The 70254-nt window shown below is 54.8% G+C and overlaps 1 long non-coding RNA gene across 1 annotated transcript; it reads left to right on the plus strand.

The window, feature by feature from the left end:
• Window positions 1-18837: 18837 nt before the first annotated feature.
• On the plus strand, window positions 18838-50993 carry LOC307061793. The gene is made up of 3 exons (XR_013811202.1): window positions 18838-18970; window positions 50367-50413; window positions 50712-50993. It is a non-coding gene; the product is annotated as an uncharacterized lncRNA (long non-coding RNA).
• Window positions 50994-70254: the final 19261 nt, after the last annotated feature.

The following is a 70254-nucleotide window of genomic DNA, read 5'->3' on the forward strand; positions in this document are numbered from 1 at the left end:
AACAGGAGAGGCCACAACAGTGAGAGGCCCGCGTACTGCAAAAAAAAAAAAAAAAAAGTAGCCCCCACTCGCCGCAACTAAAGAAAGCCCGCGTGCAGCAACGAAGACCCAACGCAGCCATAAACAAACAAACAAACAAATAAATAAACATTCACACCTATTTAAAAAAAAAAGAAAATGCAGACACCCAAGGAGACAGAATGCAGGGTACTTCTCCACTTTCCTTGACTCAGTAACCTTGGCAGTGAGGCCGGGAATTTGCTTTCTCTTGGCGATGGACAGGCCTCTGGCTTGCCTCACTGCGGGTCATGGTCCCAGTGCCTCGCTGGGGCTGAGTGGGAGGGGAAATTTGGGGGTAGAGGCTGCACCGGCCAGCGTGTGTGTGGGGGAAATGAGGAGTCAAGGTTTGGGGTTCAAGTCCTACCAAAGCCCCTGAGTCCCAAACCAACAGAGGAAGGATGAAAGGCATAAATGACTCATGGCAATGTGTCCCCAACACAAGCTGGATGACTTTCCAGACCACAGTGGTTTCTCTGGGGCTTTCTGGGTTTTAACACTAAAGCTCCCATGTTCTGGGAAACCCCTCTGTCCCAGGCAAACTGGGAAGGTTGGTCACCTTTTTCCAGATGTCCCAAGCAAGAGAGCTGCCCGGAGGTGATGGGCATGGCCCGGGAGTCAGACAGACCAGGGGTTGGACCCTGTTGCCTCCAGTGATCCTGTGAAACGTAGGACAAGGATCCTACGTTCAGTGGGGGATCCTACACCCAGTCTCCCTCCCTGAAAAATGGGTGTTAAAAAAGTCATCTCAAAGAATCAGTGGGGAAATAAGTGGAGTGACGCATGGAACCTGAAGTGCCTGGAATAAAATGAGATCTCAGAAAGAACACTCATCTTTGTTGGTTTTCTTGTTGCCGAATCTGGGAGACCAAGATGAAGGACTCTTGGAGATAGAAATTAGCAGGGAGGGGGCTGCCCTTGACTTCAGGGAAGAAAAGTTAGAAAACCAGAGGAATGCCCACAGAGATGTACACTGGGGGATGTTTGTTACAGCATTATGTGGAATGCGTAGACTGATACATTCTTACACTCTTCAGTAGGGGACTGGCTGGTGAGGCAGGACAGTGGATTACTATGCAGCTCTGGGAAGAACATGGATTCAATATTAAACTGATATAGAATAAGCTCCAATTATAGATCATTCAGCGAATATTCAAGAAGCAAAATGGTGTGTATAGAAGTCTATGTTTGTGTTAAAAAAGGAGAGTATCATTAGTCATCAAGGAAATGTAAATCAAAACCACAAGGAGGGCTTTCCTGGTGGCACAGTGGTTGAGAGTCTGCCTGCCGACGCAGGGGACGCAGGTTCGTGGCCCGGGCCGGGAAGATCCCACATGCCGTGGAGCGGCTGGGCCCGTGAGCCATGGCCGCTGAGCCTGCACGTCGGAGCCTGTGCTTCGCAACAGGAGAGGCCACAGCAGTGAGAGGCCCGCGTACCGCAAACAACAACAACAACAACAAAAAAAAAACACAAGGAGATACCACTTCACATCAATTAAGATGACTATTGAAAAAAAAAAAGAAACAGAAAATAAGTGTTGGTGAGGCTGTGGAAGAATTGGAACCCACATGCATTGTGGATGAGAATGTAAAATGGTGCAGCCACTGTGGAAAATATGGCAGTTTGAAATGTTAAACATAGAATTACTCTATGACTCAGCAATTCCACTTCTAGGTGTATATCCAGAAAGAACTGAAAACAGGGATTCAAACAAATACATGTACACGAATGTTCACAGCAGCACTAATCACAAGGGCTGAAAGGTATGAACATCCCAGATGTTCATCTACAGATGAGGGGATACACCAAATGTTGGCTATGAATACAATGGAATAGTTTTCAGCCATAGAAAGGAATGAAGAACTGACACAGTCTACAACATGGATGAATCTCAAAAGTATGATGCTAATTGAAAGAAGCCAGTCATAAAAGGCCACATACTGTAAGATTCTATTTATCGGAAATATCCAGAATAGGTAAATCTATAGAGATAGAAAGCAGATTGGTGGTTACCAGGGACTGGGGGAGGGGAGGAATGGAGAGTGACTGCTTCAGGGGTACCAGTTTCCTTTTGGAGTGATGAAAATGGTCTGGAACTAGATAGTGGTGATAATGGTGAATATGCTAAATGTCATGAATGGTAAATTTATGTTATGTATCTCTTACCGCACGTGCACGCAAAAAAGTGTCAGGGAGACACATATATGTATGGCATACAAACACATATATGTACACGCACGTATATCCTGGTATATGCAACAAAATATCTCTGGAAGGAAAAACTGATAACTCTGGCCATTCTTGGGGATGGGAGTCAGGGGGCTGGAAGCCCAGGTGGAGGAGACCTTTGGGTCTGTTGGAACTTATTTTATCATATGTGTGTGTTACTTTTAACAAGTAATAAGGTATTCAGGTGAATTTTACAAGAAGAGGGATGTCAGAAATTCAGGGGAAATAATGAGATGTCAAAGATGGATCCCTTGTGTGTGTGTGTTGGGGGGTCACGTGCTCAGGAAACAGTAAGAACACTGAATTGTGCATCTTTGATGCAGCTCTGCCTTCACCACTGAGGACAAATGTTCTTTCAAATACCACAGGAGGAAGATATGTTCTATAGAGAGAGTTGAATTCATGGCTGGCAGGGAGACAGTAAAAAAAGACGCGAGAGAAGAGCCTGAAGATGGGCAAAGACCCCAATTTTCTAAAAGGGAAAAATAATATGGATTCTGGAAACCCCAGATGGGGTATGTCTGACAGCCAGAGTTCTTAGCAGAATTCTGGAACAGAGCTTTACACAGATGGCTCGTGACTATTTAGAAGAAAATATGATAATCACAAGAAGCTAACATGGGTTCACTAAGCTACCTTGCGTTGACTGATGTCAATTTCCTATTTTCAAGGGGAGACCCCTTGGTAGAGCAGATGGCCCCTTAGGACCCCATCCTCCTAAAGGATCTGTTGAATAGTGGTTTCATTATCTTTATAGGAGGAATTGTTATCAATTCCTTGATTGTCTGCCTTGTGTCTTCTGCATCTGCTTTATCTGACAATATTATTCCTATCCCACATGTTTTTAGGACATTTCCCTTAATAATTTCTTGTCTATTTATAAAGCTACTCAGACTTATTTTAATATTTATTTATTTACTTACTTAAACCAGTATTAATCAAGAGTCTTTTTGTTTTGTTTTGTTTTTTTGCGGTACGTGGGCCTCTCACTGTTGTGGCCTCTCCCGTTGCGGAGCACAGGCTCCGGACGCGCAGGCTCAGCGGCCATGGTTCACGGGCCCAGCCGCTCCGCGACATGTGGGATCTTCCCGGACCGGGGCACGAACCCGTGTCCCCTGCATCGGCAGGCGGACTCTCAACCACTGCGCCACCAGGGAAGCCCAATCAAGAGTCTTTTGATTGCAAGGGAAATAAATCCAATTTAAATAGTCTTAAGCAGAAATGTCTAGAGGTATGGTATGGATTTTGGGTACAGCTGGATCCAGGTGCTTAAATGATATCATTGGGAATCTGTATCCTGCCATATGTTGGGTCTGCTTTCCTTTGTATTGGTTTTATTCTAAGGTTGGATTTCTTCAAGTGGAGGAAAGATGGTGCCAACAGCTGTTAGGTTACCTCTTATCATCTTGGCAACCTGAGCAGAAGGGGGGCACTTCTTGACTGAATGCTCCAGTTACTGGGCCAGTTATGATTGGCCCAGTTGTGTCTTATACCCATTCCTGAAACAATCACCATGACCTGCCCAAGTTGGGCCATATCTTCTATCCAAACCACATTAGAGATTATTTCATTTAGTAGTGAGAGAGGAAAGGTTCCCTAAAGGAAAACTGAGATGCCATTATTGGGAAGAGAAGGAATGGATGCTTGTCAAGCAAAAACACAGCCTAATCAAATTACGATTAATTATGCAAAGATTTTGCACGAAAGAGAGTCCTAAATGGCATCCCAAGGTCAAAATGAATCTGCTATTTTCTCCCTGTGTTCCATGCCTCCATTAATACAGAAAACAAGAGTTCACTGACTGGTAGTACTCTGGCTATGAAAACTAGATGGTGATTTTGTGGGATCTGTTTGTATGTGGGTCGTACAGCTGGACACATGCGAGGCCCTTCTGCCTACAAGTGAAGGCTGTGTAGAAGAGGCAGAGGTGAGGTTGCAAAAAGGCAGCTGCAGGCTGGGCAGGGAGGACCACGAGCAGAGAGATGGTGTCCGCGAAACACACAGCGTGAGCTACAGTCTCAGGCAGAAGCTGTCAACCTCTCCTCTTCCACACACCCTGGTCATGGTGGGTCTCCTGGGTGTGCCCCAGGCAGAGGTGGGACCCATGGCTTAATATCTTCCTGATTAAGACGGGGCAGAGGTTTAGATCTGGAATGTCAAGTAAATGTCAGCCAAGTGCCAGCTGCAGTTGTTTGCCGCAACTCCCTTTGACATTGTATTCCGAAGAATTAAAGGCTTTGCCTGGAATCAATGGACAAGAGAGAGGATCGATTAGCAATGCCTGCCCTGGGAGTGGAATATGGAGGGATAGTAGGCATGCCTCATATTTGCTGAGACTGGGCTGGGCCTTCCCAAGGCTGTTCTAAAGAAAGAGGATGTCAAGAGGCCATCCCAGCAACTGAAGACAGATTTACTTCCATTGAATGCTAAATGAAATAATCTTTAAGCAAACAGCCCTCTCTACGCACCGTCTGTTCTCCTCAGCCTCTTTCCTTAGTGTGCATCATCAACAACAGGTGTTTGCTGTTCATGTGACTCCAACCACCAAAAATAGGCATGATAATAACGATGGTATAAGCTTCTCAGACTTCAGTCATTCCTGAAAACCTCCACATATTCATAAGCCAGTGTACCATTGGCTTTATTGTCTAGCTAATATTTTTTTTTATTAATAGTTTTTCTTTAATTAAAAAAATTTTTTTTAAATTTATTTTTGGCTGCGTTGGGTCTTTGTTGCTGTGCGTGGGCTTTGTCTAGATGCGGCGAGCGGGGGCTGCTCTTCGTTGTGGTGCACGGGCTTCTCATTGTGGTGGCTTCTCTGGTTGTGGAGCACAGGCTTGAGGCACGTGGGCTTCAGTAGTTGTGGCTTGTGGGCTCTAGAGTGCAGGCTCAGTAGTTGTGGCGCACGGACTTAGTTGCTCCGCAGCATGTGGGATCTTCCCGGACCAGGGCTCGAACCTGTGTCCCCTGCATTGGCAGGCGGATTCTTAACCACTGTGCCACCAGGGAAGCCCCTAATATTTTTCTTTAAAGTGCTTTACCTTCTAGAACTTTTTACTGAAGTATGTTAGACAGACAAAAAAAGTCACAGGTCTCAAATGTACAGCTTAAAGAATTTTCATCAAATGAGCACACTGGTGTAACCAGCACTCACTTCAAGAAAAACCACCTTCCCTAACCGTCACAGGACTCCCCTACCCAGACCTCTTCAGTCACTAACCCCCAAGGGTGACCACTATCCTGACTTTTAACCACAGATTAGTTTTGCCTCACTTGGAACTTCAAGTCAATAGAATCTTACAGTTTGGACTCCTTTGTGTCTGGTTTCATCCACGTTGTCATGTGTAACTATGGTGTAGCCTTCCATGGTGTAAATATATCACAATGTATTTATCCATTCTAGGTTGATGGGTATTGGGGGGGAGTTTTTATCCTGGGATGTAATGAATATACCCTGTGTAGACATCCTCCTGTGTGTGTTTTTATGAACACACGGACACATTTCTAAAGGGTATATACCTGGGATAGAAAGTGCTGGGGTCATAAGGTGTGTGTATGTTCAGACATAGTAGATAGAGTTTCCAAAGTACTTGAACCATTTGACACTCCCACCCGAGTGTATGAAAATTTGGCTAAACTTGTATTTATTTATTTATTTTTAATTAATGGTGGGACCTAAACTTATTTTTAAAGGCAATTCTATAGCTATCATAAAAGAAAACTCAGTATCACTTGCCACAAATAAAAGGTAATAATAACTACTATAAAAACTAATAACTGGGGGCTTCCCTGGTGGCGCAGTGGTTGAGAGTCCGCCTGCCGATGCAGGGGACACGGGTTCGTGCCCCGGTCCGGGAAGATCCCACATGCCGCAGAGCGGCTAGGCCGGTGAGCCACGGCCGCTGAGCCTGCGCGTCCGGAGCCTGTGCTCCGCAACGGGAGAGGCCACAGCAGTGAGAGGCCCGCGTACCGCAAAAAAACAAAAACAAAACAAAACAAAAACCTAATAACTATTAAAATTGTTTATCTAAAATCTGTTAAAAATTTCATCACCTAAAATCACCACACGTGCCATCAAGCAGTACAGATGTCACACTTCTGGAAAGACTGGCGTAGGCAGTATTGCTGGTTTTTACCCAGCAGGAGGGACCTTGATTTTATGGGGCTTCTCCACCAGCTGTAAGACCTCAGGGGCAGCTGAGCCCCGCCCCCAGCTCCAGGCAAGACTCTGATTAGTGTGAGAGTGAGCCAATCCGCTTTGCCTGGGATGGTTCAGGAATGGGCATGTGACCCAATTCTGGCCAATAAGATGTTTAAAACATTGCACAGGGCACAGTGATGCGTCTGCAGGCTGGACCTCAGGGCCCATCAAACCTGCGTTCAGATCCTACTTCTCTGCTTCTGCTCTTGGTAACCTGAGCCAAGTTGCTCTGTGTCTCTGGGCCTCACCTGTTACTGGCAGCTGATAAAGGTGAAGTTGAGAGAGGTCCTGTGTGCCAGACACTTAGCCAGCACCCAGCTCTTAGTGAGTACCTCTCAAATTATTGTTGGTTCTGGGAAGAGGGCTCACGTGAGTCCTTTCCCCACTGGCTTCTAGGATGGGGTCTTGAAGTACAGTCATTTGGGGCAGCTTTCCATTTTAATTTGGGGAGAAACGAGAAAAACATCTTCTAGAGTCAAGGCAATGGAATAAGAATTGATATTCTGAGCCCCACCCTGAGGAGTAGGTTGAAGGAAAAGTAATAGTAGCTGAGGTATGTTGAGAGCTAGGCTTTGCAGGCATTGACTCCTTTTATTCTCATAACAATCCTATGAATTAGGTCCCATTATTATACCCATTTTACAGATAAGAAAACTGAGGCCTAGAGAGTTATTCAGAGGGAGCATGGCAGAGCCAGGATATGAACTCAGGCGATTGGATGAGTGAGTAATTATCCCCTTCTTTCTTGCTGTGGGAGCCTGGTTTTATTTAAAGGCCCATGCCTCTTCATGTGACACAGTGCGACACATCCCCAGCTCTGGGGAGGAGCCAGATTGGTCTCAGGCAATTTATCTGATCACAGTTCCTTTTCCAGAGATTGGTTAAGCCATGGGCATGGCATCCAGTTCTAGCCAATGATACACAAGCAAAAGGCGGCAGCGGGCTTTGGGGAAAGGTTTCTTGTTCTCCAGGTACTACTGGCTGTTGTGTCTGGATGTATTAGCTGGCAGCCATTTTGTGATCATAAGGGAATTTGAGAAGAGAACAAAGCTGAGGATGGGAAACAAAAAAGATGGAAAGAAACTGGGGGTCCATGACAGTGGCACTTAATAAACCAAACTCCGAACTACCTCCTCCTCCTGATTTCCTGCTCTGTGAAATAACAGATGATCTCATTGTTCAAGCTGCTGTGTGCTGGGCTTTGTTACTTGGATTGTAATGGATACAACTGAGTGACCGTCAGCTTCATGCAGATAGGAATGTTCTCCTGTCTTGGTTGCTGCTGTATCTCCAGTGCCTGGAACAAAATAAGTGTTCAGTGAATATTTGTTAAATAATTGGTGAAGCAGAGTGGCTGGAGCACCCAGATGCAGGTTCAAATAATAAACACAGCAAAGCCAGAATCCCAAAAGGGTGGTGACTGTCAGCTCTGCCGTCTGAGAGACCTGGTTCAAGGCCAGCGCTCTACTCTTGAGCCAGGTGACCTTGGGCTGATTCTCTCACCTTGGTTTTCTGGTGTATAAGATGGGTGTGATAGGCAGGATAATGACCTCCTCAAAGATGTCCACATCCTAATCCCCGGAACCTGTGAATATGTGACTTTACATGACAAAGGGACTTTGCAGATGTGATTCCGTTAAGGATCTCAGAAAAGGGAGATTATCCAGGGGCCCAATGTAATCACAAGGGTCCCTATAAGAGGGAGGCAGGAGAGTCAGAGTCAGAGAAGCAGATGTGACGCTGAAGCAGGGGTTGGAGTGATGCAGGGCCACCAATTTCTAAAAGCTGGTAAAAGCAGGGAAATGGATTCTTCTCAAAGCCTCGAAAAGAACACAGCCTTGCAGACATCTTGATTTTAGCCCTATGAGACTCATTTCAGACTTCTGATTCCAGAACTGTAAGTAATAGGTTTGTGTTGTTTTAAGCTACGATGTTTGTGATAATTTGTTATAGCAGCTACAGGAGATTTATAACAAGAAGCTGATAATTGTGTTTACCTCTAAGGGTTCTTACACGGATTCAGGAAGTTCAAGCATGAACTTGGCATGTTGTAAGAGCCCAGCCAGCCCTAGCTGTTATTAACCAGTCCCAGCACTAGTCATGCCTCTGCCAGGAAGTCATCCCTGATTCCTCCAGCCCACGCCCACCTCTCCCCTTCCTGGTAACCACTAATAAAATGAGTAAGATTGACATTTATGTGGCCCCAACACTGTGCTAAAGACTTTACATCAGCATCTCATCTAATTTTCAGGCCCGGGACTTCCCTGGTGGCACAGTGGTTAAGAATCCACCTGCCAATGCAGGGGACACAGGTTCGATCCCTGGTGTGGGAAGATCCCACATGCCACGGAGCAACTAAGCCCGTGTGCCACAACTACTGAGCCTTCACTCTAGAGCCCACAAGCCACAACTACTGAGCCCAGGCACTGCAACTACTGAAGCCCCTGCGCTCTAGGACCCACATGCCACAACTACTGAGCCCACGTGCTGCAGCTACTGAAGCCTATGCCCCTGGAGCCCGTGCTCTGCAACAAGAGAAGCCTGCAATGAGAAGCCTGAGAGCAGCAATGAAGACCCAATGCAGCCAAAAAAAAAAAAAAATTTTCAGGCCCACTCGAAGAGCAAAGGGCTTATATGATACCCATTTCACAGAGGAGGAAACTGAGGCAAGGAGAAATTAAGAATGATAATGAGATGGGATGAGAGGAGGCCTGATCCACCTGCATCAGACACCCTTCACCGGCTTGGCTTGGACTCCGATGACCTTGAGAACAAGATGGGCCTTGCACCCTCAGTGTAAGCCTTTCCATAAATAGCTTCAAAGGAATCACAGGGAACATAAACTGAAATTTTTCCTCCACGCAGCTGCCAAAGCAAACAGTTTTACAGGTACAAACGGGCTCCACTCCCTTCGCCTGGCCCAGACTTGTCTCCACGCCCAGCCCTGCAGGTCTCCCCCTGTGCTTGGATGCCGGGGGGATGGGTCATCTACATCCTGCCTTCTGAACCTCCCCGACATCTGTTTCCTCTTCCCCACTTCACTGCCCCTGACCTGACACATCATTTCTCACTGCAAGGCCTCCCACCTCGTGCTGCTCAAAAGGATAACTGTTCTGAAACATGACCCAGACCTGACCACAGTCCTACTGAAAACCCTTCAGGGTCTCCCCAGTGCTGATAGGGGAAGTCTGGACTCCTTGTGTGGTGTACAAGGACATTCATATTTGCCAGGCTCATCTATTCTACCTCAGGACCTTTGCACTTGCTGTACCCCCTGCCTAAAATGCCTTTTCCATGGATATCCTCATGGCTGGCTCTCTCCTTTCAAAGAGGCCTTTCCTGACCACCTTCTGTCACCCTCTGCTTTATTCTTCTTCCTTCAATACTAGCTGATATTACAACATGCCATTGTGTATTGATTTGTTTATTTGTCTGATGCCTCTCACCAGAAGAGGGTCCCTGTGAGATCAGGGAGTGTGTCTCAGGTCTCCAGGTGATAAGTACCAGGAGGAAAGTTAAGCAGGAGAGGAGGATTGAGAGCTTTGGGGAGGGGCTTGTTTTAGAAAGAGTAGGAAGACACCATTTCATCAAAGACATGTAGGAGGTGAGACAGCAAGTCATGGCCATCTGGGAAAAAACATTCCAGGTAGAGGGAACAGTTAGTGCAAAGGTCCTTAGGCAGCATTCTGGGTGTGTTTGAGGTGGCCAGTGTGTTGGAGCAGAGTCAGAGACGGGGAGGGTGGGGATGAGAGTCAGGGTAGTCTCCCCCAGGCTCTTTCCCTCCCCTGCTGCTGTCCCTCTTGCTTTCTTGCCTGTTCAACATAGTCTAGTGAAACTGATTGTTCTGGCATGGCAGGTGCTATGACAATGATGAGTCATACCAACCAGATTCTGAGTAATGTTCTAATGCACAGGGGACCAAGGTGGGGACAGTGAGCCATATTTTTGGGCACGGGGACATCAATCCTGCACCCCCATTCGATCACTGGTATGAATGCCTCCTCTGAGCAGTGGAAATTACAGTCAAAGCAATGACCCAACTGGATCTTGTGGGATGGTGCAGGGAAGGCTCAGGAGTCAGATAGAGCTGGGGTTAAAGGTGAATTGCTTCCCATTGATGGCTTTGAGCTGGTGATTTACCTCTCTGAGCCTTAGTTTCGTCATCTGTGCCTTAATTTTCCCATCTGTATAGGGGGGATGGTAGCAGTTCCAATCTTACCAGGTTATGAGGCTCAGTGAAATACCATAAAGGGTTTATGCTTATAAAAGACTATGTGCCAGACATTGCCTGATCTACACACATTGATTCATTTAATTTTCACAGTAATCCTATGAGGGATGGTCTGTTATTGTTCCCCATTTTACAGATTAGGAAACAGGCTCAGAGAGGTTGAGTGACTTGCCCAAGGTAACATAGCCGGGCAGTATGGTTCCAGGGTATGTGTGTCTAACCATTATGCTATGCAGCTCTTGTAGGTCAATAAACCCTGGGAAATGCTGAGCTAGCTCAGGGCTCATGATAGAAAGAGCTCTTGAAGAAAGATCTTTAAGATTTTGAAGTGCCCCAGCTCTTTGGAGTTCTGAAGGGTGTTCGGCTGTCTTTGCTCACTGAATTCCTGAAACCACCTGTTAAGGCTGGCCAGGCAGTGAGTCATTTTACAGATGAGGAAAACTGAGGCCCAGGGAAGTAAAATGGGTTGCCGCTCCTAACACTCCAGCCACTCTGGGCTTCTATCCATTCTTTGAACACAGCGAGTCACTTCCCACGGTATGGCCTTTGCATACCTGCCTCCTTCTCAACCTCTGCATGCCACCTTAGATGTCACCTCCTTAGGGAGGCCTTTCCTCCCTGATTACCTAACCTCAAGCCTGTCCTTCTCCCTTCTTCCCTCCAGGTTTCTTGGTCCCTGGGTAGCTTCCTTTTGGCAATCACCACCATTTTTAACCTTATTCTTTCTTTCTTTGCTTGTTTTCTTTTCTTTTTTTTTTTTAAGTTTTTTTTGATGTGGACCATTTTTAAAGTCTTTATTGAATTTGTTTCAATATAGCTTCTGTTTTATGTTTTGGTTTTTTGGCCACGAGGCATGTGCGATCTTAGCTCTGCGACCAGGGATGGAACCTGCACCCCTGCGCTGGAAGGTGAATTCTTAACCACTGGACTGCCAGGAAAGTCCCACTTGTTTGTTTTCTGAGTCCCTAAATCTCACATGGAAGAGAACGGGCTCTGGTGGTTGAAGGATATTAAGGGTGTTAATGCCATTCAGGGTATTAAGTGGCCTCTGTACTTGAGGCAAAGCTTCCAGACAATGACACTCAGAGACACACTGCAGAGCTGGACTGCCAGGGGAGCTGCTGCCCTCGGGAAGCCACCCTCTGAATGAGGTGCTGCCCTCAGATGCCAGTTCCAGAACCTGCCCCACTACAGTGCACCTAGTCCAATGGCTGGACTCTCTCTCTACCCCGTGGATAACTGTCCTGAATTCTAGAGCTACCTGTGGATTGCTGGAACCAGAATCCACACAGAACTCTCTCTGCAAGGGAGTCTGGAAAACGTAAGTGTTGGCTTCTGCTGTCCAGGAAGGCACGCCAGGAGGAGGGAGGAAAAGACACTGCCCTGGCAGAAAGCTAGCTCCATGTGAGTCCCGTTCACTGCTGGGTCCTGGGGCCAGCCTAATACATGTTTGTTGAGTGACTTAATGAGGTGTCAGAGTTGGGAGTAGAACCCAGATCTGTCTGATTCAAAACCATGAATCCTTTCCATTTCAACTTGCTCTTGCTTGCTAGATGGACCCTCCCTTGGGATTTTAGGGTTCTGCACACTTTGCACACGCAGTGCTGGGTCTTCAGTAATTCCCGAGGGCGCTGAGAGGCCTGGAGGGCCCTTCTGAGTCAGTTGAACCTGCCACATTGATATTTTTAAAATGAGAGTTATTATTGGTTCTGTTGGGTAAAAGCCAGAGGGGACCCAGGAAAGACACACATGCCCAGCTCCAAGACTTCCAGCCTCTCCGGCTGTGGACAGGCCTCTGAGTTCTGATCTTGACTTGACCAGGGGCCTGTGCTCTAGGCCCATATGCAGGGAGGTTCAAGGCAGAGCTGCTCTGAGAACCGCATGTGGTAACCCCTGCAATGTGGATTCTTACACTGTCTGGACGTCCACGCACAGCCGCCACCCTGGGAAGGCTGGGGCTTTTGCTGGTTTCCAAGGCCCAACCGGGAGGTCAGGCCACCCAGGGGCTAATTCCTAACATTCTCTGGGAGGCTGGAAAACAGCAAATGTGGTGCAAAGATGCCAGAAAGGAGACCTCCTTGAATCTCAAGAAAAAATCCAGAAGCGCATGCAGGGATGTCCAAAACCAGATGTCCAAGCTTAAAAAAAAATAAAAAAGAACTTTCAATATGCATCTTTATACAGTCCACTCGGGATGTGGTCAAAGCAAATTGCTGTCCCCCCACCCCACCCCGCATCCGAACCCCAACTCCCAGGCGCGCCCCCTCCACCCAGAGGCAACGCCTAGTATCAGTCTCTTGTGCGTCCTTTTACCATCCAAGCTCCCACAGCATCCCTCCATCCTCACTGTGCACTCATTCATTCTTCTCCTACTGGCCTCACTCTTGTTCCCTGAATACACCAGGCACATTCCCACCCCAGGGCCTTTGAACTGGCTGTGCCCTCTGCACATTGGGCTTTTGCCTAGATACTGCACGCATGGTTCCCTCCCTCACCTCTACTGTGTCTTTCTTTCCTGACTTACTTTTTCTCAGAGCAGATACCACCTCCTAATACAGCGTATGATACATTTGTTTCGTTTTCCTTATGCATCTCGACCTTCAGAATGTCAGCTCCAGGAGGGCAGGGACTTTGCCTATTTCAGTCACGGCAGAATTCCCTGAGCCTAGTTCACATGGTGACTACCACACAGCAGGTACTCCTGAATTAATAAATACCCTTCCGGAAGTAGCCATGCACAGACGAGCATGTAGCTGCACACTTATTCCCCTTTCTATTTTGTGCATGAGGTACCCCACTGCACGCCCAGGTCTGTACCTGCTTTTGTGCTAAACAATGTATCTTGGAGCTCTGCCCCCATCAGAATGCACAGCCTGTTCTGTGCTTGTCCACGGCTGCCGAATGTTTCATTGGAGGAACGCCCAGGCTCCACACAGCCTGCCCCGTTGACGTCCATTCTGGCAGCCCTGACCTCTGGCCACCACGAGCAGCCCTACGGGGACCATCTTCCTCCCTGGATGTCTCTCTTCGTATCCCACTGGCCCCTAAGTGCAAAGACTCAAGCAGATGGGCGGGGGAACACCCCAGAAGTGCAGCCCTGGGAGAAAATGAGTTGTTTATCTTCAGATATAATCAGGCCTATCAGACAGGGGCTTGATCTTGTTCCCTGCTTCCTTCTTTCTGAAATGAACACAGTGTCATAAATAAAGGCACAGACCTCAGAGGAAGCCGGGGGTGACACGGCAGTTTCTTGCAGTGAAGTGGGGGGTGGCTGGTGGCTCTGAATGACATTCTCAGTGATATTTTTGCAGGACTGTGAGATTGGAGGGGCACCCTGGACTCCCCTGTGCAGGAAAGGACGGGGATTTGGGGAAATCCTGTCCTTTCCAAAATCCTCTGTGTCGTGAAATTTAAATATCCTTCAAACACCAGCATATTTTTCTTTCCCTTTAACGGACTTTTAGCACACAGGCATTGACATAACTTTGATTTTGAGTGTCGACTCCCCGCCGTATGCCCGTCCCTGAGGCTGGGCTTGATCTCCTTTGCTCTTCCCTCTCACAGCCCCTGGCATACAGTAGGCGCTTACTAAAATACATACTGAATGACCAAAGCTGGGATGCATTCATTGAAACCAGGCTTTCCCTCCTCCTGCCCATACTTCTGGAAAAGGGTTCCCTGTCCACTTAGAAGTTTCCACTTCCCGCCCGTACCCGGCCCCTCCACTAGGGGTGGGAAGCATGGGTCACTGAGTAGAAAACCAGCCTGGGGAGCGAAGGCTTTGCAGGGTCACAAACAAGCTGGCCCCTGCAGACTGTGGCCCACCCAGGCATTTGCTGTTTGGCTTGGCCATGCTTGTGTTTTAAACAGAGGGTGGCTCTGAGTGTCTGGGGACAGGCATGGGGTGTGCCAATTACTCACCTCTCCTCCACTCACAGACCTGCTGTTTCTGCCAAGCCCTGTGGGCTTTTGCGTTTGCCCTCCCCATTATATTATATTATATTATATATTATATTATATTAAATTAATTAATTTATTTATTTTGGCCGTGCTCTGTGCAGCATGGCTTGCGGGATCCCAGTTCCCTGCCTAGGGATCGAACCTGGGCCCCCTGCAGTGGAAGTGTGAAGTCCTAACCACTGGACCGCCAGGGAAGTCCCTGCCCTTCCCATTTTAAAGCACATCAAAAGTATGAAAAGTATATGTAAGATCTCCTGTGTCTACACTGTTCTGATGTGCATGTGAGGCTTGCCCCTGTGATGCTCATCTGAGCATCTTTTGGCTTGTCGCTGATAGAGGTCCTGAGAGTGAGGGGCTTCCTTTGTGGGTGCTCCGACCAGCCAGCCTGGGAAGCTCTTGGGGCCACTGGGGTCAAGGAGGCTTAGGGCACCATGCCCTGCAGCCTGTGTTCTTACCCTTTAAATGCCTGGTTTCTCCAGGGTTGGCCAGGGGGGCTTTTTTCCAGCCACTGGAGTGGCTGGAAGTTTGATCTGACACCGTGGCTTTCTATATGGACTCAGTGACCCTGAATGGGCATCTTCTGGGTGTCAGACCCTGGGCTGTGCTCGGGGAGCAACTCCCCCCCCACCCCCCGCCTCCCTCTACCTAGAGGATGAGAGATGGAGGGAAGTAAAGGCTCGACTCTGAAATATCCCAGAGGAGTGAGTGCTAGAAAACAGGCCAGCCATCCCCCCTTGTTTCTGGATTCTCCAGGGCCAAGCCTGACCCCCAGCCAGCCCCCTTCTCCCCTGTGTTGTATTCATTTATTCATTTGTTCCCTCATTTTCAATACATTTCAAAAATATATTTTTCTATTTATTTGGTTGTGCTGGGTCTTAGTTGTGGCAGGCGGGCTCCTTAGTTGCGGCACGTGGGCTCCTTAGTTGTGGCATGCGAACTCTTAGTTGTGGCATGCATGTGGGATCTAGATCGAACCCGGGCCCCCTGCATTGGGAGCACAGAGTCTTATCCACTGCGCCACAAGAGAAGTCCCTCAATACATTTTAACTGAGTGCCTACTATGTGCTGGGGATACAGCAGTGAGCCAGACAGATGAGGTCTCTGCTCTCATAGAGCTGACATTCTGATGACAAAAGACAGTATATAAGCAACATGCCCAAGATAATTTTAGATGGCGAAAAATGGTGAGGAAAAGGAATAAGGGGATGGGTTAGAGAGTGCCTTGGGGGTTTTAGATAGAGGTTCAGTGAGGGCCTTTCTAAGGAGGTGATATTGACCTGGGACTTGAAGTTAGAAGATTGCTGTCTCAGGCAGAGGGAACAGCAAGTGCAAAGGTCCTGAGGCAGGGATGAGCTTAATAGTATGCCAGGTATTTAGGAGGAAAAGGTTGAATGATTGGAAGGGGGACAGTGGGATCTGAACCTAAGGCAGAATTTGGCTCCATTCAGGCCAGAACCCCTTGGATGCATACATTAGAAGCTCTTAGCTAACACTCATTCCCGAGGGGTGTAGGGGCCCTCCAGAGAGGCTGTTTGTGGGCCAGAGTGTTCGGCAATTTTTCAAAGCTGCTGTTCCCATTAGTTACATGTGGATCCCTGGGGTTGCTGCTCAGAGCCCAGTAGCGAAAGATGCAGAACACAGAGGAGCACTCAGGGCATGGGATGCAATCTGTGGGGGGCTGGGTATAGGGGCTCAGCTGAGACCTCTTCCACCTCATCCTTCCAGAGTCAGGGTTCAGAGCACCCATCTGGAATTGCTAGCTGAGTGAGTCCAGCAAGCTAGCTTCTTAACCTCCCAGGGCCTCAGTTTCCCCATCTGTATTGTGGGACCCATCTCAGGAGCCCCCAAGCCCCCATCTGAGGGTTTCTGGAGGGAATTCATGAGCTCTGAGGACATGCACTTGTGTTGCTCCCTGCAGCCCATGAGGATGAGATTAATAACCAGAGAGACAGGAGTGGGCAAGAAGCCAGTCATCTGCAGAAAAATGCCGCCCCTTCTCCTGGCCTGGGCGTTTCCATCTGTCACGGGGTTGGTCCAGAGGACACCGACGGTTGAGTCTCTACTTGGCTCTTCGAGGGGTTTCCATGTGACCCCTGGGACATTACAAAGCTGACAGTCCCCCTGCCTGCCTGACCCCCTCCTATGCCCCTAGACTCAGCCAGAGCCCCACGGCAACCCTTGGGAGGCAGAAGCTGGAAGAAGGAACCCCTGAATTTACCCCAAACCCTTCTCTTCAGTGCCAAATCCCAGAGCGGAATCTCATTGAAATGCAAATCCTGGGGAGTGTTCTCAGGTGACCAGGGGTTGAGGGTGAGGGCTCAGGAGCCTGCCTGGTGGGAGGGCTGAGGAGGGCTTCCCAGTTCCTGCCCTCCCTTCCCTCCCCCAGACCCCTCTGGAAGGCTAGTCCTTCCTTCCTTAGGTCTGGCTTTTGACCTGCGGGTTCCCACGCTCTGGTCGGGCAGCTCTGGAGCTGGTGGGACGAGGACGGGAAGGGAGGGGCCGTTGACCTGAGACCCCCCCCCACTTTCTGTTCCAAACTGCAAACTGCCCCTCCACAGACACTTCCCTTTTTCCAGATTTCCTCAGCCTCAGGTGCTCCCCCCGACCCTCCCCAGGAAAAAAGGACCCGAGAATCCTGAGGCCGAGAGGGACACATTGCTGCCAGGGCAGCTGGCAACCCCTGCAGGCCGGCTGGAGGCAGAGGCACGCCCAGCCCCTGGAAACCGCATGGCCGCCTCCCCACCGCAGCCATACCCCACTCCCCCTGGGGGTTCTCAGATGTTGGCAGATGGCAGAACTGAATCTGCTGAGACGTCGCTCCAAAAAAGGAAAGTTGAACTGAAAAAAAAAAAAAAAAATCAAACTCTCGTACATCTTAGGGGAAAGCAGAGGAGGAGGGAGGGTCCCGGTCTGGGGCTCCCAGTGCCCTCTGCTGTTTAAAAGATCTCCCCGGGCTTGAGAGGGCTGTCTGGGAGGGGCAGGAGGAGGGTAAATGAGGACACACCGTTGTCAGGGCAGCCAGTGGGGCTCCTGTTGGAGCGGTGAGCGCCTGCGTGTGCGCGGGCGAGTGTCCACATGTGTGCTCGTCTGTGACCCTGCCTACTCGTGCTGTGTGTGCCCGACCACAAGCTTGCAGCATCGTGTCTGTGCATTTGTGTCCCTGAAAGTCCCCACATGGGAGTTCACGCAACGCACTGCGTCCCTACTGTGAAAGGGCAGAAATCCTCGCCCTCTAGAAACGGACATTCGTGTGTGTGTGTGTGTGTGTGTATGCCTGCGTGTGTGAACTCCTGTCTGTGTCCGGCGTTTATCTGTGGGTGACCTTATGTCTTATGAGTCTAAGTCCTAGGCTATGCTCACGTCTGCGGGGGTTTGTGAGTTTCCCCACGTGTTCACCTGGGTTAGATGTTCTCTCTGCTGAGGCCCAGTGTGTGAATGTCCACTGGTGAGAGTTCTGCGCCCTACTGTGTGCCAGAGCCCCAAGAGCGAGCTCCACCGTGGGTGTCGCTGCACAGCTGTGTGGGTCCCTTAAAGGCCCTGTGTGTGGCCCTCCCCATATGACCCCTCCCCATCCACTGGCCGCTCCTGAGTCATAATTTAATAGCTGAAACGCTATTCCAGAGAAGTATCTGCGGCTGGGGAGGAGGAAGGCGTACGGCCCGCAGGAGGCGGAGGGGGCGGGATGGGGAGGCGCTTTCCCCCTCCTTCCTCCTTCGCGGAGCTGCTAAAAAGAAACTCGGCGTCGCGCCCAAGTGTGTGTGTATCTGTGTGGCAGCCTGTGCACGCGCGAGTGGGTGAGCGCAGGCCCAGGGGTGGCGACGCGGGCCCTTTAAGGAGCCCGAGGGGGCCGGGCCGGGGCGCGTCTGTGCGGGCGGGGAGCCAGGAGCCGGGAGGCCGAGCCGCCGCCTCCCGGGCTCCTGCCCCGCCCCCTCCTCCCCCTCCCGCCGCCGCCGCCGCCGCCGCCACCGCCGCCGCCACCGCCGCCGCCGCCGCCGCCGCCGCCGCCGCCGCGGAGCGGAGCCGCGGGCAGGCCGGGCCGCACCGGAGCCCCGCGTCCGCCCGCGCCCCGCCCGAGCCGTGCGCCCGCGCCCTGCGCCCCGCGATGCGCGCCAAGTTGCGGACCAGGGACGCGGGGCTGGCGCCCTAGGAGGCGGCGGCGGGAGGATCGCGCCCCGGCTGGAGGCCGGGCCTGCTGCGCGCCCCCAGCCCGATCGGCACCGCCACTTGCCTGAGCGCCCGGGCAGCCCGAGCGCGCCCCGTGCTCGGGCGCCGCCGCCTCCACCTCCGTGAGGTGAGTTGGGGCCGGGGGTCCCCGCGAAGGGCCGGGGTGAGGCGCAGGGCGCGCTTCCGGGGGAATCGGGGAAGATCGGGCGGCGCACGCGGCGGAGTTGGCGGGGCCCCTGCACTCCCGAGTTGGCGCTCTCGGGGGTGGCCTGCTGGGGAGTGAGGCGCCTCGTAGACACTGCGGCCCGCGTGCGTGGAGGTGCCGGGGAACTTAGGGGAACTCCAGCTCCCCAGTGAGGTGGCGGGCAGGAGGGAAGTGGCGTGGGGGTGGGCGGGCGGGGGGCGCCCTGGAACTGCGTAGGGCAGCCCCCCACCGTGTGCCACGGCCCTGGGGGCATGGCCGCCATGCGCCTCCCTCCTCCCCAAGCGGCCTAGGACTTGGGGGGGTGACACTGCGCCTTATTTTCCAGCGGGCAGTGCGGCTTTGGAGAACCCCTGGAGATGGCACCCTCGGCTCCCCGGCCTGGCTGCTGCGGAAGGCGCCTGGGGGGTTCCCGCCACCGGGGGTGGTGGTGTTGGCGGTGGCGCTCCTGGGCGAGGGACCGGAGGGCTCTGGATGGGGGTCTCCGGGGAGAGGCACCCCTTGCTCCCCCCTCCCCCGTGGGCTGGTGTTCCTGGTGTCTGGGCCTGCCTCCCGCGGCTGGTGACGCCTCATTGGGCCGCCTCCTGGTCCCTCCCCCAGGCTGTGCGGATACTTGGGATGCCACTAGTTTGGGAAGTTGGAATTCGGAGCTGATCCCACTTGGGCTGGACCCGGAGGCCCCAGGCCCTGGTGCTGGGGTAGCACCCCCAGAGACTTGGAGGGGAGTGGGAGGGACCCGTGGGGCGCGCCTTCCCTACCCCGGACGCTTGCAGGAAAAAGCCCGAGGGAGGGAGAGAGGGCTAGGCAGGCGGGCGGGCGGGAGAGACACGCTGTACCTGTGAGCTGCTGTCGCCCGGGCCCAATTAGCGTGGGGCGCCCGGCGTTATTTTTACATTGTAGGTTTATTTTTTTGGCAGCGAGGGCCCTCCCGCCGCCTGTCGTGCGCTCCTGCGCTCCGAGGGTCTGGTGCAGGCAGCGGAGGCGGATCTGTTCTGTCGGCTCAGCCTCCTCCCTTCCTCCCCCTCCTCCTCCACCCCTGTTGGTGAGAACTGGTTTTATTATGATTTTTTTTTTTTCCCTTTTGCAGATTTGGAGGAAGGATGTGTGAGGGAGGCAGGGAGGAGGGAAGGGGAGAGGATCCCTGTGGAGTTCTGGGCTCGTTGGGTTGTGTTATCGGTGGCCTTGACTTTGCCCTTTTAAAACCAGATCTGGGTCCCCGCGGCTGCTTTGATAGAAGGGGCTCTCCGGGCCAGGAGTGAGCTGGGAGGGCGTCCCAGGGCATTGTTGTGTACCTCGTCGTGGGTGGCCTTTTTTTTTCTTTTTCTTTCTTTCTTTTTTTTTTTTTTTTTGGATTGGTGGGTGCAGGGAGAGCCCTCAGAGAAAGGAAGAGATGTGAGCTGGGATAGCTGAGCCTTTCACCGCCGACTCTGCAACTCAACGCCTTGGGTTGGAATCATACTTTTGCCACTTTACTGGCAGTGTGACCCTGGACACATTACTCAACTTCTCTGTGCCTCAGGCTTCTCGTCTGTAAAGTGGGGTAAAAATAGTACCGAGTTCAGAAGGTTGTTGTGAGAAGTGAGGTGGTAATACATACAAGGTATTTGTATATGTGTTACTACAACCACTGTTGCTATTATGATTCCTGGGTTCTAAAACTTGGCCTTTAATCCAATGGCCTGGACATTTTGTGAGAAGGGGCTGCCTTGCATTTTGCCTGGAGATCTGGGGAAGGGAAGGGGCCTTCTTTGCACCTCCCTTTGCTTTTCCCGGTGAGGACCGAGAAGGGCAGGTGGCGCCTTCAGCCCATTGAACAGATGCACAGACCGAGTCCGGCTGGCCCGGAGCCGGCGGTGAGCTGGGAAGCGGCGGCGGCGGCGGCGGTGGGGCGGCTGCCAGGGCATCCCGGGCGCTGTCTGGCTTCCCCGCGCCGGCTGCCTTGTCCCTGCTTGGAAACTTAACCACCGCCGCCGCCGCTGGGTGCCCGGGGAGTCTGCGGTACCCAGACGTGGGGGCGGGAACGCAGCGGGCTCCAGCCCCGGCCTCTTCCCACCGAGCTATTTACGCTTGCTCCGGGATCAATACTATTGATAAATCCATGTAAATGGTAATGTGGCTGTCAGGCCCCGCTGAGGGATGGAGACCCCTCGTGGGGCTGCGCGCCCCCACCCCCCTCCCTCAGCGAGGGTTTGGCTACGTGGGAAGGATTTTTTTGGCATAATCCGTTCTTTTCACCCAATTAATAATACTCATACCACCTCCTAAAGATTTCTGAGAGCTCTGCAAACACGAATTTAGCTGCGTGAAAGGCCCGATCTGGGAAGGCTTGATTGTTCCCAGGGCATGGGGGTGGGAGGATTGGCCGGCTTGCCCGCTGGCTGGCGATGGAAGGAGGCCCCAGGAGTCCCGGCCCCCAGCGTCTTGCCATTCAGGCTGGATGTGGAGGCCGCCTGGTCCGGATCCCCCCACCCCCACCCCCGACTGCGAGTTGCAGGGGGGAGGTACCTTGTGCTGTGTTCCCACCCAGACCTGAGGCCTGTGGGTGGAGAAGTTGGAGGGGGCTCCCTTCTTAAGAAGCAGAGATGCACAGGCAGGAGAGCTGGGACTCTCACCGCTTCCTTCCAGCAGCTCTGAGAACAGAAAGTCCCCCACATCAAATGCTGCCTCTGACAGTAGGGGGTTGAGAGCTTTTATTTGTGTGTGTTTTTCCCTCCTCCTCTGTTTCCTCTTCATCTCTCTAATGCCAACGGCAGCCTCCCCAGGTGCCACCTCCGAGACTGGACTCCCTGCAAGGGGAACAGCTTGCGGGAACTGGTCATTCCTGCCCCAGGCACCCAGGAAAGGGGGCCAGGAGGGGACCTGAGCCTGGGCTGCTGCTTGGGGAGGGCCAAGCTGCCCAGGGTCAGGCCAGGGGTGTCATCTTAAAAGGCTTGTCCCATGGGTGGGTATGTGGAGCCCCCAGAGAAGTGATCCTTGGAGAGGGGGGGAAGGGACTTTACGACCTGTCAAGTGAACTTTTGGCCTAGGAGCTGGAAAATACTATGTATAATGCAATAGTAATAACAGCCGACACATAGAAAGCACTTACTATGTGCCAGGATCTGCCCTCAACAGGAATCTACCCCTTTACTCTTCATTACCATCCTGTGAAGTCAGGGCTATTATTATCCCATTTTATAGATGGTGAAATTGAAACACGGAGAGGTTAAATGACTTGCCCAAGGTCACACAGTTTGGATGCGGAACCAAGAATTAAGACCTGGCATTACTCATGGTCGCTTTGGTGCAGCAAGAATGAACATACTGCAGACCTGCTCTGTGGAGCTGCCATAGAGGATAGGAAAAAAGAAATTATGTTTCTTATTTGAGCAGCACCTGCAGATCTTTGCCCCAGGGGGCAGGAGACTGAGAACTTGTTCTTTCTAGGATTTGGGGAGGGGCAGTGCCAGAGGCAGGTCTGAAGTTTCTTTGAAGTCTCCTTTTATCTTAAACATTCATGCAAATTTGGCATTCGCTCTGGCGATGGGGCTGTGTTTATTTTGAAATGAAAACATGGTTTTGAATTATTTAGCATGGCATATAACGAGACTCCAGAAAGCTGCATCAGATGAGTGCCTGTACGCTGGCGGGCAGCCCTGGGGTACTTTGTAGCTGGAGACCTTGAGAGGTCCTGGGGCAGATGACAGCTTTTTCCTATTTTCCAGATGAGGGCGCAGGTCAGAGGTGCCAGGCCAGCCCAAGGTCGCACGGTTGTGTGACTTTTGCTTATGATGATCAAAATCACCATCATTATCTTTCTTTTAGACCAAAGTGAGGCTTTTCTGCCTGGGCACTTCCATACCACCACGCCCAGCTGGGCTCAGGCTAGCCCTGGGGGAAGGAACTTTCGGTTTAAAGATCCATAAAGAATCATCCTAAACCAACAGTAGAGGACAGTCTGGGAGTGTTTTGTCCGAGATCCGCACCTCTGATCATTTCAAGTTCTGGTGAGTTGAAGTCCCGGCTTATCGATATGCAAGCAGAGTGCCCTGGGGCTGGTCCCTGCCCCTCTGAAAGTTGGGGTGCCCTGGCCTGTACACTGGGCACAGGGCCCACTGGGGGTAAGGGAGAGGATTAAGGGGCTGAAAGTGAGAGCGCTGAGTTTGATGTTCAGCCCTACAGTTTCAAGCTGTGTGACTCTGGACTGGTTACCTAACTTCTCTGAGCCTCAGTTTGCTCATCTCTAAGATGGGGATGATGATGATGATGATGATGCTACTTCTGATTTTATTGTTGTGAGGACCCGATGGATGTCATGATATATCACAGGAGCTGTTGCTACTTTGCCCCCCACCAACCATTGGAGAGGAAAGGCTTCCCGCTGTAGAATTTATTGTTCACCCCAGGTCCTCACTGACAGGCTGGTTGGACACAACCCCTTCCTCCCTCTAAAGGGCTGCTGGGAGGGATCCTCTCATGGCATAGCCTCTTCACCTGAGCCCCAGGCCTGGGCTTGTTGCTCTCTGGAGGCGGCAGGCTCCTCTCCTGTCGGGCTGGTTGGTGATTCACAGATGTGTCCAGCTCTCTCCCTGGCCCCTTGAAGGCTGAGGTTTTCCATTCCGCCTTTAATCCCCCAGCGCCTGTCAGGCACTGAACTTGGAGCGCTTGGGCTGCCTGGAAAGTGGGGGGAAGCCTGATGGGGAGGACACAGGGAGCCTCCTGGGGGAGGGCCGAGCTTCCCCTTCACCTGGCAGCGGGGGGCGGGGATGGTTCTAGAAAGGGCTCCTTTGAAGTCAGACCTGATTCAAATCCTGCTTCCCTCAGTTAAAAACTCAGCGAAGTCTCTGAACTTGCGGCCTCAGTTTCCTTATCCTTAAGTGGGGGAGGGGTGGAAAATAACGCCCCCTCAGAGGACCGTCCACAGCTGCACTGCCCAGTCGCTCCCAGCGATGGTGGGAACTGTTCTAGATCTTTGCTGTCCCGTAGCCACTAGGTGTGTGTGGCTCTTGAGCGCTTGAAATGTGGCTAGCGCTGTCGGAACTGGTAATTTTATTCCATGTTAATTAACTTAAATTTAAAAAGCCACATGTGGCTGTGCCTGATCCGAAGGCCCAGGACTGGATGATGAGACAAGATTCTGTGTATGGGAGCGGGGCCTGGCTCTTAGCAGCTGAGTGTTTTCCTTCTTTTGTGTGTTTTTTCTCTGCCTGGTGCCACTGTATCCCTGTCATCTTGGAAGGACACACCCCCTTCTGTGGTCCTGTTTCCCAGCAAAGCCTGAGGCTCTCCTGGGTGCTGGCCCAGGCTCCTGTGCCCTCCGTCCACCTCCTCTTGCCCCCGTTCCTAATGTCCCCACCCCCTCCTGTCCCACCAGCCTCTGGGGCAGCTCTGACCAGGAGACCTTTCTGTGATGGTGCAAACGTTCCGGACCTGCCCCATCTGCCCAACACCTTAGCCACTCTCCACTCTTCAGGTGGCACTGAGCACCTGAAGAGATGCTAGTGCCATCTAGGATCCGAATGTTATTTGCTACATGATTTTTTTTAAAATTTATGTTATTTATTTATTTGGCTGCATTGGGTCTTCGTCTCTGTGCGAGGGCTTTCTCTAGTTGCGGCGAGCGGGGGCCACTCTTCATCGCGCTGCGCGGGCCTCTCACTGTTGCGGAGCACAGGCTCCAAACGCGCAGGCTCAGTAGTTGTGGCTCACGGGCCCAGTCGCTCCGCGGCATGTGGGATCCTCCCAGACCAGGGCTCGAACCCATGTCCCCTGCATTGGCAGGCAGATTCTCAACCACTGCGCCACCAGGGAAACCCTGCTACATGATTTTAATACATTTAAAATGTGAGTAGTGGGCACCGTCCCTCTTGGGCAGCTTGACCTTAGAGCCTTGCTTTCTCTGTTGACTCAGGACCAGACGCCTGTATTCAGGCCACCGGCTGGGTGTTCTCACCCTTCTTGGTCCTACCAGGCCGCTGTCCCTGAGACTGGAGAGCTGGCTCCGTGTCCCCCACTTCCTTCCCTGGCTGTCATTTCTCGAGCACAGGAGACAGCCCCAGGTCTGTGCAAAGTGTGGGCAGCTCCCACTGTGAGCTGAGCTCAGGTCCATGGGTCTTGGACTCAGGCTCAGAGGAATCCCGGTTCGTAGAGATGATGGTCCAGCCCCCGCCTTGTCTGTTTCTGCACCTGCAGATACATCAGGAAGGCCTGCTTCCCATAGGGGCCGCCATGGTCCATATGTTTTTCTGCTATGAATTAACACATTATGGATGTCTTTCCATGTAGATAACAACTAGATTAACTTTTTTTTTGGCGCAGGGGATAACGTTACTTTTATTTTTCATTTGAAAAATACAGAAAACCAAAAAGTAACGCACTGAAACCCTGCTACTTGCCTCGGGCTTTATAAAAATGTGTTTTACTACAAGAAAAAGCATGGGCCTGTTAAAAAATTAAAACAGAGCCCAGAGGTGTCGAAGTAAGTCTCATTCCTGTTCCTACCCTTCCATTTCTGTCCCCCAAGGCAGATACACGTGGGAAAAGTTTCGTCTCAGAGATACTCTGGCCATATGTCCGCCTGACAGGGACTTGGATGTGTGTGCTCCGTTTAAAAACAAGCACACAAATGATATCACACCCTATTCACATCTTACTTTCCTCCTTTAAATTATAATACATCTTAGGAGCTTATTCTGGAATATATAGAGAGCAGGGGTTGGCAACCTACGGCCCGCGGGCCAAATCCAGACCACCTCCACTTTTTTATATGGTGCGCAAGCTAAGAATGGTTTTTACATTTTTTAACAGTCTTTGTTTTTTGGGTTTTTTTTTTTTTTGCGTTACACGGGCCTCTCACTGCTGTGGCCTCTCCCATTGCGGAGCACAGGCTCCGGACACGCAGACTCAGCAGCCATGGCTCGCGGGCCCAGCCGCTCCGCGGCATGTGGGATCTTCCCGGACCACGGCACGAACCCGCGTCCCCTGCATCGGCAGGTGGACTCTCAACCACTGCGCCACCAGGGAAGCCCGGTTTTTACATTTTTTGGTGGTTGAAACAAATAAACAGGAGAAGAGTATTTCGTGACATGTGAAATTAAGTGAAATTCAAATTTCAGTGTCTGGAAGTAAAGTTTTATTGGAACGCAGCCATGCCCATTCATTCATGTGTAGTCTGTGGTGGTTTTCAGGCTATAGCAGCAAAACTGAGGAGTTGTGACAGAGGCCGGAAGGCCTCCAAAGGCTAGAATATTGATTCTACTGCCCTTTACAGAAGACGTTTGCCGACCCCTGATAGAGAGCTCCCACAGTCTTTTTTTTTTTTTTTTTTTTTGCGGTACGCGGGCCTCTCACTGCTGTGGCCTCTCCCGTTGCGGAGCACAGGCTCCGGACGCACAGGCTCAGCGGCCATGGGCCCAGCCGCTCCCCGGCATGTGGGATCCTCCCGGACCGGGGCACGAACCCGTGTCCCCTGCATCGGCAGGCGGACTCTCAACCACTGCGCCACCAGGGAAGCCCCGGGAGGCGGATTCTTAACCACTGTGCCACCAGGGAAGCCCCTTGCTCTCTGATTTTACCTTATCCTATGCATTCCTGACAGTTGTCTCAGTTCTTGAGGGGTGGGCTGGAGCAGACAGGAGTAAGGAAGAGGAAAACACTTGCGAGATGTTTCCAGGTTTGTTCCCCCTGCGTGCCTGCGGGGTGGTGGGTGGGTGGTCTCCTAACAGATGATTCCAGAAGGAAATCAAGGCCCCAGGGAGTGTCTTAACCAAGGTCATACCCTGGGCAAGAACCAGGGTCTTTGGGTGTCCATCCTGGGTCAGGCTTGGGAAGGTGACAGTGAGTGGGTTGGAAGGTGCAGGATCCCTATTGGAGGCCCCGGGGCCCTTGGGGGCCACTTGGCCTGAGGGAAGACCCTGCAGTGGGGTAGGTGACGAGCTTACCACTCCTGGGTGGAGGGTCACTCCTGTCTGTTCCGTATCCGGGGCCCAGGGATCTTGGAATTGTTGCGGTGGCAGTGCTGCTGGTGTGTCCGCATGGAGGGGCCTCTGGGCTCCGGTTCCAGCCTTGGTGCTCTGTGGATGCTTTCCAGTGTTTCTGCTTCCTTCTGTTGACCCTGGGATATTCCTCTGAGCTGGAAAGGAAGTGGGGGGAAAAGTAACCGACGGGTGGAATCAGATGAGACCGGCAACTGGCCACCCACTGGAGGGCATGTGTGGGTGCGTCTCCCGGAGACCCGGGGGCCCAGGCTCTCTGCCTCCTGTCTCCTGGGGTTGGCTTGGTTTTTGGTGACGTGTGTTTGTGTTTTAGGGCTTGTGAACAGAGCTCAAATGAGCCACGGGGCGGAGTCCGGTGTCTGCCTCTTACTGGCTGTGCGATGCAGCCTAGGACAAGTAATGGAGCCTCTGTGCAGAGCTTCTCAGTTTACTCACCAGTGAAATGGGGTGATGAATGACACACGACCTCAGAGGGTCTGGTGAGGCAAAGGGAGCTGAGGGGCCATTTGAGGCGTGAGTCCGTCCTTCAGGCCGAGTCTTAGTCCCTCTCCTTCCTGTCTGCGGCTCGTAAACCCTCGGAGCCCACCCTGGGGCCGGGCAGGTAGATCCAGCAGCCTCCTTCCCTTTGTCCCAAAGGGGCTTCAGGCCCGAGCTGTCCCAAAACGGACCCGCGGTCCCCCCTCGTCCCCCGACCCCCCAGCCTGGGCTTCCTCCCTGAGTGTGGGGCCGAGCCAGAGAGCTGGGGGTCACCCCAGCTGCCCTCTCACCCGCCCAGCGCCTGCAGAAGCCTCCATCCTGCCCCCAGTCTGTTCTGTGCAGAGCTGCTGGGTGGACCCTGTGGGTGAGTGCCCTGACCTGACTCAGAGCCCCATGAGCCCTCAGGGCCTCCCGGCACTTCTTGCATGAAATCCAGGCCCTTCTCACTGCCTTGGAGGCCTGTCTGCCCCAGCGTCTGCTGACCTCCGACCTCCCCTTGACGGTCACCCCTGCAATAACTGTGTGCTGTATTGGGGGGGGAGGGGGGACTTCTGGCCAGGAGGTCAGGAGGGGTGGGTGGGCGGGGAGTGGATTTTTCTTTGTGGCCCAGGGGGCCTCTCTGAGAGATGCTGGCAGTCAGAAGTCCCTGAGGCCAGGCCCGAGGGTGCACACAGCAGGGGGCCCCGTGGGGAGGGGGTGCCTCGGGGGTCCCTGCTTGTCCTCACGCTGAACTCTGGTGCCCGCCGCAGACCCTCCGGGAGCATCGCCCAGTGCTGCTGTCTCCGTGGCCATGGCAACTGCCTGGCACCGAGGCCCTGCTCGTTAGGCTAACGAGGCGAGCCTGCTGGGCCAAGGTGGGGGGCCGGGGATGTGCTGCCCTGGGGCTCAGTGGGGCTTGTCTGCCAAGCCACCGGCCACCAGGCCAGGAGCGGAGCGGGGGCCCTGGAGGGATGCTGCAGAGGCCAGCGGGAGTCAGGGGTCGCCAGGGTCCTGGGGGCTTGGGCCAGGTTTGCAGGGTGGGGTTCTGGTGGGAATTATGTGTGGTGGTGACTCCTGGGTAACTCCTGTGACCAGTTAAACTAGGGGAGGATGAAAGCGGGGGGAGAGATTGGGAGGCGCCCACTTTTCCCTGCCCCCAACACGCACCGACACCGTCTGCCACCCTCCTAAGTATTCTTAACCATTTTCACTTCTGCCCACTTCTGCTGCCTGCACTCCATCTAGGCCACCGTACTGGGTGGAATAGTGTCCCCTCCCCCAATTCATGTGCTTCCCAGAACCTCAGAAGGAGACCTTACTTGGAAATAGGGTCGCTGCAGATGTAATTAGTTAAGATGAGGTCGTGCTGGAGTAGGGTGGCCTTAAATCCAGTAGGACCGGTGTCCTTATAAGGATAGAACGTCGTGTGAAGACGGAGGCAGAGAATGGAGTGATGCGTCTACAAGCCGAGGATTGCTGGCTAGGTCCATGGAACAGACTCCCTCGGAGCCTCCAGAAGGGACCACTCCACCCGACACCTTGCTGTCAGACTTCGGACCTCCATAGCTATGAGAGAATAAATTTGTATTGTTTTAAGCCCCCTAGTTTGTGATGAGTTGTTACAGCAGCTCCAGGATCCTAATACAGCGCTCATCATCACTTGCTTGGACTGTTGCGGTAGCCTCCTCACCAGTCAGCCTGACCGTCTGTTCCCCACATGGCAGCCGGAGGGTTTTCTTTTAGGCCTATCCCTCCTGTGCTCAGAGCCCTCCCATCTCAGACAGCATAACAGCCAGCTCTTTATCTTGCTTACAAGTCCCTGCACAGTCTGTGCCCCGCCCCCCCACCCCCCACCAATTCCCCTTCTGATCTGTTCCCCTTGTTCCCACTCTGTACCAGCCACACTAACCTCCTTGTTGAAATTTACCTGACATGTGTCTGCCTCAGGATCTTTGCACTTGTTCTGCCTGCAACACTCTTCCCCCAGGTGTCCGTGCGGCTTGCGTCATTTCTTTGCCCTCTTTGCTCAGATGTCACCTTTTCTGTGGGTCCTTCTCTGGTCTTAATTAAAATTGTACCCTCTCCTCCTCAAGCCCTCTCCTTCCCTCCTTCACGTGTCTCCTTCTGATGAACTATGGTTTTATCTGTTTAACTTGCTGTTGTCTGTCGTCCCTGCTGGAATGCATGTTCCAGAAGGGCAGGGACTTTGGTCCACATTCCCTGCTGCATCGCCATTCTAGAACAGCTCTGGACACACAGTAGGTGCCCAATAAATGTGTCGAATGTCAGGTTCTGGCTGGGCATGGCCTGACCTGGCATCCCAATGCAGGATGTCTTGGGGTCCCAAGTTGTCTGCCTTTCCCTGCATCTGATATCTTTTCCCTCACCTGTGGCCCTCCTCAGACCCCCGGCGGTCACTGGGCCTTCAGCTGCTCCCTCCCTGTCTTTCCTGTGGGTGGTCATGACAGTCCCCTGCAGAGCAGAGCTGATTCCTGAGCTCTGGAGTGGCTGAGGTTTGAGATAATAAGGTCCTGGCTACTTCAGGCCTCAGTTTTCCCATCCACGAAATGGGCACAATCAGATGGCTCATCTCTCGAGGCTGTTGGGAGCGTTAAGTGAGGTCACACAGGAAGGGGCTTGCTGCCTGACACTGAGAGCACAGAGAAAGACTTCAATCCGATTGGTGCTTGGTGGCGGTGGTGTCAGTTTGCTGTGCTGGTTTTTAGAGGAAGGATGAGACATCATAGCCGGATGACTCCAGGTGCCTGGGGGACTTTAAGCCCGTGTTCCCTTAGGCAGGTGGCCTCTGTCTGCTCTTGTGGCCTGAGGCGTCTCCTTCTTGGCCCCATGTGCCCGTCCCCTCCATCACAGGAAGGTAAGCTCTGCAGGGTCTGAGGGGGGGCATTCCCAGGGCCTGTGAGGCCTGTCTGTTGTTGGCTGAGAGAGAAGACCCCAGGTAACTTCACGAAACCCAGGGGCAGGAGGAACCCTTCTCCCTTTCTTGGGCTGGGTTCTTCTGTCACTCTGTGCCTCAGTTTCTGCATCTGTAAAATGGGGATAAATGTCTTCCCTGCCTCCTAGGGGAGTGGGCTGGATTAGGGCACCTGGGGTGGCCTCTATGATGGTGACCTGCCGTGGACAGGTTGTGTGCATGCCATCTTCCTCCCCACCTTCCTTGTCTGGTCTCTGGGCAGGGCTGGGGGCTGAGCTGACAGAGGTTTTATGGGCGAGCTCACTCCGTGTTGTTGTATGTTAGCTCATTTAAGCCCCACAATAACCAGAGCCCCACAATGACCACAGTGACAGCTGTGGCCAGAACTGTTAATTTCCCTGTTTAATGATGGGAGAATCAAGGCACAGAGTGTTGATGTCATCGGTCCAGGGCACATGGCTTGTAAGCGCTTTCCTTGGTGGGTGGCCGTCACAGGCAGGACCTGGCCTTTCCTCCTGTCTCCCTTTCCCGGGGACTGTGGATCCCCGGGCAGGGGGGTCGGCCTGGGTCCACCATGTGCCCAGCCCTGGACACCTCAGCTCACCTCTCTGCCCTGGCCTGGCCTGTTTCCCTCGAGGTCACACTCCCAGGCTCCCCGCAGGCTCCTGGGCTCTGCCTTGCAGGAAGCTGACCCCGCTGTCTAGACTATAAACAGCAGCCGCAGCGGCGGGCAGGAAGCTGCATCTCATGGCACCTGGGCTCTGGCTGCTGCCCCCTTGCTGCATCGCCTCCTGGAACTGTGCTTCTCCCAGTGGGAATGCCGAGGCGGAAGAGTATGTGCACCCCAGGCACTGCTCTGCAGGTTTGCTGTGTGACCTTTGGGACCCCGTTGCCCTCTCTGTGCCCCTAAGCCCGGGGCCATGTGTCCGGGATGCCTCTGAGCTCCCCGTGCTGTAAAGAGCGCCTCCACGGTGTTTGGATGGCAGCCAGGGAGGTGTGGAGGGTTTGGTGGGTGCTCTGACACTGGGGGGACGGGTAGTGTTTTCCTTGGAGGGGAGGTAAGTGAGAGGGGGCATTGAGGGAGCCTGGGGAGGGGAGGTGGGCCCTTTCCAGATGCAGGGTGGAAGGGATGTGGGGGAGGATGAGGTGGAGCTGCCTGGAGGGTCCTGGACTGGGAGGCAGGCCATGGGGTGGGCGCCGGGCATTTGAGACCCATCTTGTTTACTGGGTTGCTGTGTAATTTTTGTACAACCTCTCTGGGCCTTGGCACCCTCCTCCCAGATTTCCTGGCAGGAAAGAGACGCACAAGGGTTTTGAAGCAAGGAGAGTATTACATCATGTCCTCTATCATCTTTCGCGTTGCGATGGCTACTATTGTTAATATCATTACGTTGTCACGGGGCAGGTTTCACCTTGTCCCTGTCCATACTGCCAGGTCCTTGGAGACCCGGCTCTTGGGCAGGGGTCAGTGAGGTGTGGTCATCAGCAGCCATGGGGGGAGGGTGCTGACTCACACCAGGGATGCCCCTAGTGGCCGTGCTGCTGGGCACATTGGGTGGCCTCTGCTTCCCCAGTCCCTGCTCACCACCCATCAGCTGTGTAGTGAGGGCTTGGTCCTTTGGGTGGTCTTCCAAGCATGAGTCGTGCTGCCGGTCAGTTGAACCTTGCAAAGCCTTCCATTTTCCCAGAGGTTGTGTGCTTTGTTGGTGCCAGTGGCATTCTTGACCTAGAATGCAGGGCCGTGAAGGTTTCAGCAGGGCCGTGAAGGTTTCAACAGGGCGTCTTCCCTGTTATGGATCTTGCTGGTGTGGGGGATGAACAATAGGGCGATTTGTGACTGGTCCCCAAAACCCACAAAAGTTGCCCAAGAAAATTGATTGATGAGTTATTTGTTGTCATCTTAGGGAAGTCTCTAGTGATGAGCCACATGGGCTCTGCCTGATTCACATTTCCATCAAAGGCTAGACTGGGCACCCTTGGGGTATGTGTTCACCATACAGATGACGGAACGGGGTATGCCTGCTCTGTAGGAGTGGAGAGACCGAGTCACGTGGACTCGATACTTGCCTGCTGGAGCTCAGGGTTTGTGAGATGGGCCTTTGGAGCAGTTCCCTCGAGGCCCAGAGATTTTTGGAGCCTGTGGGAAGGAGGCTAATGGTCTCCTGCAAAGATGTGCGTGCCCCTGAACCCCAGAACCTGTGACTGTGCTGTGTTACATGGCAAAGGGGAATTAAGCTTGCAGATGGAATTAAGGATGCCAGTCATTTGACCCTGAGGTGGAGGAAGTTATCCTGGATGATCCTGGTGGTCTCACAGAGGTCCTTATATGGAGGAGGCAGGAGGTTAGTCCAAGAGATTTGAAGATGCTGTGCTACTGGCTTTGAGGATGGAGGAAGGGGCAAGGAGCCAAGGAGTGCAGGCAGCCTCTAGAAGCTGGAAAAAACAAGGAATGCGGGCTCGCCGAGAGCCCGCTGCAGGGACACAGCCCAGCTGACACCCTGATTTTCGCCTTGTTCGATCCATTTCAGACTTCTGACCTCCAGAACTGTGAGATAAGAAATCTGTGCTGTTTCAGGCCACCGCGTTTGTGATCACTTGTTACAGCAGCAAGAGGAAACTCAAACAAGAGCCCTCATCTTCCCTGAGACCCCTAGCAGCCAGGTGCCACCTGGTCATTTAGACCGTGTGTGTCCCTGCAGCCAGTGACCTTGGAATCAGGTGACCGCTCCGTGTCTTGCCCTTGCCCTGGGGCTATGGGTGAAGGACACGGAGCGAACAGAAGGACCTGCAAACTGTACAGGGCTGTGCTGGAGAAAAAAAATGAAATGCAAGGGCTTCCCTGGTGGCGCAGTGGTTGAGAGTCCGCCTGCCGATGCAGGGGACGCGGGTTCGTGCCCCAGTCCGGGAAGATCCCACATGCCGTGGAGCGGCTGGGCCCGTGAGCCATGGCCGCTGAGCCTGAGCGTCCGGAGCCTGTGCTCCGCAACGGGAGAGGCCACAACAGTGAGAGGCCCGCGTACCGCAAAAAAAAAAAAAAAGAAATGCAAGAAAAAAAATCTAGAAGCAGAGAGATGACCATTTGGAGGTTTTGGAGCGGGGAGGGAGTGGTGTGAAGTAGGGATGTTTGTGTGTTCATTTTTTCTTTTTTCCTTCAAATCCGGTGGGGGTACCTGGCTCCAATGAAGGGCCAGGGGGGAAAAAACTGTGTCCCCAGCCTGTCCGCCCAGCTGTGACGAGCCACAGATGATTCTTCTGGGTGGGGTCTCCCAGGGGGCAAGTGCTCCACATTCTCGGAGCAGACGGGCGATGCCACATGCTGCTTCCTTCCCGGCTTTATTGAAAAGAGAAAGAAAATGGCCCACGCCTTCGGCCGAAGGCCCTCTGGGCCGGCGTCCAGAAACCTGAAGCCTGCAATTAAATGAAACTGGATCCTTAGGTGGGGAGAGCTTCTCTCGCCTGAAGAGGAGGCTCTGGAGACCAGGCCCTGGGGAACCACTGCTCGTGGATAGGCTCTATGGGGTCTGGGGGGCAGAAAGGCTGCCACGGGGAGACGGTGGGAATGTTCTAGCCAGCCTGAGTCCAGGAGGCTGGGCTCTGGGCCACCGGCTAAAGTGGCGGCTGCCTTTTATTAAAAAAAATAATAATAAAAATTACAGGTGACTTTCTGGTCATTTGAGTTTCCTCCCCAGAGACTGCCACTTCTCCACTGGACATGTGCTCGTCTAAAAATGTTGTCACACTTGCAAGGGCCTCTGCATGGTTTCCTGCACGGCCTGGGGCCCCCGTCTCATCTCCAGGCTGGAAAGATGCACGTGGCCGTGTCTTTCTGTGTTTGCCGCTCTGCAATTTGCTATTAGAATGAGCCACAGGACTCTGCCAGTTTTGTAGGTCAAAAGTGGTCGAATATTGACAGCTTTTATATAACTCAGCCTAGTAATTTCCTCTCCACGTTGAGACAGGCAAGCAGACTGGAGTGGTCCCGAGCAGGGATTCTGATGGCGTGGGTCCCCATCCCTCCTGGCCTCTTTCCAGCTGTGAGGTGTCACTCTGTGCCTCAGTTGCCCTATATGTAAAATAGGGACTGAAATAGTACCTATTTTCTAGGATCGTTTTGAGGATTCGAAGTGTAATACACAAGGCGAATCGTGTACCTATTATTGTTATTTTTAAAAATTCCCTGGCGGTCCAGCGGTTAGGACCCCGTGCCCTCACTGCCGAGGGCCTGGGTTCCATCCCTGGTCGGGAACTAAAATCCCTCGAGCTGCGTGGTGTGGCCAGAAAAGAGAAAAAAAAAAAAAAAGAAAATAGGATTTTGCGACGTGTTGGTGCAGTTAGATCTAGTTGATGAATTTTAAGTTCTGTAGAGATAGTATCTCGTCATGGGGATACAGGCCATGTGATTGGTGTATTCCCTAGACGCCGCTTGGGTTGATTGCCGTGTTTGGAGCTTCTCTGAGTGCCTCCAGGTGCTCACGTGCTCTCCTCCTCCACGTATTCCTGGGAGTGGGACTGCTGGCTTGTGGCTCTTCCAGCCGATGCTGGCAGGTTCTGCAGGGGGCTCCCCTGGCTGGCCCTCTGTGGTGGGGTGTGAGATCTCCCCATGGCCAAGGCCTTGGGTAGGGCGTGTGGCTCGACAGCTGCTTTATGAAAAAGACTTTCTTGATTTTCAGAAGCAGAACCAACCTGTTCTCTGTATTTTTCTTTTCTTTTATTTCATTTTATTTTATCTTATTTTATTTATTTTTGGCCATACCACGTGGCAAGGGTCTTAACCGTTGGACCGCCAGGCAAGTCCCTGTGTTCTCTAGAAATTGGAAAATTAAGACACAAAAAAATCCTGCACACACACAAAAAAGAAAAAAATACAACCATGTTCTCACCACCACCCCCCACCCCCCCCGCCCGAGAGACAGACTGTTGGCATCCTGGTGTCTGTGGGTTTTGATGGAAAGGAACAGCTCAGACTGTTGCTGCCTGGAAGTGGGGAGAGTTCGGGAACGGGAAGCTATCTAGATTCTGCAGCCCGCACTTCTAGACCTGGTGGGTCGGAATCCTCAGGAATGGGGCAGGTAATTGCCGGCTCTGGGGTGGGGCTTTGAGTCAGTTGGACCCGGGACCGTCCTCAGCCCTGCAGTTGTTGTGTGACATTGGACACGAAAACCTCACCCCTGTGATCTCGTCCCCTTGCAGGGTTTTGTGCAGCTCTGCACACTGTAGGTGCTCAATTAAGCAGGATTTCTCAACCTGGGCATTGCTGACATTTGGGCTGGATACTTCTGTTTTGGCGGCTGTCCTGCGCACTGTAGAATGTTTAGCAGCATCCCTGGTCTCTACCAGTGGTACCCGCCACCCATTGTGACAACCAGGAATGACTGCAGACATTGCCCAGGGTCCTCTGGGGGGCACAGACACTCCCCAGGACGCCTGTGGTACATGAGGGCTGTTAGGAGGGCAGAGAGGTCCCGTGAGGGAGTTTTCCTTGGTGTCTGTGTCCAGCATGTAGATTTTGTTCATTCAGATGTGCTCACTGGGTCCCTACTGTGTGCCAGGAGCTGTCCCAAGTGCGAGGATGTGGCTGGGACCACGCCAGGCATGAGCAACCCCACCCAACCCCCCAACAGGCATAGACGGGCACTGCCCACCTGCCCCGGCTTGGCATTGGCATATGGTGGTGACTTAAGGCCCGTTCCTGCCTCAGTCTCCTCATCTGTGAAGTGGGGGAGGTGTTGCCCTGAGGGTTGCCGGTGATCCCGCAAGGAGCTCTGTCGCCTTCGTGGGCTGGCTGTTTCCTTTCCCGGCCTCAGTTTCCCCATCTGGAGAGTGGCATTCGTGGTAGCACTTGCCTTCTGGGAGGCTGTGGGGATTAAGAGCCTCTTTGCCCGGGCACGGGGCGCACAGTAGGTGCTTTGTGACGGTGAGCAGGTGACCTGTGTGCACAGACTCGGAAGGCCAGTGTGCACACACCTGCCCTTGGGGGGGCGCTGCAGCGGTCCTTGCCGGGCTGGGGCTGAGGGTGGGCAGGGTGTCCTCTCCATGCCTGGCTGCGAAGGTGGGGGTCTTGGCTGGAGGGGCTCAGCTGCCCTCCTCCCCGGGTCCCCGAGGAGCCGGCTCAGTGGAGATCCCTAAGGCGATTAAGTGGGTTCATTTGATCCGGAACGTGAACTTGAGCAGGCGGCTTATCTCCTGGAGATGAAAGCCCGGCTGGCGGGGAGCCACCTGGCCCACGCAGGGAGTGCGGGATTTTCTCCTCCACCCCCTGCCCAGCCGGGGCCTGCGCTGGGGTCTTTTACCCCCACCCGCCTCCAGCCCCTTCAGCCACATGCGATGATGGACCGAGGGCCAGGTGCTTTTCCGGGTCTCATAGCGGCAGGCACTTGCCGCGTTAATTCGTTTGATCCTCTCAATCTCGCGAGCTAGCAACGATCGCATCATGGCTTTCCCTGTGTTACAGGCAAACAGCTAAGGCTCAGAAAGGTCGGCTAACTTACCCAGAGCCACACAGCATCCCGACAGCCCCTGACTATATTTAGAGCATATACTTGGAAAATCCCCTTTACTCCTTGGCACTGAAATTCCTCCTGCATACGGTCTTGACTTTGCACAGAATTAACAACGACAGTAACAACAATCAGTGTACACTGTAGTATAAAAGGAAGTGGGAGGAAGTGCTGCTGGCTCCCACTCAGAAGGAGTAAGTGTCGATGCGACGCAAGTGAGATCAGAAGCGTTTCGGTTCTGGAAACACATGAAAGTGATGCTAAAGAAGAAGCTGGTGTCTGGATCGGTTCTGGCAGGTTTTTTTTTTTAACGGCTAGGTTATTTGAAAATCGTGTGGAGAGGGTGACTTTCGTGGCGTGGGACTGTCCCACTGGCTGAGTGCCAGTCACAGGACAGCCAAAAACATCCCTGCCGGTTTCTGAGATGTTCCAGAGTGGGGACCCTGCCTTGGAGACCCCCTCGGCCCTGATAGCACAAAAACAACGATATGCTGTTAGTGGGGGGTGGGACCCCTGTGGTCGAGGCCCTCCCTGCTTTCATAAGGGCAGACCAGACCCTGTGGTCCCCTCCCCCCATCCACTGTCTGGCTTGGCACCCACACAGCCTCCTCCTGGCCCCTGAATCCATCCTCTCTTGCCCCTGCTGTGCTCTCCATGCTGCAGGCAAAGGGATCCTGTCCGAAGGAGAATGAGAATCTTCAGCTCCTTGTCTCACACTCTCCCTTCCCTTTTTCCTCCTCCTCTGAGAATAAACCCAGAGGCCCCAAGGGTGCCGGGGAGCTGCTCACCCTCACTGACCCATCTCCTGGCTCTCGCTCCAGCCACATCCCTCCCCACCCCAGCCTCTGCACTCAGCCGCTGCACTTGCTGTTCCCCCACCAGGGATGCTGTTCCCTGCGATCGGCATGGCGGCTGCCATCAGGTCTCAGCTCAGAGGTCACCCTCGGGAGGACCTCCTGGCTGCCCAATCAAGCAGCACCCGCACCCCCTGCAGCCACTGTCCCAGCCCCCCACTTAGGTCTGTAGTTGTTGATCGATGAAGTTTCTTGGTTGATTCCTTCCCGTGGTGTGTTGTCCGCCTTCCCACATCAGGTCACTTCCGAGGAAGCAGGAGCTGCCTCTGTCTTGTCCACTGCTAGGCCCCCAGTCCCTGGAATGGTGTCAGGACGTAATAGGGGCTTGGTCAGTTAGTGTTGATGGCTGATGGGTCCCTTGGCAGCGAGACCAGCCCTGGCCTGACCTGGAGGGGGGGGAGGATGGGTCCTGGACACAGGTCCCTTGTCCCTCAAGTGGGTTCTACCCTGTCTGGAACTGACCAGACCAAGGGGCCGGCCCAGGGGAGGGTGGGTGCCACTGACTGCTATTTCCTGCCCAGGAATAGAGGCCCTTAAGGGTCAGGGTAGGGGTGGGGTCAGTGCAGCGACATAGCCCCCAGGATTCTTTTTTTTTTTTGCGGTACGCGGGCCTCTCACTGTTGTGGCCTCTCCCGTTGCGGAGCACAGGCTCCGGACGCGCAGGCCCAGCTGCTCCGCGGCATGTGGGATCTTCCCGGAGCGGGGCACGAACCCATGTCCCTGCATCGGCAGGTGGACTCTCAACCACTGCGCCACCAGGGAAGCCCCCCAGGATTCTTTTGGCAGTGTCTGAAGACATTTCGTTTATCCCAGCCTGGAGGAGGTGTCACAGGCATAGCGGTTTGACGCCAGAGATGCTGTGAACATCTTCCAGTGCACAGAGCAGCCCCACAATGACGAATGATCAGGCCCAAGTGTCTTTAGCCTGAAGGCCGGGCATTGGGCCTTAGGAGCTCACGTCTTGATTGTGCCCTGGGCAGGGGAGGGCAGGAACACCTAGACCCCCTTTTCATGCTGTGTCCGTATTTCTGTGGCCCAGAGCATGCTCTCCCCTCCCCTCCCCCGCAGGCACTCCCCTAATGGGGCTGATGGGGCGCTGGGTGGTGGACGAGGCTGGATGTGATCTAGAGGCCCTGGGGCCAGTTCACAGCTCGCGCCTAGTGGCTGTTCTGTGCCCCGTGTCCCCCACCTCCACTCCACCACAGAAGCAGGAACTTTCCAACACAGAGCCCGGCTGTGAATCAGCGCGACTCACTCTGGGCAGTACGTGGGGCCTCTGGGGCTGTTTTCAGTTTCTACCAAGTTTCTCACTGTGACTCAGTGTTGCCCCCTGGCCCGGTGACCCGGGCTTCTGAGCACCTGCTGAGCTCCTGTGGGACATCACAAAGAGCTGGCTTTGAGGCTGCCCTTTGCTGGGTGCTTTGGGCCTCAGTTTTCTCATCTGTGTAGTGGGAACAGCGAGGGAGCTGTTATGGGTGTTTACTGTCGTCAAACAGTGGATCCCAGGGGCCGCATGTGCCCAGGGTGTGCATGGAGGGAAATGATGCAGACACGAGGGGGTGAAAGCTGGGAGGCTCACTGGGGGACTCTCACACAGGGGAGGCCCATGCCCTGTATCTCCTCCAGCTCTGTCCGTGGAGGATCTGGGTGGAGGGCCGTGTGTCCAGGGGATTCTGTTCTCCAGACAGGCAGTCGCCAAGCCCGGTTGGGGATGGTGGCCTACGTCTCTCACTTGGTCATGCTTCAGAGGCTGGGGTGGGGGGGTCTGTGCCCCAGGTATTCTCATCATGACCCGGCTCAGGGCTTGCGCCTGGTGTCCTAGGTGCTGAGGGGCTGGGCTTGCGTCACTGGGGAGGTGGGCTGGTGAACCCTGATGGCGAGCTTGCACTGAGCACCTGCTGTGTGCCAGACTGCATATTTCCACACAAAGTAGCCCTTGGCATCACCCCCATTTTACAGATGGGGAAACCAAGGCTCGGAGGAGCAAGGTGACGGCCTCAGGCTTAACAAAATGGTAGAGCTGGGATTTGTGCCTGAGCCGTTCTGGTTTTAACTCCCCTGCTTATCACCTCCACCTTGTAGCAGAGGAAACAGCCTCAGAATTTAGGCACCGGCGTGGGGTTGCCCAGCTAGAACCTGGTGCAGCTGGGATTGGGTCCGGGTCTAGGGCCAGATCCAGGGCTTCTGGGACTCTGTGTATGGACTCCCTTGCTGGGCCTCTCTGTCCCCATCTGTGCAGGATGGGCTGGTCCCCCTGGTGCACGGGTCACAGATGCGGGGGTGGGTCGGGGCTGGTCTTGGGGAGCGGGCGTGTGCAGAGGTAGTTCTCTCGGGGTTGGGGAGGAGTGGGGTGCTCCAGAAGTGTGCAGAGACGAGGTCAGCGGGAACCACCCCTCCCGCCTGGGTTGCTGGACTCATTGGAATATCCCCTGGGCACCCCAGTGACAAATCTCTTTCACCATCTCTTGACCCAGACAGTTAATTGCTTCTGGGGATCAATCGCTGGTTCCATGACACCCCTGCTCTCCCAGGCAGCCCCCAGCCCTGCCCTGCAGCCACTAATGGCCCAGACCCTGCTCTTGGGCAGGGAAGCTTGGGGCAGGGTGGGAGGCTATGCAGTGGTTTTCCCTTCCGGCTGACCATCAGGCAGCGTCCTCCTGGGGGAACCCAGCAGCTGGCATTGTAGGGCCCTTGGCCTGTGCTCCGACAGGGTGGAAACTGAATTAGCTTTACAGAGAGCCTACGATGGGGCCTCTGAGGGACTTCCAGAGGCTTCTGGAAGTTTCCACCCCATGCAGTCCCCTGTGCCCCATTCCCAGAAAGCCCACTTTCTTATCTCCCACCCCTCAGGGGACTCCCAGGCGGAGGTGATGTGTGGTTAAAGTGGATGCCTGGATGCAAATCTTAGCTGTGGGAACCCTGGGTACACTTTCTTGCCTCTCTGCCTCATTGCCCCCATCTGTAAAATGGGGAGAGTCATAGTAACTCATGTGTACGGTGGTTGTAAGAATTAAACCAGTTAGTAATTTACAGGGCTTACTTAGCACGGTGCCCACGCAGCGAAAGCCTCAGGGGAGCTCCAGGTGTCTGCAGCTGGCGATGCCGGTGGTGGACAGACAGGTAGACAGACAAATGGCTTCTCCGTGCTGCCGTCTGGGGCCTCCGCAGGCCGCGGAGCGAAGCCCCTGGCCCTCCCGGCCTGATCTGCGCTGCCTGCCCTGACTCGGCCTGTGCTGGGCCGGGAGCCAGGCTGCCGACACCCGTGTGGCCTGAGCCCCCGTCTACCCCCCTTTCCTCCAGAAACGGTCGGTATCCTGGCTCCTTCCTGGCGTCTAATTGCTCTTGTCGGCCGCTGTCTCCACAGATGGCCCCACGCCCCGTAGCGAGGAGGCGGGCGGGAGGTTTCTGAGCAGTGTGTTCTGGGGCCACACTGAGGGTGGAGCCGGGGGGAGGATGGGGCAGCCGAGGGAGGACGCCCGGGGCCCCATCTCCCTGCCCCTCCCTGGCTGTGCCATCTCGGGCAGGTTGCTGGACTTCTTCGGGCCTCAGTTTCCCCATCTGTGAAATGGGGTCAGGATAGACGGCCCAGGACCTGGCACAGGGTGACTGTGCGTGCAGGAGGGGCTATTATTATTGCTGTGGCAACCATTGTGGTTGTTTTGCCTGTGATCAGCGCAGGTCTCTTTTGGGAGCCCGGATAGGTGGACCTGGGGGCTGGGGGGCTTGTGGGCAGGATCAGTACTGATCCTCATTCTCCTCCTGACTGTGTGCCCCCCTTGGATGGACCTGAGCCCCCTGGACTGGGGCTGTGCCCCCCATGGTTGGATATGCTGTGCCCCCTTTGGGTGGGACCACGTGTCCCCCTCCGTTGGGCCACAGCCCCTCCTCCCCTTTTGTCCTCCCCCAGGCCCTGTCCACTCACATCCACGCTGGCTGTGGCCTTGGCTTGGCTGCGCCACTGCCCTGCCCCCATGCCCTGGCAGTTGCTGGCTGCCGCAGTCTGGTGGGGAATCAGAGACCTGGGTGAACTCTCCATGATTGCCTCTCCGCAGCTTCAAGGAGAGCCGGCCTCAGCTGTCACTTGAGAAGGAAAATAAAATATCCCAGTGGCTTCTAAGTGGAAGAGCTGCCTCCCTCCCGCTCTGGCTGTCTGGGCTGCTTGCTACGACAGTGACAGGCAAGGGCGACACCCGGTCCCAGGGGACAGGGGAGACGTCCCGGTTCATCGGGTGTGAAGAGACGTGTCTGGCAGACCCAGGCAGCTCTGGGAGGGGTGTTAGGTCCCCCACACCCTAACGCCTCAGGGCCCTGGGCTGCTTCTGCCCTGGGTGCCTGGGTCACACTGTACCTGAAGTCCCCAAATCCAGCCTGCAGAGGTGGCTTCTGGAAGTTATGCCTGCCCACTGGGGGCAATGCCCGGGTCTGCGGGATCGCGTTTAGGGCGTCTGTAGAGCACGTTTCGTGGCTTGCTCATGTTGGCCTTGTAGGGTTCACACTGCCACATGGAGGCTCACGTGGGCATCACTTCCCTCTCCTCAAAGTGGCGGGCATTGCAGCAGCCCCCGGGGCCTGGGTGATTTTGTAGAACTTGACCTGTGCCCACTGAGGGGGTTTGAGATGGGAAGGCAGGGGCTGCAGGTGGAGGAGCATCTTTTCTCCAAGGGTGGCTCGGGGACCTGGTTCCAGCCCTGAGGGTCCCGGGCAGGGACCTTGTCCCAGCCTCCTGGGCTCATTGGCAGATTGGTTGAACTTGACCTGTGCCCACTGAGGGGGTTGAGATGGGACAGCGGGAGCTGCAGGTGGAGCGTCTCCTCTCTGAGGGCCGGCGCCAAGGCTCCTGGGCTGGCACGGCAGAGCCTGGCAGGGGATCCTGCCCTGGGAGGAGGTGATGACCGCGTAGGGATATTGTGGGTTATTTGGGGCTCCTGCTTCTTGTCAGGTGCTGGCTTCTGGCCTCTGCACTGACTGGGGAGAGAATCGTGGAGAACCCGCCCCCCGGGGGTGAGGTGGGGAACCACTGAAGTGGGCGGCAGCCTGGCTGTGCGATTCCCCTCTTGGAGCCTCAGTCTGTCCATCTGGAAAATGGGTAGCAGCAGCTCAGGAGGCTGCAGGGAGGGTTAAGTCGGGTTACTGCTGCCTGGCTCAGGGTCTGAGAACACAGGGCAAGGGTACCACTAACAGTAACAGCGCTCAGCCCCGTGTGCACGGTTAAGGCCGCCTGGGTGCCCGTCCTGACTTCTCTCTTCGGCTGTATAACCCCTGGGACAAGTGACTCAACCTCCCCAAGCCTCAGTTTCCTCATCTTTAAAATGGGGATAATAAAATAACCTACCTGGGGACTTCCCTGGCAGTCCAGTGGTTAACACTCCACGCTTCTACAGCAGGGGGCACAGGTTCGATCCCTGGTCAGGGAACTAAGATACCGCATGCCATGTGGCGCGGCCAAAAAAAAAAAATGCTCTGTAGACTTTAAAAAAAAAATAGGGCTTCCCTGGTGGCGCAGTGGTTGGGGGTCCGCCTGCCGATGCAGGGGGCGCGGGTTCGTGCACCGGTCTGGGAGGATCCCACATGCCGCGGAGCAGCTGGGCCCGTGAGCCATGGCCGCTGAGCCTGCGTGTCCGGAGCCTGCGCAACGGGAGAGGCCACAACAGTGAGAGGCCCTCGTACAGCAAAATAAATAGATAGATAGATAGATAGATAGATAGATAGACAGACAGATAGATAAGCAAGCAAGCAAGCGAGCAAATAAGCAAATAAGCAAGCCTACTTGAAAGGTTGTCGGGAGTTAAGTGAGTATGTAAAGGCTCGGCTTGGTGTCCTCACGGGAGTAACTAAACGCTAGTTATGGCCACTGTTATTATTGCCGTTGTTGTTGGTTTTGTGACTGCAGCCAGATTGCATGTAGCTGAGTATGAGCGAGTGTGGGCTGCCTGGAGGAGGAGGCCATTGGGCTTGTGAGTGTGGGTGGGACTCACATGGGTATGGGAGGTGCATGGGGGGCTTTTCAGCGGTGGGGAGTGCGGGGATTGGGTGAAAGACGGCAGGCAGGTCCAGGCCTCCCCCAGTGCCTTCTGTGATCCTGGCCCCACTGTGCGCCGGGCACTGTGTTAGGTCTCTTGTGAGTCGTCTGGGCCCACTGTGTGCCAGGCCTTCTCTCAGCCCTGCTGTCAGCTGCACCTCACAGCGTTGGCTCTACTGTGCTGAACCCTCCCCTGTATGCAGTCTCTTTTACTCTGAACCTCACCCTGCTGTTCCCACTGTGCACCTGCCTTTGCGTCAGGCCTTGTGGCCTCAGTGAGGGATAAGGCAGGCCCTTTCCTGGAAGGCTCAAGGCCAGGCAGAGTTTTTGGATGAGGTGGCGGTGAGGGCCAGGATGTGACTGGACTAACTGGAAAGGCTTATTCATCGAGGGGAGGGGAGGGGACATCATAAGCTGGGCTTTGAGGGATGTGTAGGAGTTCTTTGGAGAGACAACTTGCTGTCACTTATACCAGGGCAAGTTGTGGGCACAGACCTGTCTGATACGGATCAGTCTGTTTGGCTGTGAAATGAGCACACTGGGGAGGAATTTGCCAGGGTCCCTGGGAGTGGGGGATTCAAGAAAGGGTTCATGTCCCAGCTTTTTTCTTTTGCTTCCAGCTGAGAGACTTGGGACAGGTGACCATTCCGTGCCTCAGTTTCTCTGTTTCCCCATTTCTCTTGGAGTGTTGCTGTGAGGGTCCTGAAGTGGGGAGATGCAGAAAGTGCTTACTGTGATTAATAAGCTTGTTGAGGTCTACGCCGTGCCAGGCACTGCTCTGAGGGGCTCTGCTGTATTAACTCATTTAATGGTCACAGCAGCCCTTCGAAGGGACACTGTTACCACCCCTCAGTTTATAGACAGCGAAATAGAGGCACGGGGAGATGCAGTGACTTGGGTGCCCAGTGCAGGACTGGCCGAGCTAGGACTGGCACCCCGGCAGCCTCCGTCACTGCCTCGCCCATCATCTGCAGGCACTGCAGGGGCTCCCTCAACACCCCTCTCCTTCTCACACGTGGAAAGTGTGCCTCCTGGGGCCCTGCCGAGGGTACGGCCCACGTGGCTGGAGGCCCAGAGGAGGCTGGGCTGGGAGGGAGGATTTGTTCTGAGCCCTGGCTTGTGCAATCACTTTTAGCAACCTGCCCAGGGAACAGGTGGAGGCAAAGGCCTGGTGTTGCTAGGGCCTCAGGGGGCCAGCGGGGTCGGGGCCTTGCCTCTGGGTGGCTACGGCACAGCCTGGTGGGAAAGGTTTGGAGGTACTGAGGTTCAGCTACCAAGCACTTGCCTGGCACTGAGACTTCAGCCCTCAGGTTCTGACCTTAGGAGAGACTCCAGTGCAGAGAGAGGCTGAGGCTTGGCCTGGGGAAGAGGACACCACCTCCATGGAGCCGACAGGGATTGACACGGAAGCGTCCTCCCTGGCCATGCCTCACACTGTTCTACTTGGTTATGTGTTAGATCCGAATGTGCCCCTCCCCTCCCGTGGCCTCGCCCTGGAAATAAAACCCAGGCCAGTATCGCCCCCCGCCTCGCCCCGTCCACCACTGCTTCCAGTTTAGCTGGGTCCCATCTCCAGGCCTCTGCATTTGCTGTGCCTTCCTCCTTATGTCTTCAGCCCTGGGCTCCAGTGTCACCTCCTGGGAGACCCTACCTGTCTTCTAGTCCTCCCCCTATCCCCCATCCCGCCTGTCATTCATTGCAGGTTTATGCTGGTTTATGTCTGTTACTTCAATCACTGCCCTGTGACGCCGTCCTGCTCTTTTCTTTCTTTTTATTTTATTTTTTTATTTTTGGCCTCGCCACACAGCTGTGGGATCGTAGTTCCCGGACCAGGGATCGAACCCTGTGCCCTTGGCAGTGAAAGCTTGGAGTCCTACCTACTGGACCATCAGGGAATTCCCCATCTTGCTCTTTTCTTGATGTATCTGTGTGGTGTTTGAGTGTGGGTAGGTGTGACCGTGTCCCCCGAGGACCCTTGTCTTTCGTATTCATGGCCCCATCCCTGTGCAGGGGTTCTGTCAAGCTTGTCAACTGGCCGAAGGTTGATGCTGGTATCCCAGTCAAAGCTGGACAGCTCTCTCTGGGTTTGAACCCAGCTGGCTCTGCCCTCCTGCCCCTGTGTGGCCTTGGACTGCTAGCTTCCTGTCTCTGAGCAGGGTGGATGGACACTTTGGGTCAACTTCTGTGGCTGGGGTAATCTGGGTGGACTTCCTGGAGGAGGAAAAAGGCAGTGTTATGCTGGTGCTGGGAAGGCAGAGGAGAGGTGGGAGGGCAAATGGCAGAGTTGAGGGCCAAAGCTCCGAGGGGGGCCTGATGGGGCTTGTTTGGGGGCCTGGTGCCATGTGGGCCCTGGGGAGCTGTTGAAGTGCTTAAGGGAGGGTTACTGAGGACCTGGGGGAGGGGAACCCTTGGAAACCGTCCTCTTTCCTGTATCTGCTTTGCTGGGAAACCAGTCTGGTCAGCACCCCCCCCGTTCCCTTCCCTCCCCCACTCTCTCCCCCAGGGGTGGGGGGAGAGGAGGATGGGGCTGGGATTCAGCAGTTGGGCCGGGCCACGACCGGACCGTGGCTGGAAACACGGTGCGGGGGGCAGGCTCCCCTGCGGAGCCTTCCTGGGCCAAGCGCGCGTGTGTGGGAGTGTGTGGAAGCACAGTGTGCGCAAGCATGCGTGAGCGTGAACAAGTGAGTGAATGAGGCCGTGAGTATGTGCGTGTGTGACTGAGGACGTGCAGCCGTGTGAGCACGAGCGTGACTGAGACCTTGAACGAGAGGCTCTGCCCCCTGGCTTGAGCCCCTGGCACAGGGGTCAGAGCCGCCCCCCTCCTAGGAGGCCCAGGGACCCGGGGACCTTCTGGGCCCACGGAGGTCCCACTGGGTGCAGCTCTGCTCAGGGAGAGGTTGGGCCCCCTCCCTGCTGGGGGCGCCTGGGGTCAGCCTGGGAGCGGCCACCTCCCCACTCCCGCTCTCCTTGTTCACGCCCAAGGAGGGTCCCCCCACCAGTGCCCCGGCTCCCGAGGCTTAAAGACTTGGTTCAAATCCTGGTTCTTTCCCTTCCCTTCCTGACTTTGAGTGAGTTACTGCTCAACATCGGCTTCCTGGCCTGGAAACAGAAGCCCCCGTACCTCCCTCCCTCCCGGGATGGTTGTGAGGATTACATGAGGTACCGGGGAAGCAGCCGGAGCACAGAAAGGCCACAGGAAGTGCATGTGGTTCTCCTCGCCCCCCCACCCCCCCACCCCCCGAGCTGTCGCTGTCCAAGCCGGGAGCCCAGCACAGCCGCCAAGGCTCCTCTTCCATCCCTCGCCTGCCCGCCTGAATTCTACTTGCAAAATGCTCTCCATCCCATCCACTTGTCCGCTTCCACCCTCACCCATCCTCCACTCCACAGCCCGCACGCACTCTCCAAATTCTGGTGGGACTTGTCGTTTCTCTGCATGCGAAACCCTCCTAAGGGTCTCCCTGCCCCTGGGAATAAAATCCCAATCCAAGGGGCCCTGCGGCGATCAGCCCTGCCTACCCGGCATTCACACACACACTCACTCCGCTCCGTTTCCTTCCAGCCTCCATGCTGTGCATCAGCTGTTCTCTGCCCGCATTCCCCATCCTCCATCCTCTCGCCAAGCGCCAAGCGCACCTTTCACTTCCCTCTGTGGGGCACAGCATGGCTGTCGCTTCTCCCTGGAAGTCCCCAAGTCTTCTAGGCTGGGAACTGCTCTCTGGACCTGCGTGTCGTCGGCATTGCTGGGAGATGCTCTGTATGGCCCCGTGGGGCCGGCCCAGGCCGGTCTTGACCTCACGCCATCAGGGGCTCTGCGTCCACTGGGGGACTGCAGGGGGCACTGGCTGGGGCTGGGAGAAGGTGGGAAGCGGGTGGGGTCTGATCTCCCAAGCCTTCCACAGTGGTGCCTGGGGAGAGCGCCCAGCCACCCTGACCCTGCCTGAGCCCTTTGCAGGACCTGCTGCAGGGGGCTGGCCACAGAGGCTTCTGGGAGGCTGGGATGGCTACAGAGACATGCCTGGGCCTCCCTGTTTCCAGCCTTCCTGCGGGGCCCTGTCTCTCGAGCTGCCGCAGATGGCAGGACAAGTGTCAAGCCTGGAGGCATTGTAGCAAAAAAAACCTTAAAAGGACAGGAAGGTAGGGGCAGGGTCCTTCCCCATGAGCCGCCTGCAGCAGCCCCTTTTAGGGCTCCTTGGGGTCTTGGAGCTTAGCTGCCAGCCCCTGCCTTGGGGTAATATAACGCCTCACAGGAACTGAGTGCTGCTAGTGAGCCCACGCTGGCTCTGCAAGCACTTTACCTCCACGGCATCCCTGTAAGGTCGGTGTTTTTAATGTATCATCGTTCCCATTTTTAAAAATTAAAAAAAAGGGGCTTCCCTGGTGGCGCAGTGGTTGAGAGTCCGCCTGCCGATGCAGGGGACACGGGTTTGTGCCCTGGTCCGGGAAGATCCCACATGCCGCAGAGCGGCTGGGCCTGTGAGCCACGGCCGTTGAGCCTGTGCGTCCGGAGCCTGTGCTCCGCAACGGGAGAGGCCACAACAGTGAGAGGCCCACATACAGCAAAAAAAAAAAAAAAAAAAAAAAAAAAAAAAAAAATTAAAAAAAAATTTTTTGGCCACGCCATATGACTTGCGGGATCTCAGTTCCCCAACCAGGTATCAAACCGGGTCCTCGGTAGTGAAAGCACGGAGTCCTAACCACTAGATCACCAGGGAAGTCCCCCTCGTTTCCATTTTAGAGATGAAGAAACTGAGGCTCAGAGAGGTGAAGCTACTTGTCCCAGGGTGCACAGCTAGGAAGGGCAGAGCCCAGATTTGAACCCAGGGAGCCTGGGCCCAGAGCCTGAGCCCTGCATGCAGCTGCCTCAGCCTTGTGAGAGCCGGAAGCCGCAACTCCACTCGCCTTTGATCCCTGGATGGGGGCAAGGGGTGCAGAAGGGGTTCCCTAAATGTCCACTCGAGGCTGAGATGTTTGCGAACGGACGGGTCTTGGAGACAGCCGTGGGGAGTGGGCCCATTTTCTGGATGGGAAAACCAAGGTCAGAGACTCCAAGGTCCCAGCTGTCAGTAGAGGAGCTGGGACCACAGCCAGGGTTTTGATCTCTCTCTAGTGGTCTGCCCATTGCTATTTGTTTACTTGTTCTTTTTCTTGCAGAAGCTAACACAATAAAGAATGCATAGGGACTTCCCTGGCTGTCCAGTGGTTAAGACTCCACACTCCCAATGCAGGGGGCAGGGGTTCAATCCCTGGTCGGGGAACTAAGATCCTGCGTGCCACACAGCACAGCAAAAAAAAAAAAAAAAAAAAAAAATGCATAAACACGTGGCTGCATATTAATGAATAATTGTTAAGGAGTCACGTGCGCTCTTCTCTCCAGAGGTGATTAACATCCTAACTTTTGTGGGAATCATCTTTTTGTTCTAGTGTGACTGCCCCTGCAGACTGCCCCCTCTACTCGTGAAAGTAGCGTCTTGCCATTCCCAGAATCTTATAAATGGAATCCTCGCGTGTGCTTAGCATCTGAGTCTGACTTCCCTCCATGTGGTTGTGTGTCTGTAGTTTGTTCCATTTTATTGTGGGGTAGTAGTCCATAGTATGTATGTACCGCTGTTTGTTTATCCCTTCATCTATGGATGGACTGTGTTCAGTTTTTTGTGACTATGAATAAAGCTGTTATGAACGTTCATGTACACATCTTTGTATGAGCATATGTTTTCATTTTTCTTGGGTAAATACCCAGCAGTAGAGTTGCTGGGTCATATGGTCACCCAAATGTATGTTTAACTTTGTAAGAAACTGCCAAACTGTTTTGCAAAGTAGTTGCACCATTTTGCATTGAAGTAGTGATGTCTGAGAATTCCAGTTGCTCTGCATTCTCATCAACACTTGGCATTGTCTGTCTTATTTTAGCCACCCAGGTGGGTGTGTAGTGGTCTCTTAGTTTGCACTTTCCTGATGACTGATGATATTGAGCATCTTTTCAAGTGCTTATTGGCCATTTCTATATCCACTTCTGTGAAGTTCTATCAGGTCTTTTTGTCCATTTTTCTATTGGGTTGATTGGCTCTTATTTATTTGTGAGCATGCTTTTTATATTCTGGACACTAGTTTTTATTGTGCTGGTTTTGACTTTGAATGGTGACTCAGAAGTTCTTGAATGAGAGTCATAGGCCCACCCCTCCGTCAGGTGTCACTTACTGACTTTTCATAGGGTCCTCTGGGAAGTTAATGGGGAATTTTCATAGCAACAGTGTGATCTGGGCCCGGGGTCCCTTGGGGGCTTTGCTGGGGTGTGGGCTGCCTTTATAACCACATAATTCGGATTGGAATCCCAGCTCTGTGACTTCCTAGCTGTGGGACCTGGGGCGTGAGACTTTGGTTCTCTGAACCTCAGTTTCCCCCTCTGTCAAATGGGGTAGCAGTACCACCTCATAGGGTTGTCGTGGAGAAACACTTGGCCTGATGTACACAGTGCCCCAGGTCCAGGCCAGTGGGCCTTGCTGTCTCTACCTGCACATTGATGTGGTCATACCGTAGCCCATTCATGGGGATGCTGCGATCCTTGCTAACAAGACCTGTGTTTTCCCCTGCAGGTCCCCCAGAGTCTTTGAGGACACAGTGTTGCTGGTGGCTGTTTCTGGTAGGTTCACATCTATCCCTCCTTGCTGTCTCCAGCGGATTCATATTGCTGGGACCTTCTCGTGGGCAGGGGGTCGGCAGTTGCCGGGGTGCCAGGTTCTGCTGGCGGATGTGGTGGTGGGCTCTGTGTGGCCTTGTGGGGTGGGGTCTGGGCAGCAGTGTTTCCCAGGGTGGAGGTTGTGGGCTCCCCTGGGACGGGGTATTTTCTGGCTGAGTGCACTGATGTGCAGATGGTGCCTGGGAGAAGGGGTTGTTCCAACAGTGCAGCTGTGTGATGGTGGGTTTTCTCTGTCTCTGAGGTTCATGGCCACATTGCTTCTGTGCCCTGATGGTGGGCTGCAGGCTCGGAGAGCTCCGGAGCCTGTGTGTTGGCCCTCGAGTTGGGACGTTGGACATTGGAGGAGGCCCTCGGGCTGGACACCTGTGTGCCACCGTGGTCGCCGTGCCCAGCGGGAGAGCCGGGGTTCCAGTCCCGGCACTGCCACTTTCATGCCGGGTGCCCAGGACAAATCACTCATCTCCCTGTGCCTCCATTTCCCTGTCTGTAAACTGGGGTAATGAGTGTCCCCTCATAGGGTTGCTGTGACAATTAAATGAGCTGATATGGAGCAGCGCCTGGCACAGAGGAGCTGCTCAAAAGCCCATCACCACAGTGCTTTTCATGTCACCGTGTTTTGTGACCCTCACGGTGATGCTCCAAAATGGGCTGTTATCCTCATTTTATAAATGGGGAAACCGAAGCACAGATGGGTCACCTGTGCCATGTCTCAGCTGGAAGCAAAGAGCTGGGGCTAATTCTTTGACTCTCCCAGGGAACCTGGCAGATTCCTCCCCAGTGCACCCATTTTACAGCCAAGCAGACCGAGGCCCATGTGGGGCTGGTCTGTGCCCACTGCCCTCCCTGTCCCCCCGCCGACCTGGTACATCTGACGGCAGGGACCTCCCCAGAAAGCTTCTCCATCAGGGGGAGTGGAGAGCGGTCCTAGGGGTACTGGCAGAGTTTGGGGTATCAGGGAGAGGGAAGGCAGTCCAGCTGAGGGTCAGTGGGGTGGGCACAGGCTTGTTTGTTTTTTGTTTGTTTGTTTTTTTGGCCACGCGGTGCAGCTTGTGGAATCTTAGTTCCCCGACCAGGGATCAAACCCGGGCCCCAGCAGTGAAAGTGCCATGGAATTCCCAGCACAGGCTTGGAGGAGGGGATTCAGGTACCGGCCTGGCTGGTGGTAGAGGGAGGCATCTTTTATTTTATATTCTTTTCAACCAGGAGAGGCAAGTGGTCCCAGGCAGGGACCCTGGAGCCTGGCTGCCTGAGTGCATATTTCTCTCTGCCGCTTGTTATTTGCGTGACCTTGGGCAGGGTCCCGAGCCACCCAGTGCCTCAGTTTCCCCATCTGTAAAATGGGGATGGAATCAAATCCCCCACAGAGCTGGCGATTGTTGCTAAGGTTTTTGGTTTCTGTATTTTTGTTGAAGCAGCTGGGAGCCCTGGCAGAGGAGGGAGCTGAATCTGCGGGTCCCCTCCCTGTGTCTTGTCCTTGTCCCCCGGGGACAGGGTGACCAGCTGACCCAGGCCTGGGAGAGGCAGTCATGTGGCCAGAGACCCCTGTGGGCGTGGTGAGGAAATGCCGCACCCCCCCACCCCCCAGCCTTCTGGAGAGTCAGGCAATTTGGGGAAGCAGTGGAAACACGTCTGGAGGGCATGTGGGGTGCCTAGCCCCTGTCCGTGCCAGTGAGGAAGGGCTGGTCAGTGGGTGCAGCTGCTGGGGCGCAGGCACTGGCCCCCCGCAAATGACAGCTTGACCCTTTCCTGGCTCTGTGTCACCGAGCACTGTGCAGCTGCTGGGGCTCGGGACGTGGGGCGTTGGCTGCTGCGAGCACCAGTGCTTAGTAGGTAGGAAGTGCTCACTCAGCGCTCCCAGCATCTTTCTTTACCCCTTACCGACTGAGCTGTTCTTCTAGGGCTGGGAAGGGTTGTCAGCCGGGCCTGGCCCCAAGGAGGGCCGGAGGAGGGTCTGAGGAGCCCCCAGCCCAACCCTTGGCGTCCACGATGGGGTCAAGTTCTGGCACTTTCTGCTCAGCACTTCTGACTGCTGTTCCCTCATCAGGACCACACCAGTGCAGTAGGGACTGGAGGGCAGTGTCCTGGGAGGGACAGTGGGGGGAGGTGGTTACCTGTGCAACCCCATTCTGCAGAGGGGCAAACTGAGGCCGAGAGATAGGAAGGGGCCTCCCTGAGGCTGCAGCGCCGAGAAGCAGGTTGGGGGCGGGTTTCAGTCCTTGTCTGTGACACCCAGCCCTGGACTGGCGTCCTGGGTCTCTGGGGGTGGTTCTGCAGTGGGCGGGCCTCCTGCCGACCTGGGTGCAAATCCCAGGGAGCTGAGACACTTCTGTGCCTTGGTTTCCTCATCTGTCAAATGGTTGTCCTCCAAGGATTGCTGAGGGCACTGCTGGGCACGTCCTGGCTCAGGACTGGCTGCTATTGGGAGATTTTATTTTTCTTCATTCATTGAACGATTCTTTCTAAAGCACCTACTGTGTGCTGGGCCCTTTTCTGGGTGCTGGAGATAGAGCTGGGAATAAGCTGGACAAGAATCCCGTCCTCCCTGGGTGAGGCAGACAGTTCACAAGTCAGATACGTAGTGTGCCCTTCGGTGGGGAGCGCTGGGGTGAAGAACCAGCAGAGAGGGGGTTTGGGGAGTCTGTGGGTGGTCTGGGGGGTTGCAGTTTCAAATGGGGGGGTGTCAGTGTGGGCCTCCCTGAGAAGGAGCAAAGACCTGCAGGAGGAGGCAAGGGAGGCTGCAGGTCTCTGGAGGAAGGGCTTCCCAGGCAGAGGGAACAGCCCATGCAAAGGCCCTGAGGCTGTGTGGAATGGGCCTCCTGGTTTGCAGGAGTCTGCATGAGTCAGGCCTTGCTCCTTTGTTCCTGAGCCTTTGGGGGCCCCCAGTAGGCAGGAGGGAGGGACAGCCTTGGAGGTTGCCTGCTTCCTGAGCCAGGCCCTGGGCCCCACAGAGATGGGTTTTATCTTGGAACATGGGGGACACCGGTGGTGGTCCACCCAAAGTGATCAGCCCAGCCGGGTTTTCTACCTGGCGTTCTCGGTGCCTTGGAAGTTGGAAGGAAGGCGGCCTTGCCTGGGGTGATCTTCCCTCCTTCTCCTCCTCTGCCTCTTGGTCCTCCATCCATCTGCACCACAGACCTAATGGAGAGCCTTCCTCCTGTGGCTGAGTTATCTGCTTGTCACTCCAGTGGCCCACCCGAGGACGATAAAAGGGCTTTTTGTCTGCAGGCACTTAGCTTCCTCCTCTGGGGCGATCCATCACGTCTGAGGGAGGCCGAGGCAGACAGACGGGGGAGGGGGCGGCGGGGGTCCCTCCCCCTGCCGAGGAAGCCAGTGCTCCTGGGAGAGCCCCCTGGTAGGACCCAAGGGGCTCCTCAGCCCAGAGACAAGGCCTGTCTGGGGACGGGCAGGGGCGTCTGGCACGGGGGCCGCCGGGGGGCATGGAGGCCGGGCAGATGCTTTGGGTTCCCCTCCTGAAGACAGAGGCACAATATGGACCCCACACCCAGATGTTCCAGCTTGGGAGGCCTTTTGAGACCCTCCTCATCTTGGGGGGGAGGGTGGGCTGGGTCTGGTGGGCTCGGAGTCAGGGGCAGGGTAGCAGGCACTTCTGAGAAAGAGCCACAATAAGAGGCAGAAGGGGAGACGTGTGTGGGTCGAGGCAGACAGAAGTCCTGGATGATCATGTAACAGCAGCAAACGCTTCAACACCGCACTGTCCTTATCCCCATTCTACAGATGAGGAAACTGAGGCACAGGGAGGTGATGTGACGTCCCCTGTGTGCAAGGGGCAGAGGGAGCCCAGCTCCAGAGTCTTTTGTGAGGGTGGCGGTCCTGGGAGGAGGTGGCGTGTAGGCTCTGACCCTGCGGTGGTGGGGGTGGTGGAGGGGAACGCGGGGCATCCTGGGCGGGAAGGCTGCGTGAGTGCGGGGCACGGTGGGACAGTGGGGTTTGCCCCAGCCTTGAACCTCTCCCAGCGTGGTGCCTGGTAGCGAAGAGAGGAGGGGGGAGGGGTTGGGGGTGGGTGGAGGCTGAAGGTGGATGGGAGGGGAGCGGCCAGGCTTGCTGGATCCCCTGGGGAGGAAGATCAGGACCAACCAACCCGCAGGCAGACAAGTGGCCAGGTGTGCGTGGGGCGGCAGGGGAGGTTCACAGGGCTGGGATGGGCAGAAGCACACCTCTCTGGACTCTCTTTGCCCCACCTGGGCAGTGGGTCGACGAGCTCTGCCCCTAGGTGGGGGGACACTGGTCCCTTCATTGGGTGGAGGAGGAGGATGCATGGGTGGTTCTCTCTCCTTCCAGCTCAGGCTGCTCAGCCCTGGGCAAGCCGTCCTTCCCCCACCTCTCCCTCCTCCTCCTTTTTCCTTCCCCTCCCCTTCCCGCAGCCCGCCTCCTCCTCCCCACAGGCCACCCTCAAATGACAGCAATTAATGGTGCCTCTGAAGGCGGGCTGGGAGGACGAGGCTGACAGTTGCGCGTGTCTGTCTGCGGCTGGCCCTCTAATCGGGCCCGGGGGACACCCCTCCTGCCATGGCTGCCAGGCGCTGCCTGCCTGCTCCGTCACTCCCAGGGCAGCAGGAGCCGCCTTCAGACAGGCACCTGGGAGCTGGCACAGAGCCCCTCGGTCCCTGAAGCCCCCTCCCTGCCGTCCTTTTCCTATTGTCTTTTTTCTTACGTAAATGGGTGGGCTCTGGGGTGACCCTGTCCTGCCCCAGTTGGTGTATATGTGATGGCCTGACTGCCAGGACGCCCCTTCTCCGTCAGGATGTCTTCTCTGCCGGCCAGCTCCTGTCCCCAAGTGACCTCTAGGGCATACTGCCCCGCCCTCAGGGCCAGCTCCTCCCCACAGGGCCCTCATCCTTTTGTGTCCCCTCTCCTGGGAGGAGTGAGTTGGGTGGAGTCAAGGAGACGTGTCCTGTCCCGGACAGCAGGCATCAGTTAAATGCTGGAACCCTGGACCCTTCAGTGGTGGAGGCAGCTACCCAGGCTGGGAGTCTTGTGGCCGGGGGCTTATGTATGGCGGGGGGGACAAGAATACTGGCCAGCCCTGTCCACACTGGGCCTGGAGCTTGCCCGTTCATCATTTAGCAGCAGCAGTAACGAGGCCCCTGATGTATGCCAGGGCCTGCAGCAGGTACTTTTACCTTGGTTCATTTTAGTGTACAATAACTCTCCAAGGATCATGCTATTTATAACCCTGCTTTTGTAGCTGACAGGCAGAGAGGCAAAGTGATTTGCCCTAAATGACCCAGGAAGGAAGGGATAAATCTGGGATTCAGTCCTTACCTGACTTGTCCAGGGCTCATAAATCAGGGGCTTTGGGGGAACTTGAGGGGCAGTGAAGGAACCAGCAGACCTGACCTGGAAATGGGGATATAGTCCCTGGGCATGGGGCTTGGAGTTAGTGGTGTTAATAATATATGTATATATTCTTCTGTTACAGTTAAAAAAAAAATAAGCCTATTGAGATGTAATTAACCTGTAATAAGATACACCCATTTTAAGGGTTCAGCTCCACGAGTTTTAACAAATGTAAACATGCATATAACCACCACCATCAGGTTGTAGAGCATTTCCATCACCCCCAAAAGAATCTCCACCCACCCTGCACCAGAAGCAACCACTGATCTGCTGTCATAGAGGTTACAGAATCTTCTAGGTTTTCATAATATAATTATCATAAAGTGTGTACTTTTTGGTGTTTGGGTTCTTTCACTCTGCGTGAAGTTTTTGAGATTCACTTGTCATTGTGTGCATATATGATTCCATTTGTTTATCAATGCATGAGTTGATGGACCTTTAGGTTGCTTCTAGTTCTTGGCTATTAATGAATGAAGCTAGAAAGTCTTTAAACCACTTTGCTTTTTCTTGCCTTGTTGCATTGGCTGAGGCCACAAGGTAACAATGACTAGCAGCAGTTGGGGGTTTTAGGGTTAGCTAGCTTGTGAGTGTTGTTCTTAATAATCCCATTTGACAGTTGCGGGAACTGAGGCTCTGAGAAGTCAGGTGACTTATCGAAGGTCATTTGGCGAGAGCTGGGTGCTCTTTCTCCTTCTCCAAGCTGGGAAGTACCAGCCCCATTGGCTGCACCAATGTGCTTGCTGGTCCAGAGGGTCACGTCAGGAATTGGTGACAGGGTGGCGGTACCTAGAATCACCCTTCTTCCCCCTGGGTTTCCTCTGCTGGAGAGATGAAGGTGTAAAGGATGTTTTGCAGCTTCCGCCTTCTAGGTTGGCACTGAGCACTGCTGAGTGAATGTCAGGCTTTGCGTTTCAGTCACGGAGGTCTTCTGGGGAGATATTGTGGGGCGAGGCAGGGGCCTGGGGAGTTGGGGTGGGGACAGAGGAGGGGGTCCCCTCCTCCCTCGCCCGAGGGGTGTTAGCCAAGATGACTTTTCAGAGAAGGAGGCCTGTAAATTAAATAAGCAATCCCGTAAATAAATAAGTAATGAACTTAGTGGGGTGCCTAATTACATCAAATTCATAATTATGGATGGATGCCTGCCCGATAATTGTACTTGTTTTTAATCTTCAGCTCTGACATGTATCTCCTTCCGTCTGATAGGAATCCCTGCCCCCAGCTGGAGGGAGGAGGGAGGTGCTGCCTTTCTGGGATCCCAGTAAGCTGGGTGGTGCTGGTCCCCCAGACACCAGGGATCCTGGTGGACTTGTCTTTATCCTGCAGTTGGGTTTCTAAACCTTTTGAAATTGCAGCAAATGACAGCAATAACAGTAACAGGGTTTATCATAGTAATCGTGTTGCACTTTACCTGTTACAGTTTATTAATCTTCCAGCCCCCCTGTGAAGTAGGGATTGTTGTCATCCCTACTTTACAGATGAAGAAACTGAGGAACAAAGAGGTTAAGTGACTTGCCTGAGGTCACACAACCAGTGAGATTCGAACCCAGGCTGTCTGCCCCAGAGCCCGCATCCCTCCAGGTCTCCTGACTTAGCCTCCAGGTCCTGTTGTGTGGGTTACCTGGAGTGCTGTCTCTGCTGAGCGTGTGCCCTTTGAGGCAGATGCTAACTTAGGGTGGCTCAAGGCACCCAGAGGCTTAAATGCTGAAAAGATCAACTCATTCCTTCCAGGACTGCCGTAAATCCATACAGAAACCATTCTGAACCATGAAATAAAATGTTGTTTCATTTAATGACAAAGCAAGCCCATTTGCAGAAATTAAAATAGCCTCTTTCTAGATCTTCTGTTTCTTTTTTTGTGGCTTTGATTTGCTGGCTCTTTGGACACTCGTTGTCCTGCCTGTGATAATGATCATTAGACCCATTTTCCAGATGAGCAAACTGAGGCTCAGTGAGGTGGAGGGACTTGAGTGAGGTCACACAGCAGGTGGGTGCTTTGGCCGGCATTCTAACCAGCTCTTACCACCTGGTTTGGGGCCACATCAGGTCCCTGGCATGGAGGGGTCTGCCTCTCCTGTCCGAGAAGTGAAGGGCCTGTGCACGCCAAAGGCTAGCTTCGCTGGGGTCCTTGCTGTGCTGGGTGGCCAGGAGACCAGCTGCACCCATATCATTTGGGGGACAGAAAGGATGGCAGTGGCTGGAGGGACAGTATTGTTCTCACACGCCGTCTACGCAGACCCCAGACCCCCAGCCAAAGTCACTGCCTCTTTCACGGTGTGCCCTGTGTCTCAGACATCTGACCCTGTCAGGGGCAGTGGGGCCTGAGCCCTTGGGATGCCCTTGGGATGCCCAGGCCTCCACCAAGAGTTGCCCCACTGCAGACTGCAGTGAGGGAGCATGTTTCACTTTCTGGGGTGCCCGATGGGGCCTGCATTTTTGGGAGTCCAGCAGGGGCTGCAGCTTGGGCTGGTGTGGGGCATGTACGCCCTTGTGTTGACTTCAGTCTCATGGGGTTTGGGGGCCCTCCTGCCCCTCCCTGTAGCCTAGGACGGAGAGGGGAGTTGAGGACAGACTCACATGAGGAATTGTGTGTGTCCATGTTGCTCCTGAGGGTTGGAGCAATCTGGCGAGGCTGCCTGGAAGAGCTGAAACAAACACGTTGAATGAATAATAACAAGCATACCTTGTAGGAACTCCTGTGTAAAGCACTTCAAACAGGACCAGGCACAGAGCAAATACTGCATTTATTACCCAAGCCAACATTTCCTGACTTTTTGCTTGCCTTAATGCTATGTGACAGTTTGCCATTATCATTTTTATTAACCCTATAATTTCTACTGATTCCTGCACATTTACTTTATGCCAGGCTGTGTTCTAAATGTATCATGTACATTCACTAATGTACTTCCTGAGGCAGCCCTACAAGGTAGGGGCTAGTATTATCATCCCCATTTTATATGTAAGGATGCTGCGGGCACAGAGAGGTTAAATGACTTCCCCAAGGTCACACAGCTGGCAGCTGGCAGAACTGGGATTTGAACCCAGGAAGCTTGACTCCACAGCACCTGCTGTTGATTATGGGCACTGTGCAGGCACCACCTGCAGCCCTCCCTGAGCCTGGAGCCAAAATGAATCCCTTGGCAGGGCTGCACCGGCGGTGGGCCAGCCTCCCCGTGTAACATAGGGCCCTCAGGTATGCAGCAGCTGCTCTGGGCTGGGCAGGACTGGTCAGGACATGAGGGTCTGCTTCCTGCCTCCTTGCAGCCAGCCTGGTGTCCCCATGGCCTCCTGGGAGTGGGGTGGGGTGTGATACACAGCAAACAAGACACCAGGGCCTTGCCTTGTGGATCCCATAGACTGATGGGGAGATGGGCAGTACAATAAACAAACATGCTATTGCAAGGCAGGGAAATGCTGGTTGTGGAAAGACGCAGGGTGGGGCAACTCTGCTTTCTGGGGGACTCGTTTTAGGTAGAGGAATCAAGGGTGGTCTCTGAGGAGGTGGCAGTTGAACTGACACCTGGACCATGAGAAGGAACCAGACCTATGCAAGGAAGAGGGATGAGCCAGCTAGGTGTGGGGGGGTGGGGGAACAGCATGTGCAAAGGCCCTGGGGTCATGATATTTCAGGAATGTTGAGAGCCAGGGGCAGCAGGAGTACTTCTCTGGATCTGAGGCTGTTCTGTAGACCTCAGGGTTTGGGTCCTTTACCACATTTAAGGCAGAAATCAAGTTTAATGGCTTTTGCTTCTCCCTTTTTTTCTTTTGCTGGTTGATTAATTTACATTTATTGGGCACTTGGAATGTTCTGGATATTTGTAGGCCACTGAGGTCAGAATGATGGAAGTCAGGCATGGTTCGTGCCTTTGAGGAGTTTAGGGTCCAGAGGGAGAGGGTCAGTTAAACAGTAAGGGTCATGTGGACAGAGTTCAGGCTGTATCACTGGAGCGTAACAAGTTTCGAATTTGCCTGTGGTCAGGACAGGCTTCTTTGGACAAGTATCAGTTGAGGCGAGACCTGAGGTGATTAGTTAGGACTCCTGAGTTGTGGTGCAGACACACTGAGGTTTAGGCCACGAGGAGGACTTGATGGGCACTCCTAATGGCAAAGTCCAGGGTAGGACACGTTCAGGCATGGCTGGATCCAGGGGCTCAAAGCACACCTTGGAGAGCTGGCTCTGTCTCAGCGCTGCTTCCTTCTGTGTGGGCCTTCTTCTCAGGCAGGTTCATGCCACCAGCACAGCAAGCCAGGGGGGAGGGAGAGTCACCTGCAGCCCCAAGAAGGGCACTCCTTTCTCTTTGCCATTTCCTTGCCCAGTGAAGCCTTCAGTGCTTGTTCAGCTATTTTCAACACTGGGGGGAGGTGGCCAAGGTAAGGGAAAGGAGTGTCCCAAACTCAGACGCAGTCAAGGAAAGGAATGAGGCAAAAGGGAGGGGTGGGGATTGTGGCTAACTGGCATGCTGGATATTCTGATTTTTTTCCCAAGAGAAGCTGGAAATCTGGATTTTATAAGCAATGTCCTAATTTTTAAAAAAACACTGTGTGTGCCAGAAAGAGCTTCCCTGGTGGCCACAGCTGGCTGTCATCCTTCTGTGGCCTCTGCTCTTAGCTGTGACTTTCATCTCAAAGTATTTTGTCCTCCGTGATCTGGGCAGACCGGTCCAGGGAATGTCACAGAGGGTCCCAAGACTTGAGAATTCACGTTTAATGCTTCCAGAGAGATACCATTTCCAAACGTGGAGGCCTGAGGCTGCAGAGCTTCTCCCAGAGCCCTCCAGAGGAGCTCAACCTGTTCTGAGAGATAGTAAACCCTAGTGGTTAGTGATGTAGATTTGGGCATCACACCCCCCGTGTTCAGATCCTGACTTTGCCACTACTAGCTGTGTGCCCTCGGGCAAGTCACTGCACCTCTCTGTTCCTTCGTTTCCCCATCTGTAAAATGGGGATGATAACACCCCGTAGGATTGTTGTGAGGCATCAGGGAGCACACAGGTGTGAAACCTGTTCTCCCCAGTGCCTGGCACATTGGGAGTGTGTGTCCCTGGTCTGGCGTAATTTGTTCTTCCTGGGTTGGGTTCCGGCATCTGGCTGGTGGTGGCCAGGAGCTTCTCTGGACACCTCCTCCTTCCTCTGCTGCCCAGGCGTGGGCTTCCCTGCCCCAGCCATCGTTGCCCGTTGCTCTGTGCCCTTGGCTGCAGGATGGCACTGCGCTTCGATGTGAGCAATTAGCCCTGCCTGCGGCCAGCTCACAGCTGCTGTGGGTGGGAGCGGCACCTTTTTAAAATAAAAAGAGGGACTTCCCTGCTGGCGCAGTGGTTAAGAATCCTCCTGCCAATGCAGAGAACATGGGTTCGAGCCCTGGTCTGGGAGGATCCCATGTGCCGCGGAGCAGCTAAGCCCGTGCGCCACAACTACTGAGCCTGCGCTCTAGAGCCAGTGAGCCACAACTACTGAGCCCACGTGCCACAACTGCTGAAGCCCACGCACCTAGAGCCCGTGCTCCGCAACAAGAGAAGCCACCACGATGAGAAGCCTACACACCGCAACGGAAGAGTAGCCCCCGCTCGCCGCAACTAGAGAAAGCCTGCGCGCAGCCATAAATCAATAAAAAATAAATAAATAAAAACAGCACACAGGAAACCAGCCCTAAGGGACAGTTCACTACCTTTAGCCAAAACGGCCCAGGGGTTAACTGTGATGCTTCCGTGCCTGGAAGAAGTAATGAAGTGCAGTGAATTTGGTCTGGGGAAGTCTCCGTTCAGGGGCAAAGGCTCCCCATCAGGGTGGCCCCTTTCCTGCCAGCTGCCTGTGAGTGGCTCATGGGTACGTCTTTCAGGGAAGGGGGTCTGGGTTCTTTGGGGTCTGTTCTTGTCTGGCTCAGGCCGGGAGAGGGCCAGCTGCAGGGGGCCCCCTGGGAGACGGGATGGAGGATTTCCTCAAGATGCTCAAGCATTTGCCCCTGCAGCCTCCAGCCTGGTCCCCTGGAATCAGTGTGGAAAGGAGAGGGGAGATGAGGGATGTTTCCGGGCATTTGATGCTGCTGAATGGTGAGTCTTGATTGTGGCAGTGGGTTGAGCTGTGGTCCCCCAAAGAAATATCCACTTGGAACGTGTGAATGTGACCTCATTTGGACAAAGGGTCTTTGCAGATGTGATCAAGTTGATGGTCTAAGATGAGATCATCCTAGATTCGGGTGGGCCCTAAATCTGATGACCAAAGTCCTTATAAGAGAAGACACACCGGGGAGCAGGCTGTGTGAAGATAGAGGCAGAGAAGGGAGTGATGTGGCCACAAGCCAAGGAAGCCTGGCTCCACCTGGAAGATGCAAGGAAGGATCCTCCCCAGGAGCCTTCGGGGGGAGCACAGCTCTGCTGACCCCTTGATGTGGGGCAGCTGGCCTCCCGCACTGTGAAGAGCACCCTGCTCTGGCTTCAAGCCGTCCAGTCTGTAGGAATTTGTTTCAGCAGCGGTAGGAAACTAATGCAGTTGTGAATTTCATTTTAATCACACTTAAAGATCTGTTGGTGGACTCTGAAGACCGACACGATCCCTGTAGGCTGACCTTCCCTGCCGTGCTGCACTGGCGCCTGGCTGCTCCTGGAGCTCCCCAAGTGCGATGCAGCCTTACCTGAGGGCCTTTGCCCTGGCTGTTTCCTTGGCTCGGATACTATTCTCTGAGACGTTTCCACACCTGTCTCTCTTACTCCACCCAGGCCCCTGTTGAGCTGTCACCACCTCAGAAACCACCAGTCCATAGCTACTGTCATTCCTTGAATTTCATCACATCTTTATCTGTGGCCGACGTCCTCACCTTTCCCCAAGTTACCCCCACGAGGGCAGGGATCTTCGTCCTGTTCCTGATTATTCTTCGTGCCCAATGCATGTCGCTGGCACTCCATAAGTGTTTGTTGAATGTCTGATGTCTCCAGGCCTGAGGTCAGGGACTCTTAAAGGTGGACACGGCTTTCAGAAGATCAGTAAACTGGACTGGAATGGTGTCCATTCAACCAAACCACCGCTTTATTTATTTTGAATTGAGGCGAAATGCACATCACGTAAAATTAACCATTTGAAAGTGCACAGTTCATTGGTCTTTTTTAGTATGTAAACAATGTTGGGACTTCCCTGGTGGCGCAGTGGTTAAGAATCCACCTGCCAATGCAGGAGACACGGGTTCGATCCCTGGTCCGGGAAGATTGTATGTGCGCCACAACTACTGAGCCCGCATGCTGCAACTACTGAAGCCCGTGTGCCTAGAGCCCGTGCTCCGCAACAATTGCAGTGAAGCCCGAGCACTGCAATGAAGAGTAGTCCCCGCTCGCCGCAACTAGGGAAAGCCCGTGCACAGCAACGAAGACCCAACACAGCCATAAATAAATAAATAAACAAACAAACAAACAAACAGACAGACATTGTACAGGGACTTCCCTGGTGGTCCAGTGGTTAAGACTGTGCTTCCACTGCAGGGGGCACGGGTTCAATCCCTGGTCAGGGAACTAAGATCCTGCATGCCATGCGCATGGTGCAACCAAAAAACCCCCCCAAAAAACAATGCTGTAAACCAACCCCTCTGTCTACTTCTAAAATATCTCCATCACCCCAAAAGGGGACTCTGAACCCAATAGCACTCACTGCCCATCCTGCCTCCTTGCAGCCCCTGGCAGCCACCAGTTGGCTTTGTCTCTTTGGATTTGCCTGTTCTGGACATTTCATATAAATGGGATCATACAAAATGTGACCTTTTGTGTCTGACCTCTTGCACTTGCCATGATGTTTCTGAGGTTCGTCCATGTGGTGGCATGAATCAGTGCTTCATTCCTTCTTATGGCTGACGAATCCCTCATTGTGCGGATGGACATCCACAAAATCATCTTGTAAGTGGCTTTTCAGATGAGGAAACCTAGGCTGCCCAGGGAGGGGGTAGTCACCCGCCCACATCTGGGAGCACTGGGGTTCAGTAAAGGAGAGGAAGAGGTAAAAACACAGCTGGACGTTTCTAGCTCGTTCTCTCTTTCTCATCCCCCAGCCCCCACCCTGCTCCCAACCTTTTTTTAAAAATTAATTAATTAATTAAATTTTGGCTGCGTTGGGTCTTGGTTGCTGCGTGCGGGCTTTCTCTAGTCGCAGTGAGCGGGGGCTACTCTTCGTTGCGGTGCGTGGGCTTCACAGGCTCTAGGCACGTGGGCCTCAGTAGTTGCAGCACGCGGGCTCAGTAGTTCTGGCTCGCCGGCTCTAGAGCGCAGGCTCAGTAGTTGTGGCGCACGAGCTTAGTTGCTCCGGGGCATGTGGGATCTTCACGGACCAGGGCTCGAACCTGTGTCCTCTGCACTGGCAGGCGGATTCTTAACCACTGCGCCACCAGGGAAGTCCCCCTGCTTCCAACCTTATCTTGGAGACTGGCTGGGTCAGGAGGCAGCCACGTGGGGAGGGAGTCAGTGGGGATCCCTTCCACTTGGAGCTGGATGCTGAGCAGGAGCGGTGACTGTGGGTCTCCTCTGGTCCCTTGAGCCCCCCCAGAGGTGTAGTTTCTCTTAACCCTGACAGAGACAACAGGCAGGTGTGCCCCATTTCAGAGCTGAGCAGACTGATGTCTGCAGAGGCTGGGGGTCTTACCCAGGGCCACTTGGTCTAGGGACCCCTCCTGCCTCTTTTTGGGGACCCCATGCTTCTGTGGCCCCCATCACAGTGTATCCTGTAACGTCTTCACTTATCTTTTCCACCGTCCAAAGCTTTGCCCGAAGCCAGGTTCCTAGAAGTACATGTTGGTGAATCTTGGTTTTTTTCAGAGCACCGAGGGATACTCACCCTCAGAGGCTTGGGGGATGAGGCCTTCTTTTGCTAAGCAGACGACCACACGCTAACTTATTCTGAATGTAAACTTGGGTTTGGTGACTGGCTCTGCCTAGAGGGGGCTGCCAGGGGCTGTTTCTGGTTTGTGATGGTTTGCCATCTTCATAGAGTCACTCAGCAAACCATCTGTTCCCCAGCTTCTTGGAGAAGAGAGGCACAAAAAGTGACCCCGGGATGACACAGCCCAGCGTCAAACCTGCCCGAAGCATAAATAGCTCTGGTGGGGTTGTGGATGTGTTACTCCTGATTCCAGGGCCAGCCTCTGAGAAAGTCTGGGTGCAGGTCTGTGTCAAAAGAAACAGAAAAGAACAAAAGGAACACGTGCGTTCTGAGCCTGATGCTTTGGGCCCCCACCGCCTGCCTGCCGGTGTTTTGGTGGGGCTGGTTTGGCCCATTCCTGAGTTTCATGGCCTCCTGGCAGTCAGGGTGAAAGTCGATGGGCGGGATCTTTGGTCTAAAAATATAGCTTTTGGGGCCTCCCTGGTGGCGCAGTGGTTGAGAGTCCGCCTGCCGATGCAGGGGATACGGGTTCGTGCCCCGGTCTGGGAGGATCCCATATGCCGCGGAGCGGCTGGGCCCGTGAGCCATGGCTGCTGAGCCTGCGCATCCGGAGCCTGTGCTCCGCAACGGGAGAGGCCACAACAGTGAGAGGCCCGCGTACCACAAAAAAAAAAAAAAAAAAAAAAAAAAAAAAAAATATATAGCTTTTGGTCGCTCACGTCTTTCTGTGCCTCGTTTTCCCCACCTATAAAAGAAGGCAGATCTGTAGAATTCTTCCACAATACTCTGGGAGAGGCTGGAGGGTGAGCTGATGAAAGTCAGCACACATGTGGCCTCCACGTGGGCCTCTTCACAGGTCACCTAGTGGCCATTCCAGTCCCCCGGCCAGTTCAGATCACATACAAATGTGATCTGCCCCTAACACTCTCTGAATCCCTGCTGACTGTACCCAATGGCAGGGTTGATGCAAGCCAGATTTGCCTGGTTCAAACCTCAGCTCAGCCACTTGCCAGCTGTGTGACCTTGGGCAAGCCACTTGACCTCTCTGGGCCTGTTTCCTTCTTTGTATATTGGGTGCCCCTGCCTTTTGTTGTGCTGTCCTGAGGACAGAGGGGTTAACATGTGAAGCGCTTACACAGCACTGGACACACGGTACGTGCTACCGTTAACTATCGTTGTCATTATTATTCTTGGGAGGGTCTCCAGTCCACAGAGTTACGTGATTTTTTTTTTTTTTTAATGTTGGGGGTAGGAGTTTATTAATTAATTTATTTATTTTTGCTGTGTTGGGTCTTCGTTTCTGTGCGAGGGCTTTCTCCAGTTGTGGCGAGCGGGGGCCACTCTTCATCGCGGTGCGCGGGCTTCTCACTATCGGCGGCCTCTCTTGTTGCGGAGCACAGGCTCCAGATGCGCAGGCTCAGTAGCTGTGGCTCACGGGCCTAGTTGCTCCGCGGCATGTGGGATCCTCCCAGCCAGGGCTCGAACCCGTGTCCCCTGCATTAGCAGGCAGACTCTCGACCACTGCGCCACCAGGGAAGCCCCGGAGTTACGTGATTTGCCCGGAGTTCTCATGCCGTTCCTCCCCCAGCCCTCTCCCATCACTCCCTGACCTTGACCTCTACTGCTCTCCCCGCTTCACCACTGCACTCGGCCACACCATTTTTCTCTGTGCTTTTGCAACACACCGAACTCGATCCGGCCTCCAGACTTTTGCAGTTGCTGTGCCTCCTGCCGTGCGGCCTGTCCCTGCATCCGTACCCCGTGGGACCCCTCGGCATCTCTCAGGATGCCATCTCAGGCAGGCAGCACTGGGCCCAACTCCTGGGTGCTGGGGGCAGGGGGGCGAGTCTGGAGATCCCTCTGGAGCTTCCCCTGACACCTCAGCACTGCTGCTCGGAGCGCTGGGGAAGCAGAACAGAGCCTGCCCGGCTGCAGACGGGAAGCTGACACCCAGAGGAGCTCAGACCTGTCTCTGAGTCGCACAGCTAGCTGCAGCCAAGGTTCAGACCCCTGGCTGACCACCGAGCCGTCCATTTTGGACTGTGTGCGTGCGTGTGTGTGTGTGCGTGTGTGTTTGTGACTTGTCTGTTTTCACCCTCTGGGCCTGTCACTGTTACGACCCTGGTTCAGAATACCAATGTGAGGGGGTCATGTTTGCTTTTCCTGAGATGACAAGGACAAATATTTTAAAGACAGAGCCTGCCCAGTGGCCATGTCACCCTGGAGACGGGAGGGCCGGGAAAGGACAGGCGCAGCGGCTTCGGTTCGCGCCGGGGCCGGGCCGGCCATGCTGCCCTCTGGGTGGACGGTCCGGCTGGGAGGAGACGGGTTAAGGAGGAGACGCTGGCCTGGAGCTCGCTTTCGCCTGCGAGCGGTGAACAGTGAGGTTTTTCTACCGAGCTATAAAAAGGCCTCCCCGTGTTTCAGCTCCCGGAGTGTCGGCTGGAAGCCCGCCAGGGTTACCATGGCGATGAGGAATTATTACTTACTGCCAAGGCTAGGAGAAAAAGCTCGTACTTTTGGCTTCCCAACGAGAGGAGTGGACTTATGTAATTCCCCGTGTTTATAGGCCCGGAGGCGCAGGAGGCAAGCAGGGATCCTGGGGCCCGACGCCGCGCTTTCACCCTGCTGTGGGTCGGGTGGTCCCGTGGGTGGTCCCTGGGGGACCTCTGCCCACCCCGTCTAAGGGGGGCATCGGGCCGGGGGCCTGGGGGCCGGGCCGGCTGCAGGGCCCCCCCGCCAGCCGGGGCGGGAGCCCGCAGTCTCGCGGGAAGGCGGCACGGCTGCTCGGAGGGGCCGCCCCTCTCCCGGGTCAGCCCTGGAGGAAGGATGGGTTTGAGGTTGGACGCGGCGTGTCCTCTGGAAGCCAGCAGAACAGTGTGTGTGTGTGGACTCCGCTGACCCACTTGCTGGCACCTTCTACTTCTCTTTCTTTTTCTTTTCGTTTTGTTTTTTCTGTTTTTGTGGGAGAGTTCCTTCAAGTTGTGTTTGGAGCTGACGTGAGCGAGAGGCCGGTCATGTGCTCGGGTAAGAGAAGTTTCCGGGCTTGGCAGTGGGCAGGGAGATGCGGTGTGACCCGGCCGCCCGGCGGGGGGAGAGGGGGCAGAGATTGGGGGCCACAGATCGCAGGAGGACCGGGACCTGCGCCGGAGACCGCATTTGGTGGCCGACGGGCTTGTGCTCTGACGCCCCAGTTGTGCCCCGGCAGGCGGGCGATGGCTGGGGCACAGCGGTCCCTGACGCCTTGTCAGAGTTGCTGAAGCCCCAGAAAGGGTGCTGGGCAGGCAGGTGGCCCGGGAGGATGGGAGTGATGCGTGGGGGGTACGGTGCTGCTTTTCTGGAGCCCCCGTACCGTGCGCGTCCCTGCGGGGGAGCGGGCAGGACCAGGGATGTGGTGCTCCTGGCGTCTGTTCATCGGTGTTGGCCCCGGGGGGTGGGTTGGGGGCCTGGGGATTTGGGGGGCGGGTGCCTCAGTGGCCATGGACCAGGGGAGGGGGCCAGGTGCAGGCAGCGCTGCGACTGCCCCGGCGCCCGGCTCCCACCGCGGTGGCTCTTGGCTGGGCGCCCGTGTCTGGTTTGAAATCAGCGCCACTGGCCCAGGCTTGCCCAGGGACCTGGCAGCGAGGAGCTGGGATAAACACTGGAAAGTTGGAAGGGCTTCCCGAGCTCACAAGGAGCCCTCAGTTGCAAGCGGAGGGGATGAGGGCGTGATTTGTCCTGAGGTCTGGGTGCGCCGGGGCCGTTGGGAGGCAGCGGGACGTCTCGTGGGGCGTGTGAGCACAGGCCGGGGAGGGCTGGGTTCCCAGACGGCGTGGCTTGGTTGCCACGGACCTGGGTTTGAATCCTGGTTCTGTCCCTTTGTACACCGGGCCTCCCCTGTGCGAACCTCAGTTTCCTTGCCTGTCAAATGGGGCAGTAATAGGGGCCACACAGGCGGGAGGATGAGGTGGGGGGAGGGATGCAACCTCCTGGTTCGCTGTGTGGCCAGACTGCCTGGGTTCACATCCCGGCTGTGTGACCTTGAACAAGTCACTTCACAGCTCTGACCCTCGGTTTCCCCATCTGGCAAATGGGTACTTCATCTGTCTCCACCCCTGAGTTGTTGAATGGCGTTAAGGGGGCTCAGGAATGGTTCCTGCCCCACCCTTCCCAGACGGGATGACCTTGGACAGGCCGTGGGGCCCCGTGGAGCCTCAGTTCTCCTGTCCATTCAGGGAGGTCAGCCCACACATTGCCTTGGGGAAAGCCGAGACACACCCGCAGGGGCCTCAAGCGGGCAGGTGTGGGGAGGCTCCGTCAGTGTGGACCACAAGCTGGCATTAAGTTAGCTACATCTTGGTCTCCATCGGTTTTTCTTTTCTTCCCTGTTGAGAGCCCTCCCACTTTATAGAAGTGAAACCCCAGCGAGGTGAGAAGGGTCCCTCCCCAGCCCCAGCCTCGGTCTGCATTTGGACCCGGGCTGCGGTCCCTGGGGCTTCCCCAGTGCGTGCCTGTTTCTGCCCTGTCCCTCACCAAGCCTGGGCCAGGCACCCCGACAGTGCCTGGCGTGGCTGGGGGCCGGGGGCACAGGGCTGGCTCTCCCGCCGAGGGTGGCAACTGTCCTGTGTTTGTAAGTGACACCGGATGCTGGGCCAGTGGCTGGCTCGGGGCCTCTCCTCTGAGGCCAGCAGGAGCCAGTGGGGAATTCCCTGGTGTCCAGGCTGCCCACTCCAGCTGCCCGCTGTCCCACTGTCCGCAGGCCTCTCCTGGGGACCTCGGGAAAGGCCTGTGCGGCAGAGGATCCCACGAATGTCCCTTTGCTGCCCCCAAGCCCTCAGTGCCCACCTGGGTCAGCCACAGAGCTGTGTGGTTGCCACCACTGCCCTGCCCTGAGGGTCTTGGGGACTCGATCCCCCATCCACTGAGAAAGACAGTCACATGTGGTGGCTCAGACCAGAGGTCGCAGAGACCCTTGCGGTGGGACTGTCCCGCATCGTTGGTGGTGGCCACACGAATCTACACTGAGATAACAGTGCATAGATCTACACACACACACACACACACACACACACACACACACACACACTCACTCACAAGTGAGCACATGTAAACCCCCAAGATCTGAATAAGGCCAGTTGCATCAATGTCAGTTTCCTGGTTGCAGCTATTATAAGGATGATACCATTGTGGGGAGCTGGCTAAAGGGTCCACGGGATCCAGCTGTATTATTTCTTACAGCTGCATGTGAATCTACAGTGATCTAAAAAGAAAGAGAGCGCAGGCTCTGGGGCCTGGCTGTCCTGGGTTTGATCCCAGTGTGCTCCTTTGTAGCTGTGTGAATTACAGCAGGTGCCTCAGTCTTCCTCATCTGTAAAAGGCGGGTAGTGTTTGGTACCTCACAGTGTTGGCACGAAGATGAGATGTGTTGATTCATACTAAGTGCTGAGGAAGGTGCTGGCACGTGCTGAGGGGGGAGGGGTGCTGTCATTGGTACTATTCTAACCCTGATGTGATGGCTGTGGTTTGCCCCGCACTATCTCATTTCATACCTAAATCAGCCACGGGAAGGGAGCGTGCCGTATGAGCCCCACTTCTCAGAG

The sequence above is a fragment of the Hyperoodon ampullatus genome, assembly GCF_949752795.1.
Source record: "Hyperoodon ampullatus genome assembly, chromosome: 13".
NCBI classification, from domain to species: Eukaryota; Metazoa; Chordata; class Mammalia; order Artiodactyla; family Ziphiidae; genus Hyperoodon; species Hyperoodon ampullatus.